The 70,150-nt window shown below is 49.5% G+C and overlaps 4 protein-coding genes across 9 annotated transcripts; 3 read left to right on the forward strand and 1 right to left on the reverse strand.

The window, feature by feature from the left end:
- Window positions 1-7,145: 7,145 nt before the first annotated feature.
- Window positions 7,146-8,874, reverse strand: LOC147971425 (uncharacterized). The gene is made up of 2 exons (XM_087522775.1): window positions 7,411-8,874; window positions 7,146-7,183 (listed from the first exon to the last, which is right to left on the reverse strand). Exons 1-2 carry the CDS (start codon window positions 8,795-8,797, stop codon window positions 7,146-7,148), a joined length of 1,425 nt encoding a protein of 474 aa, XP_087378901.1. The 5' UTR covers window positions 8,798-8,874.
- Window positions 8,875-9,215: 341 nt separating this feature from the next.
- Window positions 9,216-15,374, forward strand: LOC125508979 (uncharacterized). Of its 3 annotated transcripts, none has more exons than XR_007283896.2 (12): window positions 9,216-10,096; window positions 10,184-10,344; window positions 10,620-10,680; window positions 10,755-10,820; window positions 10,913-10,998; window positions 11,520-11,577; window positions 11,784-11,996; window positions 12,209-12,274; window positions 12,570-12,649; window positions 12,724-12,842; window positions 12,920-13,043; window positions 14,914-15,374. XR_007283896.2 is itself a non-coding variant. In XM_087526080.1 (12 exons), the coding sequence occupies exons 1-10, from the start codon at window positions 9,323-9,325 to the stop codon at window positions 12,836-12,838; spliced, it is 1,680 nt and encodes a 559-aa protein (XP_087382206.1). In that variant the 5' UTR covers window positions 9,216-9,322; the 3' UTR covers window positions 12,839-12,842; window positions 13,000-13,043; window positions 14,914-15,374. The 3 variants fall into 3 exon arrangements, 2 of the variants coding, with proteins under 2 accessions (XP_087382206.1, XP_048529759.2); XM_087526080.1 differs by having other exon boundaries at window positions 13,000-13,043; XM_048673802.2 differs by lacking the exon at window positions 12,920-13,043 and having other exon boundaries at window positions 9,217-10,096.
- Window positions 15,375-33,763: 18,389 nt separating this feature from the next.
- Window positions 33,764-37,271, forward strand: LOC125508980 (UDP-Glycosyltransferase superfamily protein). Of its 3 annotated transcripts, none has more exons than XR_015604677.1 (3): window positions 33,764-35,445; window positions 35,824-36,063; window positions 37,136-37,271. XR_015604677.1 is itself a non-coding variant. In XM_048673803.1 (1 exon), the coding sequence occupies exon 1, from the start codon at window positions 33,898-33,900 to the stop codon at window positions 35,374-35,376; it is 1,479 nt and encodes a 492-aa protein (XP_048529760.1). In that variant the 5' UTR covers window positions 33,764-33,897; the 3' UTR covers window positions 35,377-35,694. The 3 variants fall into 3 exon arrangements, 1 of the variants encoding a protein (XP_048529760.1); XR_015604676.1 differs by lacking the exon at window positions 37,136-37,271 and adding an exon at window positions 36,721-36,964; XM_048673803.1 differs by lacking the exons at window positions 35,824-36,063; window positions 37,136-37,271 and having other exon boundaries at window positions 33,764-35,694.
- Window positions 37,201-40,903, forward strand: LOC125508981 (Chlorophyll A-B binding family protein). 2 transcript variants are annotated; one of them, XM_048673804.2, is made up of 5 exons: window positions 37,286-37,601; window positions 37,738-37,884; window positions 39,271-39,403; window positions 39,843-39,935; window positions 40,288-40,903. In XM_048673804.2, the coding sequence occupies exons 3-5, from the start codon at window positions 39,299-39,301 to the stop codon at window positions 40,582-40,584; spliced, it is 495 nt and encodes a 164-aa protein (XP_048529761.2). In that variant the 5' UTR covers window positions 37,286-37,601; window positions 37,738-37,884; window positions 39,271-39,298; the 3' UTR covers window positions 40,585-40,903. The 2 variants fall into 2 exon arrangements, with proteins under 2 accessions (XP_087382207.1, XP_048529761.2); XM_087526081.1 differs by lacking the exons at window positions 39,843-39,935; window positions 40,288-40,903 and adding an exon at window positions 39,469-39,839 and having other exon boundaries at window positions 37,201-37,601.
- The last annotated feature ends 29,247 nt before the right edge of the window (window positions 40,904-70,150 follow it).

The raw sequence follows: 70,150 nt of genomic DNA on the forward strand, positions 1-70,150 counted from the left end.
CTACACCCAGTGGGTGCACTTAGCGTGCCCCCACTGGTTCGGATTCCACTCGGCTGGTCCGCCCAGACCGAGTAAAAAGCGGAGAAAGTAGTGCTCAGACCCCAACCGACTGCCGGCAGTCGACTGCGGTCTCGGGGACTACACCCAATGGGTGCACTTAGCGTGCCCCACTGGTTCAGGTCCCACTCGACCAGGCCGAGTGGAAGAGTGAAAATAATAAAGATGACAAAGCACCCAGCGGGTGTACAGTCTCGAAGTGCAAGACAATGAGAGATTGCATAAAGGAAAATATTTGGGTAGCATATCCTAATAGAACAAGTTCAGCCAGAAGTCAACTTACCTGGACATTGGCTCGAAGAGCCGCGATGGCATCATAAGCAGCCTGACTGCTTTCGTGCACCGCCTTCACGCGCTCCATCATTATGCTAGCCTGACGAATGGCCTCCGCAGCGGCGTCTGACTGGTTTTCTGGAACATGATGAGTGGCAAAGAAGGGGACGGACGGTCCAGACGCAGCGGCTTGGAGATCCGAGGCATGAAGTTCGATGGTTGAAGCAAGCACTAGGGCAGTCGACGATGCGGGGCGCGCACTCGACACTGGGTCAGCAAAGGTTACAGAAATCTTACTTGCATCTTCGAGCTGTTGAACTACCGGCTCCGCCGCCAGTTCCGACTGGGATGTCTTGCCAGCTGTTTCCTTCTTCTTCCTGGGCCTCGGCGGCACGTCCTCGTCATCATCCGGAAGTTCAATGACATTGGGAGGGGCTGCAAAGAAATCAGTCGACCCTAGATGAGTTGCCAGAATTTAATCGACCATGTAATCAAGAACAAGATCACGAGAGTTGTACCTGGGTTGGAGGTGACTGCATCTTCCATATCCTCGTCTTCATACTGGTGGGTGGAAGTCCCAGAGGTAGCAGCTCTGCAAATTTCAATATTCAGTCGGTCACGTTTATTACAACGAGTCAACCAAAGAATCAGGTTAGTTTATTACCCAGAGATAGTAGGAATGACCATTTTGATCTTGGGCAAAGCCTTCGGAGGTTTGGATGATGCAGCCTTCGGTGGTTTCGGTGCTGCAGGAGGTGCAACTTTAGATTGCTTCGGTGTCCTCTCAGTCGACACTGGAGAGGACGTCCGGGGACGCTTCGAAGACTGCCCAGTCGGTGCGGCCACCGTGTCATGGAGGCTTTCCAGGTCATGAGCGTGCTTGGACCTTTTTTATCTGTGAGGAGGCGAGTCGACCTCTTCTTCGTCACTTGGGTCGCCGCTCTCCTCACCCTCCTCCTTGTCCGAGTGCCACTCGCCGCTATCGCCTCCGCTCGCCTCCTCCTCCGAGTCCTGCTCCTGCTCTTCATTGGGCATTGAATACATCTCAGTAAGAGCCTGAAAGATAACAAGCAAAGCAAAAACAGTCAGTCGTCAACAGGTGGTTACATGATTAATCAAAAAAAAGTACTCGGCAATCCAGAGTCATACCTGGTCTGGCTGGCGCGAATGGTTGAATGGAGTGACCCTCCTGGACCCCTTGGGGTTATCCTTGTTTCCCGTGATGCCTCTCAGCCACTTCTCCACCGTTTCCTCGTCGACCTCCTCCGGGTGGATCCGAGTGGAATCCTTAATGCCCGAGTACATCCACACTGGATGAGCACGAGCTTGGAGCGGCTGGATGCGCCGTTTGAGGAATACCTCCAGCAGATCCATACCGGTCACGCCGTCCCGGATGAGCTGGACCACCCACTCGACCAACACCATCACCCGCGCTCTATCCTTTGGAATCACTTTCAATGCGTAGGGCTTCTCGACCCGAGCCATGAAAAAAGCAGGGAGCCCGGTCGACTGACCTAGAGTCGGCTGGTCTTTGTAATAAAACCAGGTCGACTGCCAACCTCGGACCGACTCGGAAAGGATCATGGCTGGGAAAGTGCTTTTACTTCTCATCTGAATCCCAAGACCCCCGCACATCTGAATCACGCGCGTTCTCTCGTCACTCGGATTGGCTTTCTTGACCGACTGAGAACGGCAAGTGAAAATGTGCTTGAAAAGACCCCAGTGTGGCCTACAACCTAAGAAGTTCTCGCACATGGACACGTAGGCGGCAAGATATACGATGGAGTTGGGATTGAAATGGTGAAGTTGTGCTCCAAAGAAGTTCAAGAATCCCCGAAAAAAGGATGGGGAGGCAGAGAAAATCCACGGTCAACATGAGTTGCGAGGAGAACGCACTCACCATCTTGCGGATGCGGTTCGGTCTCTCCTTCCGAGAGACGCGCCGATTCATGGGGAATCAGCCCCCCCTCGACCAGATCATCGATGTCGTCTTGGCCGATCGTCGACCGGATCCAGTTGCCCTGGATCCAGCCGCGCGGCAGGCCGGATCTCGACGACGATCCGCCCCGGTTGGACCTCTTCCCCTTCGCCTTCGCCGTCGCCTTCTTTGCACGCTCCAGGGCCACCGTCTTCTCCTTTCCCATGGTCGCAGGCGAAGCTCGAACGGAGCAGCGGCACTGAGAGCGAAGATGGAGATGGCGGAGAAAGCAGAGGAGAAAGGAGGAGAATGGGGAAGCGATGTGCACAAAATCCAATCTGGCACCTTATATGGGGCCGCTTCCGAGTGGCTGACCTGCGCGAGGTATGTGGCGAAAAAGGTGGCACGGTGATCGAGGCGGCCTCGCCTGATCCCATCCGATTACTGTGGACTCCTCCGTCTCGTGCGCTTCCCCGAATACAAAATCCCATGATATCCACGCGCAACAAGGCAACCTGTCAGGCAGAAGATCTTTTCCATATCAGCACTCAGAGCATTGCAGCAAATGTTCACTCGGCAGAACCAAGAATGGATCAAGGCGACTGAGAAGTTGGGATCATCATAACTGTTCGCTTGGTCGCAAATAAGACGCTCCCGAAGCACGAAAATTGAGTCGGAGGAATTCTCAACTCCTTCTCCACTCAAGCCCTGAACCATTCGGGGCTAATCATGAAGCTATGTACCTAGGGTAGGGCCATAGGCCTGACCTGGACGCCCTCCCCAAGGTCATCGCCCTAAAGCCAGAAGCATTCGAAGGGTACCATCATCCACTCGGAAGAATCAATGACACTCGACCGTCACAGAAACCACTCGATGTACAAAAGACCTAAAGCCACTCTACGCAACAACAGTCGGGCGTTTACTCATAGACTTAATTAATATTTATATCACTTAATTGCTAGCGTTACCAGTAACGTTCCACTCTTAATGTACATTGAAGCCTGTGTAACAGAGGATAGCTGGGGTCCTGACGCACTCTATATAAGTCACTCCCCTCCTCTGGGACAAGGGTTCGCATCCTTTGTAAACATACACATATACACAATCCAGTCGACTGCCTCCGGGCACCGAGACGTAGGGCTGTTACTTCCTCCGTGAAGGGTCTGAACTCGTAAATTCGTGTGTACAACTACTCCATAGCTAGGATCTTGCCTCCTCATACCTACCCCCATTCTACTGTCAGTCTTAGATCCACGACCGTGCTTTCACGAAAGTCACGGCCGTGCCTCCTCGGAAACGAAAAAAGACGCGTTCTCTTTTTTTTCGCGAGAGTTACGGTTTTGCTTCCGCGAGAGGCACGGTTGTGATTTTGTGAGAGGCACGCGCGTGCCTCTTTCGGAAAGGAAAAAAACCCGTGCTCCCGGTTTGGTTTTTTCATGAAAAAAAGTTCATCAAAACCTATCAACATGGGATCTAGTTTTGAAGATTTCGATGCAAGGAATCCAATGGTGAAAGCGGTTCGAGATTTGGACGCACGGTTTGAGAGATAAAACATTTTAAATAAATGAATCTAAAAGAATGAAAAACTCTCAGGTTGCGACAAGTGACGCGCTGTTGCAACGAGGGAAATTGGAGTGTACTCAGTTAGACGAGTGAACTGTGTCTATATTCATTCATCATACACAGAGTGTTTAAATACATGCGGAGAGGTACACCCGATAATATCAGTTACAACAATATCGTGAGAGAAGGAGGGGATCACGACGTGGATGGAGTCGTGGGTGCGCATGCATGCGTGGGCGCAGTCCCTCCCGAGCGATCCGTGCGCGTGGGCGCCGTCCTTCCCGAGCGCTCTGGGCGAGGGCCGTTCTCCTCCTGACAACCGAGGCCCAGTGGCAGATGTGTCGGTCTTCCAACACCCCCGCGCAGTCGAAGCGTGGTGCTCACCGACGTTGAGACTGGCCCGGAAGTCGATGAACACGCTCGTCGGTAGTCCTTTGGTGAAGATGTCTGCGAACTGGGATGTCGTCGGTACGTGAAGAACACGCACCTCGCCAAGGGAGACGCGCTCACGAACGAAGTGAAGATCAATCTCGATGTGCTTGGTGCACTGGTGTTGCACGGGATTGCCGGACATGTACATGGCGCTGACGTTGTCGCAGTAGACAATGGTGGTGCGTGGCGGGGGACGACGCAGCTCGGTGAGTAATTGCCGGAGCCAGCACGACTTGGCGACAGCGTTGGCGATCCTTCTGTACTCGGCCTCCGCACTGGACTGAGACACGGTGTTCTGGCGCTTTGAGGACCAGCTGACGAGGTTGGCGCCGAGGAAAACCACAAAGCCCGAGGTGGACTTGCGGGTGTCGGGGCAACCGGCCCAATCCGCGTCGGAGTATGCAGTGAGATCTCCGGAAGTCGATCGGTGGAAGTGCAGCCCGAAGTGAGCCGTACCACGAACGTAGCGGAGGATCCGCTTCACCAGCTGGAAGTGACTGTCCCGAGGATCATGCATGAATAGACAACACTGCTGCACGGCGTAGGACAAGTCGGGTCGGGTGAGAGTAAGATACTGCAATGCTCCAGCAAGACTCCGGTAGAGAGATGGGTCGTGGAAGGCAGGGCCGTCAGTGGCGAAAAGCTTGGCGGTGGTGTCGACGGGAGTGGACATGGGTTTGCAATTTAGCATACCCGCGCGGTCGAGGATCTCGAGGCATACTGCTCCTGGGAGAGATGGAGACCGCTAGTGGTGTGATGGACGTTAATGCCCAAGAAGTGATGGAGAGGACCCATGTCTGTCATGGCAAACTCGCGATGAAGCGAGTTGATGATCGACCAGAGGAAGGTGGGAGTGCTGGCAGTGAGAATGATATCATCGACGTAGAGAAGAAGATATGCAGTGGCTGGTCCGCGGTGTATGGAGAAAAGTGATGAATCGGCCTTGGAGGCGTGGAACCCAAGAGAGAGCAGGAAGGAGGTGAACCGAGCAAACCAAGCACGGGGCGCCTGCTTCAACCCGTAGAGCGACCGGTTGAGACGACACACGTCCCCAGGTCGCGTGGAGTCGACGAAGCCGGCAGGCTGCGTGTTGTACACCGTCTCGGCGAGATGCCCGTGGAGGAAGGCATTCTTGACGTCGAGCTGGTGAATAGGCCACGAGCTGCCGATGGCGAGGCTGAGGACGACTCGAATCGTGGCTGGCTTGACCACGGGACTAAACATCTCCCCGTAGTCCATGCCAGCCTGCTGTGTGAAGCCGCGGAGCACCCACCGTGCCTTGTACCGTGCCAGCGAGCCATCCGGATGGAACTTGTGGTGAAAGATCCATTTGCCGCTCACCATGTTCGCACCTGCAGGTCGGGAAACCAACGACCAAGTGTCATTCCGCAACAATGCATTATATTCTTCTAGCATGGCATTGGCTCAGTTCGGATCCTTAAGCGCTGCGCGGTAGGACGGGGGAATCGGGCTAATGGCGGTAGAACTAGAGAGAGCGAACTTGGGGTTGGGCAAGACAAAGCCGGATTTGCCCCGAGTGCGCATGGTGTGTTGGTTCTGTGGCGGAGCGACGGGTACGGCGCGAGGCGGAAGCGGGCGCTGCGGTGGCGAGGAGGAAGGCATAGGGGCAGAGGAGGATGGAGAGATGCTGCCTGCCGGTGCAGAGGCGGGTGGAGAGCTGGGCCCTGCTGCATGCGGTGGGTGGGAACGCGGGGGAGGGTGCTGCATGGCATGGTGGGGAGGCTGCATGGCGGGGAGTGGGCGCTGCATGGCGGGATGGCTCCGGATTGGCCTGCATGGCTGGTTGCGGCGCGCGGGCCACGTGCGGGGAAGAGGGCACTGGCCGGTTGGGTGGAGCGGATCTGGTGGGGGCCGCGTACGAGGTAGGTGGGAGTGTGGGATGGGCGAGGATGGGCGGGGATCCAGTGCAGTAGGTGTCGCTGGGGTTGGCTGTGAGGCAGTCTCAGCGAAGGGAAATCTACTCTCGTCAAAAGTGACATGCCGGGAGAGATAAACGCGACGGGAGCGAAGGTCCATGCAGCGGTACCCCTTGTGCTCAAGGGGGTAACCAAGGAGGACGCATGGTGTGGACCGGGCATCGAGCTTGTGGGGCGCAAGGTGTGTGAGATTGGGAAAACAGAGGCAACCAAATACACGAAGGTGGTCGTAGGTGGGGTGGCTGCCGTGGAGGAGGTAGTAGGGCGTGTTGTTGTTCACGGCGGACGAGGGGCGCCGGTTGATGAGGTGATTTGCGGTGTGGAGGGCCTCAACCCAATACTCGGGTGGCATATGGGCATGGATGAGCAAGGTGCGCAGAACGTCGTTGGTGGTGCGGAGAAGGCGTTTGGCTTTGCCGTTCTGGGGAGATGTATATGGGCAGGAGAGTCGGAAGATGACACCGTGGCGAGAGAAGTGGTCGCGGAGGGGGAAGGAGAGAAACTCGCCGCCATTATCACACTGCACACAGTTAACAGAGAGGTTATATTGAGTGTGAACGTAGGAGAAGAAGCGTAGTAGGGTGGGCGCGGTGTCGGATTTTTGGCGGAGGGGAAACACCCAAGAGTAATGAGTAAAATCATCAAGCACAACAAGATAGTATTGAAAACCGGAAAATCTACACACGGGTGAGGTCCACAAATCACAATGAATAATTTGGAAAGGAGCAGTGGTTTGCGAAGTAGAAGAAGAAAATAGTAATCGTGGTTGTTTGCCTATGTGACAAGATTCACACACCGAAGAACCTTGCACCTTATTACATGAATCTAAAAGGTTGTTTGCTAAAAAGGAAAGGGAAGCACGACTGGGATGGCCTAGCCGCAAGTGCCATATGTCGCCGGAGCTCGAAACAGAGAGAGCCGTGGAGCCGCCATTATGTGGAAGGAATGGATATAGGTCGCCGGAGCTACTGGACCTCATGATAACCTTCCCCGTTGCCATGTCCTTCATAGAGAAGCCAAAGGGGTCAAAAGAGACAATACACCAATTATCGATAGTAAAGCGCCGAACTGAAATAAGATTCTTAATTATGGAGGGAGAGACTAGTATGTGATTAAGGTTGAATGGCGGGAGAGAGGTAGAGCCGGTAGCAACTACAGGAATCGACGAACCATTGCCAACAGTAATACTAGAAGGATAATGCACTGAGGAGGAAAGATTGGTGAGGTTACCGGAGGAGTTGGCAACGTGGGAGCTGGCGCCTGTATCCATGAACCACTCACCGTTGGAAGGCGGCGGCTGCAACTGGAGGTTGGCGAAGTGCGTCGACAGGGCTTGCTGCTGATCCCAGGTTGGTGCAGAGGGAGGCGGACCGACAGCCACGGGGTAGGCCTGGTGGTGAGCAACGGGACGTGGCCCGAGCACGCCGGCCGCGTTGGCCGGAGCCCACGGTGCACGCCACTGCTGTGGCATCGGAGCCGGCGAGCCCCACGGGGCGAAATAGCCCAGCCAGGGCTGCTGCCCGCCGGCGCCGCGCCCGGTGCTGGAGCTCGACGAGGCGCCTGGGGAGCCGCGGCCACAGCCGCGACCACGGCCGCGCCCGCCGCGCTGACGGTCGCCGGAGGGGCTCCCAGTGGCGGGCCCCTTGCCCTTGTCCTGCGGCGACGGGGGAGGCTGGCGATCCGCGGACGACGAGCCGCCGGAGGAGCCGCCGGCGTGGCCGATGGTGAGGGCGGATGCCCCGACGGCGCGCTCCTGCTCGGTGAGGCCGATCTCCTCGAGGAGCAGGCGCGAACGAGCCTGCACGAACGTGGGGAAGGGCTGTTGCATGGGAAGGAGCGTAGCCATGACGTGGAACCGCCGGCTCAGGCCGCGGACGAGCTGCAGCGTGAGGGAGCGGTCCGTGACCGGCTCGCCCACGTCGGCCATGGCGTTGGCCAGCTGTTGGAGACGGCGGCAGTACTGGGCCACCGTCATGTCCCCTTGCAGTGTCGCACGGAACTCGGCGCCGATGTGGATGGCGCGGCCGGCGACGTTGTCGCGGAAGAAGACCTCCAGCTGGGTCCAGAGGTGGTACGCCGTGCTCTCCGGCGACTGGATCACGTCGTAGAGTTCAGCGGATATAGTGGCGTATATCCAAAGAACGATCGTGATGTCGTCGTTGCGCCAAACCGGATCCTCATGGAGTGGGTCGGCCTCCTCGAGCACATGCTCCTCGACGTGGTACTTGCAGAGGACGAACCAGAAGAGATGGCGCCACTTCGAGTAGTTGTTGTCGTCCAGACTCAGCTTGAAGGGGATGAGAGACCCGATGTTAATATGATGCATCGAAGGAGCGGGGATCGTGGGCACCTGGATGGGAGGAGGAGGAGCAATGGCGAGGGTGTCGGCGTGGGGGCGCACGGCGCGGAGGGGAGGCACCGCCGGAATGGCACCAGGGCAGCGGAGAAGCCGGGCGTTGGGGGAGGCGGGCACCGGCGCGACACGAGGAGGCGGCGCAGGGTTGGCGTCGGCGGCCGGTGCAGCCGGCTGGGGGCCGGGGGCGACGGGAGGGAGGATGAAGGGCGCGTCGGCGTCCCCGAAGGAGCGAGTGCGGCGGAGCGGACGTCGGAAGCTCATGGTGGAAGCGTGGAGAGGAACGAGCGACGTCTGATACCAAGTTAGACGAGTGAACTGTGTCTATATTTATTCATCATACACAGAGTGTTTAAATACATGTGGAGAGGTACACCCGATAAGATTAGTTACAACAATATCGTGAGACAAGGAGGGGATCACGACGTGGATGGAGTCGTGGGCGCGCATGCATGCGTGGGCGCAGTCCCTCCCGAGCGATCCGTGCGCGTGGGCGCCGTCCTTCCCGAGCGCTCTGGGCGAGGCCGTTCTCCTCCTGACAACCGAGGCCCAGTGGCAGATGTGTTTACAGTCCGAGTGATTTCGCTATTGCGGTCTTATTTTTTTAAGGCGCCCCACAAGAAAGTAACCAGGCCTGGTATTATTCCTGCCCGGCCTGGCCCGGCCCGGAACTTCGCGATCCCATCTGACTTTCTTTGTCGCTCCATTCGTGGTCACCACCACCACCACACCCGTTTCCCCGGAAACCCCACAGAACCCTGCAACCACCTCCGCGCGCCGCCGCTCGCCATGGCTGCCGCCGCCGCCAGGGCAGGCGGCCGCCCGTGGCGCGTGATCCCGCGGCCGGTCATGGAGACCGTCCTCCACAACCACGCCCTCCACCCGCGCGTGCCGCAGCCGCTGCTCCTCCACGGCCCCCGGGGCGTCGGCAAGTCCACGCTCCTCCTCAACCGCCTCCTCCCTCAGTGGTCCGAGCCCCCGCACTACGCCGCCTTCGTCGACTTCCTCCACCCCTCCCCCAGTTCCCCTGCTCATGCGCCCTGGTCTCTCCTCGCCGACACGCCCCCCTCCCTGCCCTCTCTCCGCCTCCGGCTCGAGTCCGCGCTGGAGGAACTCACCCGCGCCGCAGTACTCCGAGGTGCCGTCGGTTCCAAGGACGTGCTCGCCGCGCTCTCGCGGTCCCACGGCCTCCACACCGTGCTCTCTCGCCTCGCGGGCCCTGCCTCCCGGCGCGGCCAGGGCACTAACTCGGTTCCGGTGCTCTGGGCAAGGGCTGTCCTAGCTGCAACCTCCTCGGCCCGTGGTGACGACCCCACCTTCCGCATTGGCGAGGGGGAGGCAACGAACTGCTCCATGGAGGAGAGGGCGTACATGCAGGAGGCCATGGCGGCGCTGCGTGTGGCCAAGGAAGTTCTCGGGATGCAAGAGGGATGGAGGAAGGAGGCGGTGCGGGAGATGAATAGGACAGGCCGGTTCTCCCGTCCACTGGCCAATTCGGCCACAGACTGGCCATGCCTCTTGCTGGATGTGTTGTCAGGCGCAGCCGAGGAGGATTTTTTCCAGGTATAATTTTGTGTGACTTCAGTTGGTGCGAGGGTTCATGAGAACAATGTGAGGCAGTGTGCCAGTGATGACATTGTTGATGTGCAGCCAAAGCTGGTGCTGAACAACGTTGATGCCCTGAGGAAGGCGACATGCGAGGACGATATAATGGTACCCGCAGCAGTGTACCATGACAGCTTCATTTGGAGGGTGATAGCACTCGGTGCTAATGAACAGTGCTTACCAGTCATCATGTCCACCTCAGATGGGTAAGTGTCTGCCTGTATGTTTCTGCATGCTATGTTTGATGAATGTTGCATTACTTGAATGAACAGAATGCATAGAGACTAAATGAATGCTCAAAGACTTGCAAGTCGCAACAAGATTAAGAAATTTGTATTGCCTTAGCATACGGTTCTGACCTACTTTGTTGGTTTATTGTACTATCCACAATACAGATGCACAATTTATCTGTTGATTCAAATGCTAAGAACAGTCTCCATGTAAATTGATAAAATTAATTTTCCTTTTGAAACCATTGCAGATACTATTCTTCCCAAGCATTCGTCGATTTTGGTTTTCCTAATATCTTCATTTCTCGTGAGGTATGCTTAGTTTACTTTTGGACAGTTGTGCTTTTTCCTCGTTTGCCTAAAGTCATGATTACTTTATACCACAGACGTTTGGTTGGACACCACAAGAAGCTAAGCTGCATATGGTTTCTGAGTTCTTCAGTGAACAGGAGGTAGTAAGATTTTATACTTGCTAATTCCGTTTCTTTTCTCCCTTGTGCAAACTGCGTGCATAATTTCCTTCTGATGTTTATTGAAGTTATAGTGGAAAGTCGTTGATGAGCTTCTTGGACCAAACCCACGACAATTATGTGAGATATATATGCTAAAGCAAAAGGCGAATGGCCCAGAGTAAGTAGCATTACTGCTTTTATCAATTAATTCTATAAACTGTCGCTTACAACGGAAGTGTTCGAAGTCTTTAGTCCTCGAGCCTTATTATTTTCAAAAACAACAGTCCCTCTGTTCTTAAATCCATGTCATTTCAGACATGGGCAATCTCTAACATCCAACTTTGACTGTTACTTCTCATCCCACACAGATATCTTAGTAAGAAACTGATAAACGCTAATATTATAAAATGACGAATCTAATAGTACTAATTTTGCGTGTCAAAACTGAATATTTTCTTTATATATCATCAGTCAAAATTAAAAAAGTGTGATTGCAGACATCATCTATTTCCTCATGTTGGTAGTAATCTTCAGCAGGTTAATAGTTTGCAGTTAAGTCTATTGAGTGGCAGAGTTCCACCATATTTTAAGGATTCCAAACATAGTATGTTAAGAGCATCAACCTCAGTCTGTTTGGCACTGCCATGCGTTCATACTTCATGTTACTGCTATTGTTGTTTAATATCCATTTGATTGCAGGGTTTTGCATGACACAAACATTGAGGAAATTATTGACACATACCTGGCACACTTGCAAGTAAGTAAATGTTTTAATCACAGCTGAGGCACCTACACTGTATGAGATGTCATTCTCCTCATCATGGAAAGCTTTAGTTATTTCTACTTCGCGGATCTGCTCTTTTATTGAAAGTGTGTACTTTTTCATTCAATATCGAAACTAGGAGAAAGCAGCCAATATAAGAGGTAAACGAGCATGACCTTTGTTCCATTTCTGCTCACCAGGTATCTGTTGTGAATCCCGCAATGCAAACAGCATTAAGTATGGTGCAGAAGTTTGCTTCTGATGTACGCGAGGGTAAAGTACCAGAGAACAGATTGTCTTTTGGCGCGCCTTGGAGACATCCACCTCGGGCTGACAATCCTGACATGTGCTATAAGTGGGCAAAGATTCAACTGATGGATTTTGTCCAGTCTTATGTAAACACAGAATTTGGGGTAACTATTACTTTCCTTCTACTACCCAGGCAATTGCATTTCTACAGTAATAAAAATATGGATGTCACATAATAGGGGAAGTGACAAAGTTAGATTGAAATGATAAGATAGTATATCTTCAAAGTTCAAAAGCTCTAGGCGAAGTTCTCATTTTACATCATGTATTTTGTGGATTTCCGGAGTTTTAGAGTTCTTATTTGTGTGTTTTGTAGTTGAATTACCTAGCAGATGATAGCCTGGAAATATTGGATGATCCTGCAGCAGTCGCCATGATGGAGGTATTTCGATCATTTTGCATCAGATACTCAATAGTAGAATCTGTGACAGTTAAACATTTTTAGGTTTGGCCATCGGAATAGAAAACATCAGCAACATCTACAAAGCTAAATTGATATTGCCAGATCTATCATCAAATACAAATATATTTTTATAATGCATACATTTGAATCAACAATTTTAGATGGTCAAAATGCCACCGTGGAAGCCATGTCAATGTCTAAAACTACCTACATTGCAAACTCTGATGGAGTATTGGCCTGATGGTAGGATGCTTATATGTTTGATGTTTGCTAGGTTGGCTTACTTTATCAACAGAGAGATCCATCCTTTGTGCGACCAATCACACGTGGGATTCAGCGTTGTCTTGCTAGATGGTGCGTTCTTGTACTTATGTGTGGTATTGTAAATGTTTTGTTTCTTATGGAACTTTTTTTGTGGTTATGCGAAGGCTTGTTCAGCAGAGACTAGAGTTGACCCTTCAAGAATCAATATCATTCTCATGGCAACGTGTAATTCGTGGGCGAAGCTATCGACACTTGATGAAGGAAGTCGGCTACAAGTAACAAGGTATATAAGAAGTTCCCAAATATCCATTAATTCGTTTGAACTTGAAGTGGGGATCTTACACTTCATTTGTTATACAGTTTATGCCAAAAAAAAACAGGTTAATTTCATAATGTGGAACTGACGTGTGATTTTGATGGACTTATATAATATTCATAAGAACGTTTGAAGCATATATGATTTTGCGATCACTCACATGCACATGTAAGTTTTTTCACCTGTCATAACCATTTGCTATTTTCTGTTCAACCAGTTAGTAACCCAGTATGTGTGGATCATTATAGATTTGAATAATAATTCCGTATGTTCAGCTTTCCTCTAATCGGTTACCTCAATCTGTAGCATTACACCATCTGGTGTGAAAATTCACAGCCGTATATAGTATGCCACATCAAGCATTTTCCATTAAATGAAGCAAAGTGTAATTAGCAAACAACAGTCGTTTCCTTTGAAGAGGACCTCACTTTCAAACCACAAACTCTTGTCAAAGAGAACGACCGTCCCTGTAGTTTGTGTTCCTGTAACCTGGTGATTGTTTGGCCATAATGTTTGCATCCAAATGTGTCCTACCTTGTGCTCACTTGATGTCCTATTTAATTTTATTTATTTGCTAGAAGCTGCTAAATTGTGCTGCATATCAAAAATTTCCCTGCCCTTTTCTTCATCTTCAATAAGCCTCTCTCTAATTCCCTTGCCCTTGAGCATCTCATCATGGCCTCACCTTCCTCATTTTTGTGTTTGTTCAAACCCCAAAACTGAAATCACTAGCTTCTCTTCTCCGTGCATTCCATTTGGCCATCGCCTGCCTGTCGTGGCCTTGAATATTTTCATGCCGTGATTGATTTCCCTCTCTTCTTCTTGCACCTAGGTTGTGTGTGCGTGTGTGTTTCTCTCCAATACTCGGGAAACTCTGTCTGATCCAAATTAAATTGTTTTAGAATCTGTGCCAGTGGATCATTTTTAGGTTTAGCCTTCCATCGTTTAATATATGTACAATTATTTCTATACCAGGCAACATATTTTTGTAGAAACTAATAGTCTAAGTGTCACCTTGGACTTGGATACATGTCAGAATCCAAAAAACTTACATTTGGGATCATAGGGAGTTCTACTTTAATTAGATTGCATCTGCTGCCAAATGCGTGATCATAGGGATCATAAGTTTGCAGCGTTAATTTGCCAATGCCGTCCAAGTGTGATGTCGACGATGAAGCCAATTTTTAGGCCCATCATTTCAACTAGCTCCGTAGATCCTTAAGTTTGGAAGCTTGTGGTGTTCCAATCAGAATGTGGTCCTGCTAAGCCAATGGAGAGCATCCAACTGTAAGTATAAGTTTGTGCCGATTTAGCATTCTCACGCTGTTCGCTTTCTACTCAGCTTGATAGGCAGATACAGTAAGGAACATTTGAATACATTGGATGGGGATCCAACGATATTAGACATTTCAAGTAGGAAATTGGGCTTTGATGTCTTCATGGATCAGTAGTATGGTGCAGAGTTAGGAATGCCTTTTCTTTCTCGAATGTGAATATTTGGAAGAAGACAGTGGTTCAGCTTCATCAACGAGTATTAACATCCCACTAGTGTTTTTTTCTTCTAATATCCTCATTTGCATGCCACATACTATTCTCTAACGATTGATGTTTCATTCAGTACTACCTAGTTGCATATTCCACAAACGAAATGGTGGAGGGTGCGTTTGGTTTGAGTCTTTGAGCCCAAGTTTGACATATCAAAATTTTGTTTGCCCATGGGTTGGCTTATGCTGGCAAGAACAAATGCACTAGAGGCAAAAGGAGCATTGGCATGTTTAAAGTTTGGCATCCATCCAAAGTTCCAAAGAAAGACCAATTTTTTGGGCATGACTGAAAAATTGGTAGGGTATATGTTGGCCACAATTAAACATACCCAAATTGTCTGTAGACAAAACATAATAACCATTGTGTGCTCTTAAAAGAGAAATAAAAGTGCATTCGTTTGCATACTTCAGCTCTTGTCCTGGAAATTTGCATATCATTAGAGCGATACTTTGTTGCTCAGGCTGTTCAACCTTTCCTGCCGTTTGTTTTTCAGGACAGCTGAGGAATTTTGCAGGTCGCCGGAGGTGGACATCTATTTTAACTAGGAGATCAATCATAGTGGCACTGTGGTTCTTTTAGGTTTATATTCATACATCGTTTTGGATGAAGATTGCCGGCTTTCCATGTCACGAACTGGGAATCTCGCCCAAGTGGGACCGGAAGTCGACACGAAACCCGCTCTGTCTTGGACGTACGATGGCAATAGCAAAAGATAGCACTATTGCAATTTTTGGGGGGCATGTTTCTGTAACTAAATATATGATCGAATTCTGCACCAGTTCATGATCTGACTTGCTCATACGCGCATGATACTACTTTCACTCATAGCGTAGTGGAGTAGAATGAGCATGTGCGCTGTGTCGTGTCATGTGGAACTGGCTGGTCTGCTGAATGTATGTTTGTTACAGTAATTCTTTCGGAATAAGAGGGCGGCCCTTGACTTGATTCCCAACAGATTAATTTAATGATGGAATGAGAGGGGGCCCTTTGTTGGCACTAGAGCTTTTGAGGGGATTATAAGGGATAATACCCACAGGGATTGGGTGAAACCCCTACTCCACCCAATCCCATCAAATCCTCATTTATCCCCAATCCACTAGGGAGGGGTAGTGTATTGAGTATTCAGAAAAATACATTAGAGTTAGGGGAATTCTAGGGAAAAGTGGGGATAAAATCGGCCAATACATTAGAGTTTGGGGAATTCTAGGGAAAAGTGGGGATAAAATCAGCCAATTGCACTAGAACCAAACGGGCTTTTATGGATAGGAGGGGTTTGAGTTTTTTTTAACACAGTAGAGGCGCAAGCCCTCATACATACGCGCATATACTCACCTTTATAAACGCGCACATGCACATCCTATCTGAGCACCTTGAAGACACTGAGCCGACGTATTATAATACTTGAACCTTGATAGGGCTGGGGATACCAACTGTCCCTCTTAACCAATCAATCACAGGTTGGTTCGCGGAGGGAATTTAAGTTTGACCAGGGTAATCCTTACCAATCCCTAAAAAAATTTACATTACTAAAGAAATATACGCTCTTACATTTCTTTACAAAGAGAGTATCAAACAAGGCCTGAGGGTGTGAACCAATTCATTCCCGATTTGTTGAACCATCTGTTTAGTGCTTGGCTTTTCGAAAAGTTTTCTTGTTACTTGGGAAAAAAACTGGTGTTAGAGCATCTCCAACAGGGGCACAAACAAAAGTTTCGCACGCTAAAATAGTTTTAGCGCGCTACTGTAGCATTTTTAGCGCGCCGGAGTCAACATTGGTTTACCAGATGTCCAAAAACGTGCGCAAAAAAAACACCAGTGCAAATTATGAAGCGCGCGCAATCCGGTGCCCCAAATTTACAGCTTCTGATGGCATTTTTTAGCACGTGCCCAATTTTTTTTTTGCACGTGCACTATTTTACAGCTTTTGCTGGAGCTGTCTAGCGCCCAAAAAAATGCGAATTTTAGTGCGTGAAGCAGTTTTTGTGTACATGTTGAAGATGCTCTTAAGAGGGCAAATGTTTGCTAGCTAGGTCGTGTCTTTCAATAATCAGTGCCCAACTTTGGAGGCAATTATTTTAAACACACAACTTCATAGGGATAATTAATCACTTTTATAGGTGAAAGATCGTGGATGTCGCCTAGAGGGGGGGGTGAATAGGCGCTTTAAAATAATTATGGTTTAGGCTTGAACAAATACGGAATAAACCAAGCGGTTAATTTGTCAAACACAAAACCTACAACAACTAGGCTCACCTATGTGCACCAACAACTTATACTAAGCAAGATAAACAACTATGTGATAGCAAGATGTATGACAAGAAACAATACGGCTATCACAAAGTAAAGTGCATAAGTAAAGGGCTCGGGTAAGAGATAACCGAGGCACGCGAAGACGACGATGTATCCCGAAGTTCACACCCTTGCGGATGCTAATCTCCGTTTGGAGCGGTGTGGAGGCACAATGCTCCCCAAGAAGCCACTAGGGCCACCGTAATCTCCTCACGCCCTCGCACAATGCAAGATGCTGTGATTCCACTAAAGGACCCTTGAGGGCGGTCACCGAACCCGTACAAATGGCAACCCTTGGGGGCGGTCACCGAACCCGTACACTTTGGCAACCCTTGGGGGCGGTCACCGGTACCCGTCAAATTGCTCGGGGCGATCTCCACAACCTAATTGGAGACCCCGACGCTTGCCCGGAGCTTTACACCACAATGATTGAGCTCCGAACAACACCAACCGTCTAGGGTGCCAAGGAACCCAAGAGGAACAAGCTCTAGGGTGCCCAAACACCCAAGAGTAATAAGCTTCTCAAACTTCACTTCCACGTATCACCGTGGAGAACTCAAACCGATGCACCAAATGCAATGGCAAGGGCACACAGAGTGCCCAATTCCTTCTCTCTCAAATCCCACCGAAGCAACTAATGCTAGGGAGGAAAATGAGAGGAAGAACAAGAAGAAGAACACCAAGAACTCCAAGATCTAGATCCAAGGGGTTCCCCTCACATAGAGGAGAAAGTGATTGGTGGAAATGTGGATCTAGATCTCCTCTCTCTTTTCCCTAAAAAACTAGCAAGAATCCATGGAGGGATTGAGAGTTAGCAAGCTCGAAGAAGGTCAACAATGGGGGAAGAACACGAGCTCAAAGGATAAGGTTCATTGGGGAAGAAGGCCTGCTTTTATAGGTGGGGAAAAATCCAACCGTTATGCTCACAGCCCGCACAGAGCGGTACTACCGCTTCAAGGAGCGGTACTACCGCTACGGCGGTAATACCTCTTTGAAAAACAACAGCGAGGAGGCAAAAGGCCAGTATAACCGCCGGAGCGGTACTACCGCTCGTCCTCACGGTACTACCGCTCGACCTCACGGTACTACCGCAGATGGTAGCGGTACTACTGCTTGCAAGCGGTACTAAAAAAATACATCCGGACCTACCACCGCAAGACTTGGGACGAGTTTTTGGTCCGGAGCGGTACTACCGTTGTAGGAGCCGCGGTAGTACCGCTCTGGAGCGGTAGTAAAAAATTACATCCGCTCCAACTTGCGGTTGTACCGCTGCAGCCTTTTCAGAACACCAAAACTGCCACAACTTTTGCAAACGGACTCCGAATTCGATGAAACTAAGTTTGTTGGAAAGCTAGCGACAAGGGCTAACACAATATTCAAAGAAATATCAATAAGAAGCAAATGAGAAAAAGCCCATAAGAAAATGGTGAGAACCCTTCCTCGGAAAAGATCGGTAAAACCTCCAACACCGAAAACATCATAGAAGATGCATGCGAACTCCGTTTTGGATGAACTCAAGTTTGTCATCAAGATGACCATAAGCTCTAAGACTCACGAAGAGAATCAAACAAGAACCAAGAAAGATGATGCAAGGATGAAATGGTTTGAGCTCTCTACTAACAATACGATCAAGCTACCAACTTGAGAGCCCCCCTTGATGGTACGGCAAACGATCCTATAACCCGGTCTCCAAACTACCACCATGAGACCGGTAAAATAGAAAACCTATCAAGGGAAAACCTTTGCCTTGCACATGGTCCACTTGAGCTAGATGATGACGATCTTGACTCCCTCAAGTTGGACCACCTTTCTTGATTGCGTTGGCTCGATGAAGACTAGATGATTGCTCCCCCATAGTCCACTATGGGTGAGCCACTCTTCGGCACATCTTCACAAATCCATTGTCACCACAATGGACGGCAAGCTTCAAGCACTTGATCTCTTCGCGATGATCCACTTGAACTTGCACACGACAATCTTGATGACGATCACCACTTGATGTCATCCTCTCCATGGGTTGAGTGATATCTTCCTCTTGACGCAAGCCCATGAACACGTACCTAACCCCACGCAGAACTCTCACATAGACCATGGGTTAGTACACAAAGCACAATGGACAATGCTTACGAAACCATGGGATCACTTGATCCCTCTCGGTACATCTTCTACGCTTTGTGAGTTGATCAACTTGATTCACTCTTGACTTAGTCTTGATCAACCTTGAATCTTTCCAACTCTCTTCATTTGGATGATGTCTTGAAGGTAAACATGAATGATCACACAATCTTCTTCTTCAAGACATGCTTGCAATAAGCTCAACTCTCACATGACCAAGCTTTGGATAATTCCTTAATAGCACCTTGGTCAACACAAACTCTCCTTGAAACCAACACATGTACTCCAAGAAAAGCCTATGGACAAAACCTTCAAATATAACTCAAGGCAACCATTAGTCCATAGAGATTGTCATCAATTACCAAAACCAAACATGGGGGCACCGCATGTTCTTTCAATCTCCCCCATTTTGGTAATTGATGACAATCACTTTCAAGAGAGTTTATACAAGGAATTATGCATCACCATGCACTGCAACAACCAATAATGCATGCGAATGAGATGCAAAAGCTAAGGAAACATAAACCAAAGCTTCTCCACAAAACTCTCTGAAACTTCTCCCCCATTGGCATCGATTGCAAAAATGGGTGAAAAGCTTAGAGGGCCAATATAGATTGTGGTCCTCCATAAAATGTGTATTTCTCAACAAGAGAGTGGAATGCAATACACACATCCAACGGTAAATACTTGGAGGAAGACAAACTATATTGAGGCCCAAAGATTGCAAAAGGAAGATATGCCACAAAGACATAACAAAGAGAGAAACAAGCAATCAAGCAATCAAAAGATATCTATTGAAGCAAGCTATCAAAAGATACCAATTGAACCAACTAGGCCAATGATCCTATGAGCCACATGAATAAAGGATATTATGATAAGAGCAAAGAAGTGTTCTAAGGAAACTAGAGTAGCTCCCCATGATTTGTGCACGCATAAGAATTTTTGTATTTGGATACAAAGTGCACAAAATAGGATCATAGCTCCCCCAAAATCAACAGAAATTTACAACAAGTGCAAGTGAGCATATAGGAAACAAAGCCTAGTACTTGCAACAAACACATGGTTGAGCAACAAGTAAAAGAGGCAACTTAAGAATGGGCTCAACCAAAATGATGTGTGTGAGTCAAGGCAATGCACTTGAGAAGACTAATGTAGCATTAAGCATCAATAAAGTATTGAAAGAATGAGGCACACGGTGAAAGCCTATCATTTCCACATACAACTAGCAAATGGGTTCACAAGCTAACTAATAAGCATATAAAGAACCTATGCTTGTGATAACCCGTGGTGAAGATAGAAGATGAAAGCCTCATCAAGACGAGGGATACCAATTAAGATGAAAAAGCCTCGTAGAGATAAGCATGAGGAAAATAATCTTCACCACACAAGAGTGCATCAAGATGCAATGAGATACGATATGCACTCAAGGCAAAAGCTTTCACGCAGCCACCAAAGAAATAACATAAGAAAGACAAGGTGGACGTGAAAGAAAGGATATCATCTAGAGATGTAATTTCTCTCAAGTGTATATGGTTCTAGGTAGACGAGATCATGATGATATATATCTACAAAGAAGGATGTACACCCGAAATAGTTACAACATGAAGGAACAAGATATCCAAGAGGAAGTCATACATATACCAGTAAGATATTTGCTTGGAAGCATAGCACATGGCTAGATATGGTCTTATAGTATATAAATGAATTCCTACCACACACCCATCAAAGACATCACAACTAGCAACATGAGATCATTGTTGAGATGCTTTGAGAAAGGAAACAAGGTATCACAAGATGGAATAAATATCATGCCAAGATGCAACCTACACAAGGTTGAATGCAAGAAAGGAATGCATGAATAGATACTTGTTACCGAGATATCATTGGAAGGATGTAGAAGAAACCAATTGAAGGTAGTAGATAGTTCATTGATCATCCTAGCTTGAGTCCAATAGGCACATGGTGACACCACCTTCCTTGTGAGTGAGCCGAGCATCCAATGCATCTCCAATTGTTCCTAGAACAACAACACAAAAAAATGGTACCCAAACTCATTGGGACCAAAGAGTTAGAGAACCAACAATACATAGGACAAACTCCACATAAATATGTGCATATAGATATGAAAATGAGCTTCATGCACATCTCATCCAATTTGAGACTTGGTGGAGTTCCCTATATATTGGGTCAAAGAAAGAAAGCATGCCAAAGAAACTACATGAAGTTAATATGCATGCTCAAGACTTTCAAGAACCGATACCAAATGACAAAGAAAAAAAACAAGTGAAGAAAAGATACCAAATGAATAACTCATCACTTGGAGGACATCCAAAATAGATACATCGAGGAATGAGATATCCGATGATACACACTAAATAAAAGATATCAAACCCCCAAAAGAGAGGATGGTTCCAAACAAACCAAGCTCTCTACAAAGTTTCATGATAGCACAAAGTACCAAAAAGAAACGACTTGCCTTCCACCGACACACACTTGAAAAGGATCACAAGATGAGTGTTTTATAGAAAATAGGATAGCTCCCCCAAGACTAGTGCATTATAGAGAAATTGCATTTGAATACAAAATGCATGATGTGGGATCACCACTTTCACTATATCTAGAAAACACTAGACAAGATCAAGAAATAAACAAGATCCACAAGTGGTATGGAAGACAAAGGGAGTTGATACAATCCTTGGCAAGAGAAAAGGCAAATAAAAAGCAAAAGCCAATGTAAATATGATCAATAAATTCTACCACAAAAGTGAGTACCAATTGTCAAAAGACAAGAAGTAAATGGAAATAATTCCCGGTGGTAGATAGCAAGGATATCCGACATCATCTTCACACCAACCAAAAAGGAAATTGCAACTTGTAGAGCTAACATGCCACCTAGGAACAAGATAATTTACAATATCAACTCTAGATGACAATATCTCAAATGTACACATTTTCTAGGCTAGTAATATACACATAGCATATTACTCCCCCATAATGTGATACCAATTAAAGATAGACAAGAGGCAATTAAAGGATCCAACAAGAGATAATTAATGGACTACTTAGAATTTGAATTTCACATGAGAAGACATACCACATAGCGACTAGATAATCTTGTAATATCAATACTAGATGGTATTCCTCATGTACACACATTTGTAGGATTGTGAGGTGCACAAAGCACATCACTCCCCCACAATGGGATATTCCATTAATCTCTCACAAGAGCCAACTAAGATATGACCAAGATGCACAAAGGCTCAACGAACGACACACATGTACATGATGTGCAAACCAACACACACATACTTGATTGCTCAAGATAATCAAGTTGGAAGCACAACATATACAAACACATGCAAGAACGAAACCAAACATGCAAAGGGGCAAGTAACTATCAATGTAGACACTTTAAGCACGAGTTACCGCAAGGAGGAACATTGGATATAAGATAGAAACTTGATAATCCGAATGACTTGGCTTGAGACAATAAGAATGATGAAGTCCCCTTAATTCTTCATAATGTAGCCAAGTCTCCAATGACCTCCAATATCACCTATTGATCAAGTTTGAGCTTGTTGGTCCCCAACCAAGTTGGGTCCTAAGAGGTTAGTCACAATAGGCTTGGCTACCCAAATGGTTCTTTTCTTGACACCACTTTGAGCACCAACAAATTTGGCAAACACATTGCCAACATTATCCTTCCCAAGAGAATAGATATCATCAATAATAATTGGGTTGGATAAGTTACCACTAGTGCATGAAGAGGCGAGGTGACCTTTCTCGCGACATAGGTAGCAACGTCTACTCTTCACTTTCTTCTCACTTGATTTCTCAACTTGAGAAGCATAAGCTTGAGTCTTCTTGGGAAGAGGCTTTTCTTCAACTTGAGGTTGAGCATGAGAATGAACTTGTGGCCGCTTCCCTTGTTGCTTGTCACTAATGGGTTTCTTCTTCAATGGGCAAGATCTAACATGATGCCCTTCAATTTTGCACTTGAAGCAAATAATCTTGGCCGAATTCTTGACTTATTCTTGGCCCTTCTTCTTGATCATCTTGGACTTCTTCTTATTGGAGTTGAATCCAAGTCCACCTTTGTCATTAGGGGATTTTTGCACACTCAAGATATTGTTGAGTGTGGATTTCCCTTCATGACTCTTTTCCAAGTCTTTCTTCAAAGAAGTGACTTGGGCCTTGAGCTCTTTGATTTCCTCTACATGGTTAGTCTCAACACAAGTACTAGAGGAAGTATAAGATTCATCGTTAGAGCAACAAGGAAAGGAAAGCAATTCATCACAAGATGTACCAATGTTATGCATGGATGAATCGCGAGGACTAGCACAAGGCAATATAGCATTTTGAATAAAAGTAGTGCTAGTATCCACATGAGGCTCACTAGATGTTACCTTAGCAAGAATGGCCTCATGAGCTAACTTTAGCACATTATGGGATACTAGAAGATCATCATGAGAGCTTGTGAGCTTTACATGATTTTCTTCCAACATCCCATAATTGCTAGATAGCAACTCAAGTTGAGCCCTTAGCTCAACATTCTCCTTCAAAATGGATGCTTCACAAGAGATAGAGTTAGTAGCACAAGCATCATCATTAAAAACAAGAGGAGAGGACACCTTGGAAAGCTCTTTTGAATACGAAGCTTTAAGTTGAGCATGAGACTCGGTGAGTTTGATGAGCTCACTCTTAATGACCCTTGAGCCATTTTCGAGGTGCTCAAAGTCCTCAAGGAGTTTAGCATGTGCAACTTCAAGCTCCTCATTTTTAATTTCAAAATCATTGGCCACCTCAAGAGCTCTATCACGAGATTCCCTCACTCTAGATAATTCTAGAGCAAAAGTTTCCTCAAGAGATTCCTTGGTGGTTTGTTCAAGTTCGAGAGCTTGGGAGAGGTCCGCGATCTCATTAGCGTAATCACGCTCATGACCTTCCATTTTATCAATGGTGACCTCATGCTCCTCAAGACGAGATTCCAACTCATCAATATATTTCTTGCCCTCAATGGCAATGGACATGATTTCCATGAAGTTGGAACGAGCAATTTTATTTTTATTAAGATCTTTAAAAACCATTTCCCCCTTAATTTTTAAGGAGGCAACATTATCATTCTCTTCATCATTATCCTTATCATCATTAGCATCAACATCATCATCAAGAGACATGGGTTTCAAAGTAGGAGATACCTTTGAAGCCTTAGCCATAAGGCAAAAAGCAATAGATGATGATGTAGGATCCCTTGAAGCACCATTTAAAACCACATCTTGTTCCATGGAGTGTTGGGTTTTCTCTACATTGTTAGCACCACAACTCGAGGAAATACAAGCATTTTTATCATGGCAACAAGATATAGCAAGCATATCATCATGAGATTTAGTCAAACAATTTCTACAATATATGCACGGACTATGAACACAAGCATGTGAAACATGTATGGTGCTCGAAGTGTTAAAGTCCAAAGAAGAAGCATTGCAATAAGATAGTGATGGAGGATCATCCACAATAAGCATACTATCATCATTGCAATGACCAACACTACTCACCATATCATTACCTTGTGTCAAACCACATGTAGGTGAAGTAGAAGAAGTTGAGAAGACTATACGGCCGGATGTGGAGGGAGAACAATCATCCCCACAAAACTTGGACACACCATATTTATCTTGATGCTTTGTCCACAACTCATGAGCATCCCGGAACGACATGAGTTGAAATATAACTACATTGCTCAAAGCATCGAAAAGCACATTAGAAGCTTGAGCATTGAGATAAGAGTTTCTCTCATCCTCTAAAGATAATCTTTGGGGATCCTTTGGAGGAGAAAAACCCATATCTACAATTCGCTCTAAATTTGGGTCCATGACCCTCAAGAGATTAAGCATGCGAATTACCCAAACATCAAAATTTGTGCCATCAAAACTAAGAGTGTCAGAGAATCCTAATCCTCTAGTTGACATCTTTACTCTCTAGGCGGTTAAGCCTAACAAAGAGAGACGAGGCTCTGATACCAACTGAAAGATCGTGGATGTCGCCTAGAGGGGGGGGTGAATAGGCGCTTTAAAATAATTATGGTTTAGGCTTGAACAAATGCGGAATAAACCAAGCGGTTAATTTGTCAAACACAAAACCTACAACAACTAGGCTCACCTATGTGCACCAACAACTTATACTAAGCAAGATAAACAACTATGTGATAGCAAGATGTATGACAAGAAACAATACGGCTATCACAAAGTAAAGTGCATAAGTAAAGGGCTCGGGTAAGAGATAACCGAGGCACGCGGAGACGACGATGTATCCCGAAGTTCACACCCTTGCGGATGCTAATCTCCATTTGGAGCGGTGTGGAGGCACAATGCTCCCCAAGAAGCCACTAGGGCCACCGTAATCTCCTCACGCCCTCGCACAATGCAAGATGCTGTGATTCCACTAAAGGACCCTTGAGGGCGGTCACCGAACCTGTACAAATGGCAACCCTTGGGGGCGGTCACCGAACCCGTACACTTTGGCAACCCTTGGGGGCGGTCACCGGTACCCGTCAAATTGCTCGGGGCGATCTCCACAACCTAATTGGAGACCCCGACGCTTGCCCGGAGCTTTACACCACAATGATTGAGCTCCGAACAACACCAACCGTCTAGGGTGCCAAGGCACCCAAGAGGAACAAGCTCTAGGGTGCCCAAACACCCAAGAGTAATAAGCTTCTCAAACTTCACTTCCACGTATCACCATGGAGAACTCAAACCGATGCACCAAATGCAATGGCAAGGGCACACAGAGTGCCCAATTCCTTCTCTCTCAAATCCCACCGAAGCAACTAATGCTAGGGAGGAAAATGAGAGGAAGAACAAGAAGGAGAACACCAAGAACTCCAAGATCTAGATCCAAGGGGTTCCCCTCACATAGAGGAGAAAGTGATTGGTGGAAATGTGGATCTAGATCTCCTCTCTCTTTTCCCTAAAAAACTAGCAAGAATCCATGGAGGGATTGAGAGTTAGCAAGCTCGAAGAAGGTCAACAATGGGGGAAGAACACGAGCTCAAAGGATAAGGTTCATTGGGGAAGAAGGCCTGCTTTTATAGGTGGGGAAAAATCCAACCGTTATGCTCACAGCCCGCATAGAGCGGTACTACCGCTCCAAGGAGCGTACTACCTCTAGGGCGGTAATACCCCTTTGAAAAACAACAGCGAGGAGGCAAAAGGCCAGTAGAACCGCCGGAGCGGTACTACCGCTCGTCCTCACGGTACTACCGCTCGACCTCACGGTACTACCGCAGATGGTAGCGGTACTACTGCTTGCGAGCGATACTAAAAAAATACATCCGGGCCTACCACCGCAAGACTTGGGACGAGTTTTTGGTCTGGAGCGGTACTACCGCTGTAGGAGCCGCGGTAGTACCGCTCTGGAGCGGTAGTAAAAAATTACATCCGCTCCAATTCGCGGTAGTACCGCTGCAGCCTTTTCAGAACATCAAAACTGCCACAACTTTTGCAAACGGACTCCGAATTCGATGAAACCAAGTTTGTTGGAAAGCTAGCGACAAGGGCTAACACAATATTCAAAGAAATATCAATAAGAAGCAAATGAGAAAAAGCCCATAATAAAATGGTGAGAACCCTTCCTCAGAAAAGACCGGTAAAACCTCCAACACCGAAAACATCATAGAAGATGCATGCGAACTCCGTTTTCGATGAACTCAAGCTTGTCATCAAGATGACCATAAGCTCTAAGACTCATGAAGAGAAGCAAACAAGAACCAAGAAATATGATGCAAGGATGCAATGGTTTGAGCTCTCTACTAACAATACGATCAAGCTACCAACTTGAGAGCCCCCCTTGATAGTACGGCAAACGATCCTATAACCCGGTCTCCAAACTACCACCATGAGACCGGTAAAATAGAAAACCTATCAAGGGCAAACCTTTGCCTTGCACACGGTCCACTTGAGCTAGATGATGACGATCTTGACTCCCTCAAGTTGGACCACCTTTCTTGATTGCGTTGGCTCGAAGAAGACTAGATGATTGCTCCCCCATAGTCCACTATGGGTGAGCCACTCTTCGACACATCTTCACAAGTCCATTGTCACCACAATGGACGGCAAGCTTCAAGCACTTGATCTCTTCGCGATGATCCACTTGAACTTGCACACGACAATCTTGATGACGATCACCACTTGATGTCATCCTCTCCATGGGTTGAGTGATATCTTCCTCTTGACGCAAGCCCATGAACACGTACCTAACCCCACGCAGAACTCTCACATAGACCATGGGTTAGTACACAAAGCACAATGGACAATGCTTACGAAACCATGGGATCACTTGATCCCTCTCGGTACATCTTCTACGCTTTGTGAGTTGATCAACTTGATTCACTCTTGACTTAGTCTTGATCAACCTTGAATCTTTCCAACTCTCTTCATTTGGATGATGTCTTGAAGGTAAACATGAATGATCACACAATCTTCTTCTTCAAGACATGCTTGCAATAAGCTCAACTCTCACATGACCAAGCTTTGGATAATTCCTTAATAGCACCTTGGTCAACACAAACTCTCCTTGAAACCAACACATGTACTCCAAGAAAAGCCTATGGACAAAACCTTCAAATATAACTCAAGGCAACCATTAGTCCATAGAGATTGTCATCAATTACCAAAACCAAACATGGGGGGACCACATGTTCTTTCAACAGGGTTCCATTTTCTTTCTCAGAGCATCTTTTGATCTATGAAAGATAGTTTTTTTAACTGTATGAAAGCTTGCTTAGCTTGCCGAGTTAGGTCTTAGAGCATCTTCAACAGGACCTCTCACTTACCACCTATATGATCGGGCCTAAAAACAACCATCCAACTAGACACCTACAAAATCAGTTCATATGTTTGCGCTGTTCTGGTATTCCTCAAACTCAACCCATATTTGGGACGAATTTGAGACCGCCCTGATACATCTGCCCAGTCGGATTTGATGACCGGACCCACCCAAATCCCTCTAAATTGACCGGATCAGCCAAATTGATCGCTCTCCTTTTCCCGTGTCCACGTCGTTGCCCTCCTCCGCCTTTGCTTTTGTGTCTGCATCATCGGTCTCCTTTGTCCTATCCATCGACGTCTGCTTTGCGGTCCACCCGAGCTATAGAGGATGGGTCCGCGGAGTGCATCGGAGACCCTACCATCGTGAACAAGACAGAGACCATCGTTTGGAGGGAGAGGCGCGCCGACAACGTGCCTGCGGGAAGGCTGGGAAGGAGGTTGATGAGAAAGCGAAGAATGATACCGTCCAGGTGGAATTGGCCTATGTATGAATTGTTGGATCTTATACTGACTTGTGTTGAATTATGCTTTCTTTTAGTTTGTGTTGAAATGATGAATTGTTGAATTACTAGGTTAGTTGTGTGCTATGTGATCTACGTCTATGTGTTTGCATAAAAGTGAGGTTTGAATATGAGGTGTGTGGTTCCTCGGGCGGGGGCAGGCCAACGTTGTCCATGGACGTTTATGAAGGGGAACGTGCTACGCCGCAAAATCTTAGCGTATGAACATGCCCATGATCACTATGGAGTTTTGCAGGTAACGATGTTCTCATCAACAATCATCACAACAGAAGACAAAAAATAGTTGGTGATGCTCACCAATTCCCACAGCTAGGTTATACTCTCAGCCGCGAGAATTTTCTCCGGAATGATCCAACTGATCTTGTGTTGAAGGAGATGACACTTCCGAGGTATCCACGCGTACCGAACTAGCAATATCGTAACACTTTGTGGAACCAACACGAATAACCGGTGAACGAAATAGAAGGAGAATTAGCCCAGCAGCGATCCGATCTAGAATAGTTCTAAACTAGAGAAGGAGGGGCACAGAAGCAAGGGGGTAGCCGTGGGAGGCTTTGATGTGTATCCTGGTGCGCCCCTGTCCACCTATATATAGGTGGCTGGGAGGCTTAGGTCGACTAACCCTTGTAGTCCATCCTCCTTGCGCCGGACAATCCTAGTCCAACTAGGACTCCCTTCCGACTTGCCTTACTCCCAAATATAAGGTAGCTGCCGCCTTGGGCCCCTATGGGCTGCCTTGCACCCATGGCAACGGGGAGCTCCCCTAGGAACCTTCTGTATTGTTTAGAAAGCTTTCGTCACCTTTCTGAACATATCGGGATCTTTTAGGACGCTCCCGGATATTACCGTTACATTCTTGGGGACTTCCGTGAACACTTCCGGGATGATCTGTAACACTTTAGAAGCCCTTTGTCTCATTCCCTAATCTCATAGCACTTTTTCGTACTGCTAGTCGTTAAGCATGTGACCTTGCAAGTTTGAGAATATGTAGACATGTTTGGAACAATGTCTAGTACTCTAATCAATAATTATTAGCAGGATCTGGACACCCATAATAATTTTCACATATCAACGAAGATCATTACCGAGCGAACCTTATGTTATTGTATACAATTCCCTTTGCCTCGCAATACGTTACAACTGAAGGAAATATGCCCTAGAGGCAATAATAAAGTTATTATTTATTTCCTTATTTCATGATAAATGTTTATTATTCATGCTAGAATTGTATTAACCAGAAACATAATACATGTGTGAATACATAGACAAACAGAGTGTCACTAGTATGCCTCTACTTGACTAGCTCATTGATCAAAGATGGTTAAGTTTCCTAACCATAGACATGAGTTGTCATTTGATTAATGGGATCACATCATTAGGAGAATGATGTGATTTACTTGACCCATTCTGTTAGCTTAGCACTTGATCATTTAGTTTGTTGCTATTGCTTTCTTCATGACTTATACATGTTCCTATGACTATGAGATTATGCAACTCCCGTTTACCGGAGGAACACTTTGTGTGCCATCAAACGTCACAACGTAACTGGGTGATTATAAAGGTGCTCTACAGGTGTCTCCAAAGGTACTTGTTGGGTTGGCGTATTTCGAGATTAGGATTTGTCACTCCGATTGTCGGAGAGGTATCTCTGGGCCCACTCGGTAATGCACATCACTATAAGCCTTGCAAGCATTGCAACTAATGAGTTAGCTGCGGGATGATGTATTACGGAATGAGTAAAGAGACTTGCCGGTAACGAGATTGAACTAGGTATTGAGATACCGACGATCGAATCTCGGGCAAGTAACATACCGATGACAAAGGGAACAACGTATGTTGTTATGCGGTCTGACCGATAAAGATCTTCTTAGAATATGTAGGAGCCAATATGGGCATCCAGGTCCCGCTATTGGTTATTGACCAGAGAGGTGTCTCGGTCATGTCTACATAGTTCTCGAACCCGTAGGGTCCGCACGCTTAACGTTCGTTGACGATATAATACTATATGAGTTATGTATGTTGATGACCGAATGTTGTTCGGAGTCCGGGATGTGATCACGGACATGACGAGGAACTCCGGAATGGTCCGGAGATAAAGTTTGATATATGGGGTAGTGGTGTTTGATCTCCGGAAGGGTTCCGGAATTCACCGGAAGGGGTTCCGGATGTTTCCCAAAATATTTGGGCACGAGAACACTTTATCTGGGCCAAAGGGGAAAGCTCACGAGGCTTTTGGAAAGTGCAAAAGAAAGTTTTGCGGAGACCAGAGGCTAGCAAAACCAGCGTCTAGCCCTGGAGTCCGAGAAGGACTCTTGCCTTTCGGGTGAAACCGACTTTGAGGAGGCTTTTACTCCAAGTTTCGACCCCAGGGCTCAACATATAAATAGAGGGGTAGGGCTAGCACCAAAGACACATCAAGAAATACCAAGCCGTGTGCCGGCAACCCCGTCCCCTCTAGTTTATCCTCCGTCATAGTTTTCGTAGTGCTTAGGCGAAGCCCTGCGGAGATTGTTCTTCACCAACACCGTCACCACGCCGTCGTGCTGCCGGAACTCATCTACTACTTCGCCCCTCTTGCTGGATCGAGAAGGCGAGGACGTCACCAAGCCGAACGTGTGCAGAACTCGGAGGTGCCGTGCTTTCGGTACTTGGATCGGTCGGACGTGAAGACGTACGACTACATCAACCGTGTTGATATAACGCTTCCGCGAACGGTCTACGAGGGTACGTAGACAACACTATCCCCTCTCGTTGCTATGCATCACCATGATGTTGCGTGTGCGTAGGAATTTTTTTGAAATTACTACGTTCCCCAACAACAACTCTAGGGGAGATTTTTACGGTATTCCCGTGATCAATACCTTGATCATTATGCCTAGTTATTTTCGTTACTGATTTGTACTCTTTTCTCATTTTTCGTATTCCGATACCCCTGTTAAGTAACACCTTAGTCACTATGTCTAGTGAGACTATGTTGGACACCATAATACCGGATGGGCACAGAGTGTATCTCTCCATCTTCAAAAGGGTAAATCTTAGATTTGAACTATATTGTGTCGTGAGTCATGATATGTCTCGAATGTATATATAATTCTGGTTCATGGTACATTATTATCAGTTACATACACTATAAACATAATTTTTTATTGAACGAACATATTAATTTATACCTAGTGCGAGTTCCTGTTTTTGTATTTCAGAAAATCACCACAAAAAATGTCAAAAAAAAATCAAACAAAAATATGTCTGAAAGTTTCATGACGGAAATGGACCGCCAAGACTTCATCCCCGTGGGCTCCATAGGGTGTAGGCGCCTTCTTGAGGTGCCCACCTTACATGACTCCTACACACTATGGGACCCACTTCTGGCGATAGAGAGTCTTGATAGCACCACCATTTCGGTCTTTGCGTCGTCAATTTCATGGCTGACGATGGATCTGCGATGCTGGCGAGGGTGGCCAGGGGTGTGGCGGGGTAGGGTTTTCCATTCCAACGATCATTGGTCAGTGGACGGCCGGCGGGGTTTGGTTAAAAAGCTGAGGGCGGGCTGGAAGCAGCGCAACTTAACCTTATTTTTTATGAGAATGACCGCGTCTAGAGAAAGGTTTTAGGGGAAAAATATATTTATGGAAGTAATAAACTTTATAAGATTACAAGAGATCTGCTAGTAGATGATGCTTAGGGCATCTCCAGCCGCGCCCCCAAAAAGGCCCCCAGACGTCTTTTCGTTCGCCGGCGCCAAAAAATCGGCCCAGTCGCGCCCCCAAGAGTCCAGTTTTCGGCGGCTCAGGCCGAAATTGACGCCGGCGGACCCAACCCGAACCCGGCGCGCTGGGTCGCTCGGGGGCGCTGGGCGAATCGTTTTTGGCGCGAAGAGCCGCGGGCCCGCCGCGTCAGCGACTCTACCCTCTTCTCGCCCCTTCGTCGTCCTCATCGCCTCGTTTCCCGCGGCGAATCAATGCCAAAGCTGCCGCGCGCTGCCGCGCCGGTCAGCCTCCATTGATGCCTCACGGGCGGCGCAGTGAAGGCTGGGCGGCGCGTCCCTCGGCCGCCACGCAATCACGCCACGCGTAACACGCCGGCCAAGCCTACCACGCGGCGCCTCCGCCTATAAAAGCCGACTGCAAGCGCGCCGGAGAGGCTCACCCCGATCATCCACCGACGACGCGCTCATTTCTCCCCCCTTCCTCCTCTCGCCGTCACCAGTTGAGAAAGCATGGCCGAGCGTTTCCCAGGCGACGGCGCGGCGGCGAACGGATTCGGGCGCCGTCATCTGCACGAGGACGAGGCTCGTCTCCTTTTCGAGGTCGAGTACCCGGTCCTGCCGGACATGCGGGTGCCCGGGGCTTGGAGGATCAGCGCCGGTGGCGTGCCGGTGCCACCACCACCCACCGAGGCGACGCGGCGTGCGGAGATCGCACGCATCCGCGCGTCCCTGCCGCGGGCGGTGAGGAAGGAGCCACGGTACGTCCCCGACAGCCCGCTCTGGGAGCCCTACTTCCGCCGCCGTCACGCCGAGCAACTCAAGGCCATCAACGGCGTCGTGCCCTCCGGCAGGCTCAACTCCGATGGCCGGCGCCGGTGGTGGGGCGTGCCCGGCCGCACGTTGGAGGCCGTCCTCGAGTACATCGAGGGCGGCAACACGCCGCGCCTCGAGTACCCCGCTCCCCCGTCCTTCTCACGCCGCCGGGGAAGCTCCTGGACGCCGAGGCGCATGGAGACCGGGGCGTCCTCCTCCTCGTACGGCGGCTCTCCCTGCCTCCGCCCCGTCAAGCCGGAGCCCCAGGACACGCCTGTCAGCGCGCGTACCCGCAGCTCCGGCGGCTCTCCCTGCCTCCACCTCCGCCCCATCAAGCCGGAGCCCCAGGACACGCCTGTCAGCGCGCGTACCCGCAGCTCCGGTGCCCTCGTCGAGCCCAAGGTGGAGTCTAGCCTCCCCCCGGAGTACGAGGAGATAGCCCGGCGCAGCTTCTCCGACGAGGACGCCACGCGGTGGTCGCGCGACGACTACGTGCGCGAGGAGATGGTCCGGCAGCGCCGGGCCCTGGAGGAGATCGCCGCCCGCAAACGTGGGCGCGAGGACGGGGACGGTGTCATCGTCCTCGATAGCGACGACGACGACGCCCGCGGACCGTCCAACCCGCCGCGCCAACCGGGGGAGGGACGCAGCAGGGACGGCGGAGGCGTAGGCGGGGGCGACGACGACGACGACGACGGTGACTACACGCGGTTCTACAGCCTCCTCGGCATGTAGAACCGCGTGGGCGGGTGGCGAGGGAGACGGCGGGGGTAGCCCGCGGTAGTTTTTTTTTCTTTTTTTTTGTAAAATATGTTTAAATTTGAACGAACTCGCCCGTGTTTGCATTGTGTTTGCGCCGAATTTGAACATTTTAAAAACCCGTGGGAGGCCGCGACTGGGGGGCATCACGTCCCCAATGCGCGGTTTAACGCCGGTGTGCCCCAGGGGCGATTTTTTGCCCCTCCTCGGGGGCCAACAGGTGGAGATGCCCTTAATCCCTAAAAAATTCCGGAAATTCCCCTCAAATAACTTTTTAAGGAAATAATACGAGTTAAATAAAAATTCGAGGGAAGGGTTAGAGATGCTCTCACTGAGCTACCCACATCCGTACTCCCTGCCTGCCGATCTGCCTCGCCGACGACTGAGCTCTCCGTCGGTCAGCCACGACGGAGCCGGCCTCGTGCCCTACCGCCGTCTCGGCTACCATGCCAGGCTCACCTCCGGCGCAGGCTCTCCCTCCAGCACCCAAACCCAGAGCCAAGCGCCACCTCCTTCTCCTCCTCACGGCGCCGTCCCTCCTCGCCCTCGTCCTCGCCGTGCTCTTCGCCACCTCAAGCAACCCACTGCCACGCCTCATCCACCTGCTCCTCAGATCGAGGTCTTCCCTTCTCAGCCCACCGGAGCCAGTCTCCGCGGCCGATACCTCGGCTGACGCGGGACGCCCACCATGTGTTCTATGGATGGCCCCTTTCGCCTCCGGCGGCGGCTACTGCTCCGAGGCCTGGTCCTACGTCGCCTCGCTTGACGAGAATGCCGCTGCCGGCGTCGGTGCGAACTTCACGCTCTCAATCGCGCATCACGGCGACCTCGAGTCGCCGGAGTTCTGGGAGGGCTTGCCCGAGCAGTCCAAGAACTTGGCGTACAGGCTCGCCACTGCGCGGTGTGAGCTCTCTCGGGCCGTCGTTGTGTGCCACAGCGAGCCTGGCGCGTGGTACCCGCCGATGTACGAGTCTCTGCCTTGCCCACCTACCGGGTACGACGAGCCGGCGTTCGTCATTGGCCGGACTATGTTCGAGACTGACCGTGTCACGCCGGAGCATGTCAGACGCTGTAACCAGATGGATGCTGTCTGGGTACCGACAGATTTCCACGTCTCCACATTCGTGAAGAGCGGGGTCGATCCCTCCAAGGTCGTCAAGGTAGTGCAGGCCGTCGATGTCACATTCTTTGATCCGGCCAAGCACGTCGCCTTTCCTCTTCCGATTGGTTTCTCTGTCATGGCGCCTGATGATTCTACACGGAATACTGATAGCTCCAAAGGCAAAGGTTTTGTGTTTCTTAGCGTGTTCAAATGGGAGCAGAGGAAGGGCTGGGATGTGCTTCTGACAGCCTTTCTGCAGGAGTTCTCTGGAGCTGATGATGTTGTACTCTACCTACTGACCAATGCCTACCACTCTGACACAGATTTTGGAGGAAAAATCCACAGATTTGTGAACAACTCCAGCATTGAGGAGCCAGTGCTAGGATGGGCAGAAGTCCGGGTGGTTGATGAGCATGTCCCACAGTCCGACCTTCCAAGGTTGTACAAGGCTGCAGATGCGTTTGTGCTACCTTCCCGTGGCGAGGGGTGGGGCAGGCCGGTGGTCGAAGCCATGGCCATGGAACTGCCAGTGATTGTGACGAATTGGTCAGGCCCAACGGAGTACCTGACTCAAGAGAATGGATACCCACTGGACGTGGACAGGCCGACTGAGGTCACAGAAGGGCCATTCAAGGGCCATTTCTGCGCTGAGCCATCAGTTGATCATCTGAGAGCTTTGATGAGGCGCGTCTTTGGTGATCAAGAGGAGGCAAGGAGAAAAGGGAGGAAGGCAAGGGAAGACATGGTCGAGAGGTTTTCGCCAGAGGTTGTGGCAAGGATTGTTGCTGATCAGATACAACAGGTGGTTGTCAGTACTCAGTAGATGGATAGCCGAAATCTGATTACAAATTTCCGAGGAAAGTAGATATCATACACCACACATATGATGTAGGTATGGTAAGCTCGTTAGTCATTTGCTGCTTTGTAGGAGTTATTTCTAGTAGTTTCTGCAATGGTGGGGGTAATTGGTGGCTGTTGTTCATGTGCCTTTATGCCATCATGATTTGAATGGTTCCCTAGCATGTTATGGACTTATTGCTTCATACTGTTAGTTTTTTAATAACTTGACATTTCCTGTTAAAAGAACAAACTATTGAATGTGACCATTCAGCCCATGCCCTTGCATGGTATTTGCACCTTCCATTTTTGTTAATACATTGAAGTTTGCTTAAATTGGTCTCTACAAAATAGACCATGGTACATTTAAATTCTGTTCATCACTTTTCATATCCACAAGGAGCACTCAGTTATATCAAAAATGAAAATCTAGCCAGGTAAAGTTCAGCCATCTTACCTGGGCCAACAAACGGAAGATTCCGATACCCCTTTCAAAAAATGGAGCAGTGACAATGATTCATCAGAAATTATCAACAGACTAGGAATTCATGGAAGAAGCAGATGCACAAGGAGTGGTTTAATCCAGCCAGTTAAGTTATCTTTCGTTGTTGCATCAGTCAAAGAAGCAGTAGAAGAGGTGTCAGTATGGCACTTGATCAAGCTTGCATGGCAGGTAGTGCCTTGTTTCTTTCTTTCTACTGTATGTTGCAGCATGCCTTTTATTGTAGCTTTTGCGTGAAAAATTGTGTTGTTGAAACTTGAGCTTAGAGTTAGGTTGTAGATACTAATTTACTTTTCCAGCACAACACAGTTCTTGCAAAGTTTAAATTCAATCCTTGTATCAAGTTCAGTTATAGCCTTGCTGTTTGAAGTAAAACATAAAAAATAAGACATGGCTGACTGTTTGGGTTGCCAAGTCTGAACTGCCCGCAACTGTAATTGAGTTACTGTGATACAAAAAGGAATAGTCACCTGCGGATGCTTTTTATATCATGTAAAACAAAGCAACGAAGTTTGTTCCCTGTGTCACACGATGTTAGAATTGCTACACCTTTTTATGAGGAGTCACAGATGTGCACTGCACCGTTCCTTTCGGCTATACAGTTCAGCTGAGCAAACGCACAGAAAAACACATTCTTCCAGTTAATTTCATACTACCTCTGTAACTTAATTTAAGACTTTTTTGATTTCCAGACGGAGTATTGTCTTAATGGTTTTATATTATGTTTTTCCTTGCTAGGATGCAGGCACTATAACTATTTTATTACAATATGTGAAATACCTCAGTCAATGTATTTTTTCTGACAAAATCCTAGTTTCCATGAATCAGACTGTATAATTTGCTTGGTGCATAAACAAATCAACCGCTTTATGCATTGGTTGATTTGTTGGTGTGATGCTAGATTTCATCCCATCCTTCGTTTTTTCATTACATCCACCTTCGATAAATGTCCGGTGTCTGGAAGCGGAAATTCATTTGAGTTTGACCTTATTACCCTAAAAGATTGAAGCGAAGCAGAGGATCTCCAGCTCATGGTCAGCATGGTCATTTGAGTTTGACCTTACATGCTCGCGTGTGTTCTGATGCGATTACGACGGAAGATATGCTGCAGTGTCATGTTTTTTGCGGCGTTCCAGTCGGTGATTTGTTGCACTGTTGTGTTTGAAATGCTGCAACATGTGTGGCACAATAACGTGAGAAAAAGAAGATGTGATCATGCTGCAAATGTATGCTGTTTTTAAAGGATTTCCTGCTGCAACGATCAGACGGTTCTGAATGGTGCCCTCAGGCCGGATCCAATGGCCAGGGAGGTGGCTGGTGTTGTCCCTCCCCTGCCTTCGAAAATCTCAGTAGCTCGTGACCTGCAGCGCGCCACGTCCACGGTTCCTTCCTCGAGCATTTCATTCCACTGCCTGGTCGACGCCGACAGGCAGGGCCGCCCGCACGATGCCTCCCCTCCTTCTCCGCTCCCCAGCGCCGCCGTCCTCCGGTGTCCTCTGCCGGCGGCGGAAAAGCATACGTGTGCGTGCGTCGTGGCAGGAGCTGGCGGGCGTGCTGGTGTTCTCCGCCGTCCCCTTCACCGCCGTCAAGGCCATCGCCAACAGCCCCCTCGGCGCCAGCCTCCGGCGCCGCCTCGAGTCCAGGAAGGCCTTCGCCGCCGCCAAGGCAGACGCCCTCCGCGCCGCCGCCCGCGAGGCTCGCAGCTCCAGGTAGGCACTATCGCCTCCTTACAAAAGCCAAGCCGTGGATATTGTATGCTTATGTATGTTCTCGTCAATTCTCCGTTAGTTTGTGCGAACGAACTGCACTGACCTCCCGGTTTGCTTGGGGAACTTATGTTTGAAGCTTTTGGTACGGGGGAGCTCGACCGCGGTGGCTCGGTCCTCTCCGGTACGACTACCCGGAGCACCTGGCCGGAGAGTTCCCCGGCGATTACGGGTTCGATATAGCAGGTCTGGGCCGGGACCCCGTTGCTTTCGCCAACTACTTCAAGTATGTCACCCACTGCCCACTGGTTGTTCTTCTTAATACTTTTCAATCACGGTACAACTACGTTGCATTTTTATACGCCTTGCAAGTTACAGCTGAATCACTTTATAGTTTATGAGCACTAGTGTTTGATGAATAGTTACTGCTTAGTGCCTGATTATATTTTGCAGATCAACTAATTGTGCCTGCTCTTCCGATAGTTGTTAGGCACTTAGGGGGCGTATGATCAAATCTCCGAACACTACTGCTCATAAACTGGGGATTTGATCATGTGCCCCATTTTACTTTGGCAGTTGATAATATGTTTTTACTTTGTTTATGGTAATATGCCCCGTTTTACTTTACCGTCTTGATGATATGCCAGGTAACCTGTATTTCAGCTTTCTTTAGGCCTATCACTAGTTTTGTGTATTCAGATAATTATCTTGCTGCAAGCCTTTCATTTTCCTAGCTTCGTGGGAGATTGCTCCGTGTTGAATCGAATGGCGACGATATGCTTTGGCCCTACAGAATTTGGCGTAACGGTGATCAGATGAAAGTAAAACATGTAAGATGGGCAAAATGCCAGTTCTAATCTTGATGTTTAGGCCTGGCCAGCGAGTGGAAACAATGGCTTAAACTGAAAAAAGAAATCATATACTACCTCCATTCCTAAATATAAGACAGCGCGGCAGTTTAAATTAAAGTATTAAACTGCCCCGCCGTCTTATATTTAAACTGCCGCGACGTCTTATATTTAGGAATGGAGGTAGTACTTGCTTTGATCATGCCCTGTTCTTTACCTTAATAAAAACATAAAGAAGTATCAAACACTGACCAAGGGCAGTGGCAGAAAAAATAGAAGCGACAGAGATGCAAAGGAAAGAAACAAAATTATGTCAGACAATCTTGCGCCTCCTTACATACGGGTTACCTGGCAATATCTTCCGCGCTTCTCGCAGCAAACATTATGCCCTAAGCTTAGAAGCCTCTTTGGAGTAACTAAAAAATATTTATGTTGTATATTTCTGATGTATTCTACACTACAGAAAATGCATGAGGAGATCATTGAAAGTTTTTCCTGCGGGAGTAACTCTGTCATTTCAGATGGAATACTAAAAATGTAGCTTTGTGCTCCAGCTTGCTCATATTCCTTGTAGACTAAAATGGAGGTCCTCACCACAGAAGCTGCATAGTAGGCTTATCTGCGATTTTATTTTATTTTTAGAAAAGGAGGATTACCCCCGGCCTCTGCATGGCTTATCTGCGATGAATGATAATAGGTTTGCTTGAGTGACATTCAAGTCTCCTCTTTCCGGTTAAACTGTTGTGTATATTTCAATGGTAACATGTTTCTTTTTGTGAAGCTGAACTACCAGTATCTTATCTCACCAACAATCTTCATTGCAGCTTTGAGATTTTACATTGTCGATAGGCCATGCTTGCTGCTCTTGGTGTTGTTGTTCCTGAGCTGTTAGATCTATTTGGGATAGTGCATTTTGTGGAGCCTGTGTGGTGGAAAGTTGGTTATGCAAAACTTCAGGTGAAATATCAATATCAACCATGTTTGAGTTCATTTAGCACACAATATGACTGTTCCTGCTACAGACCTGAAGAAGATATGTCTATCTGAAGAGCTCTCAAGATCATAGTTCCTGTCATGCTACAACCACGGTGTATCTTGTTGTTCAGCATCTGAAAACGTAGTTCTTAGCTAACTCTAATGGAGGCATAGAGTATCTTCATTTTTGTACAAGTCCCGCAGCCGGAAGGTGTCGTAGCAAGGCCTGTTGTCAATGCCGGTGCCACACAAAGTTAGGAGCCTCCACATGGTTTAGCTCAGCCTTTTTCTTTGCCTGAGATAGAATAGACATGGGATGTACCTGCCACCTATCTGCTACGTACATAGACGCTGTGAAATGGGCAAATTGTATTACAAATTATGTAAATTTATGGCTTTAGCTAACGAGTTAGTTTCACAGGGTGATACTCTTGATTACCTTGGGATTCCTGGGTTCCGAATTGCTGGTGGTCAAGGCATCATCGTCATTGCTATCTGTCAAGCCCTTTTGATGGTAATAAAAATGCTATGTATATCATGTTTCAGTCCTATACTTTTCGAGTAATTGATGTAGAGCAGTCTAAACATTCATGTCTTTGTGTGTTTTCTTTGTAAGTTTTGTGCAAACACTTCAGAATTGTAGACAACTCTCCACATATACTCCCTCTGTAAAGAAATATAAGAGCGTTTAGATCACTCTCCACATATACTACTTTAGTGATCTAAACGCTCTCATATTTCTTTACGGAGGGAGTAATTCTTTAAACCCACAAGATTATTCTATTGGTACATCATTCCCTTGTCATTTCTTACTTTTAATGGTTGCATACCACATTAGACAAATATCTCCATGTCATATTTGCCAGGTTGGGCCAGAATATGCGAGATATTGTGGGATCGAGGCGCTAGAACCCTTGGGAATATATCTTCCTGGGGACATAAACTACCCAGGTGGAGCACTGTTCGACCCCTTGGGGCTGTCCAAAGACCCTGTTGCGTTTGAAGAACTCAAGGTGAAGGAGATCAAGAATGGTCGTCTGGCAATGGTTGCATGGATCGGATTCTACGCCCAGGCGGCTGTAACCGGCAAGGGCCCTGTGCAGAACCTCGTCGAGCACTTGTCGGATCCACTCCGCAACAACATTTTATCCCCCTTCCTTTGAGTCATTTTAACTGCCTATGTATGGCGTTTATATTGATCAGTTTGTAGTTACTAGGAAATTATATAGTTAGCAAATACTCCTCCTCCCATAATATAAGAGCGTTTTTTATACTACACTAGTATAAAAAACGCTCTTATATTATAGGACGGAGGGAGTAGGTTACTGCGTACACATGGCTATAACATCGTTGTACAGTTGTGGAGTTATGGTCTTGTTCAGCAGAAATTGTGGGTGCCCCAAAATTACTGAAAATGGGAGTTGTGGGCCTTGTGGTAACTAAAAGCAGGTGAAGAGCAGATACTTTGACGGGAAGTTTTGACATGCAGATGCAGTAGGGGCGTGTTTGGATGCAGATGCAGTAGGAGCGTGTTTGGTTACATTGCCGATTTAGCCTGGCCCGGCGATCCTGTCTCTATTGAGCCGGTTTGAGGGGATGCAGGCCAAAAAAACCTAGATGCACATAGTTTGGTTGCCTGCATGCCCCTAGTTGCACGAGACAAACATTTTTGACCCAGCGTTTGGTTGCCCGCATTGCATTAGGTGCACATATGACATGGTGTTTGGTTGCAACCTGCATAAGGTGTTGTCACCACTTCTATCTAGTGGTGACCTTACCACACACAATCTGAATATAGTGCCAGCTAGTTAAACAAATGACAGTTTATCCTAACTACAATCAAATGACAGATCAAATTATTAAGAGCCATTGGCTAAATAGGGGATAGTTCATCGGTGTTGCTGCTTCATCTTCCTCTTCTGCTTCTGTTGTTGTTGCTGCTGCTTCTTCTTCCTCTTCTTCTATGCTTCTGCTGCTGCTGTTTCTTCTTCCTCTTCTTCAAATCCTGCACTGACTTCTGTTAAGCCACATTGCCTCTCCCACTCCAACCTTTTGTTCTTCCAACCGTCATTGTCAAACGCCTCCACACCATGGCCAGAGCTAACAACATCGTCAGGCTTGACCTCTTCCTCCTCAGGCACGTGTTCATCAAAGCCCCACTGGAGGATCCAGTTATGCAGAATGCAACAAGCAAGAACTAGCTTAACTTGAGTGGAGTATGGGTGGAATGGCTTCTGATCCAGGATCTTAAACCTATTCTTCAGAGCTCCAAATGCCCTCTCAACAGTTACTCTAAGGCTGGAGTGTCTGAAATTAAGCAGCCGCTGTGCAGTCCTAGGAAAGTTCCTACCAGAGAACTCGTTGAGATGGTACCTTGTTTTCCTGAAGGGTGGAAGAATACCTGGCCGACATGCATAGCTAGCATCTCCAAGGTAGAACTTGCCGTCGGGGATGTTGATCCCATCAGGTCAACTCATGCTGTCAGTGAGAATGTTTGCATCATGCGTTGACCCCTCCCAGCCAGCCAGGACATATGTGAACCTCAGATCAAAGTCAACAGCAGCAAGCACATTCTGGCTTGTGTAGTGCTTCCTCCCCCTGTATGCTGCAGACTGTGACCTAGGAACTCTGGCAATGACATGAGTACCATCTATTGCCCCAATGCAGTCCTGAAAATGGCATCACTAGCCTGTGTTAGTGCTGAACTTGCACAATACAAGCATATCAAGCCATGAAAAGTGTATATTGTCAATGCTCACCTTGAAGTATGGATACCATCTTGGGCTTTCGCGAATCTTTGGTGGAGTCTGGCCAGATGGTCTCCTGATCATCTCTCCTCTAAGCTCCCCAACAACAAAAAGCACCTGCTTGAATTACCTAGAGATGGTCTCCATTGACCTCCTGAACGTGTTGTGAATGACCCTGAACCTCTGGTTATGGCCAACAACATGGAGGAACATGGCCACTTGCTCTTCGACACTGGTGTTGATGCTATCTTGTAACAGGCCCCTGCTCCTGAAGGTCTCAACAAGCCTGGAAAATGGTGCTCTTTTCATTCTAAGCATCCACAGAGCCTCGACGTCATTGCAGTTGTAGATGTAGTTCATATTTTGGATCCTCTCCTGTTCTCGGGGAAACAATGGACCATAGCGGATCAACGGTCTCCCAGCACGACGAACAACTCTCTGGTGCATGAACATGACCCATGCCTGAATCACACTAATCAGTGCTGCTGTCTGGATTATCAGCCTCATCCGTGTGTCCATAACCTAGTCGACATCGACGGTCCGTTCAGTGGGAAATCGATCCTACACCTAGCTTAAAGGCCTAACCACTGAGCTAACAAAGGGGGAGGGGGTGCTGCTTACCGGCATCGAAGACGAGGACGGCGTAGGGGGAGCCATGGCATAGAGTAGGTCGACCAGACGGTGGCCAACAGCAAGGGGAGCACCAGATCAGTCGCAAACGCCGCCGCCTCTTCCGCCGGCGCCGCCTATAGCGCAGATCTGAAATCGCAGCCGCCGCCGGTGGTGAGGCAGTGGAGAAGAAAGGGGGGCAGTGGCTATGGGTGAGCGAGTGAAAGGGAGGTGAGGCTAATTTGGCGCCAGGACGTCGCGCCAGATTTCCATCTCCCTCCATCCCCCTCGCCCGCGCCTCGCTCCCGCCCAACGACCTCGCGCCGCACTCAGCCTGGCTCACGAGAAACTACCGTTCTGAGGGTTTCCAGCGAGCCAGGCTCTAGGCTGCTTTGAGAAGCGTGCGATGTAGGCCCAATAGGAAAACCAGGCAACCAAACAGGCCTCTCCCTTCCTGCGCGGGCTTGGTTGGGCTCGGTGCGGGCAACCAAACACGCCCTAGAAGATATCCCATTGTACATGTGTCAGCACTTAACTGTGTTTCTTATAAAAACCAGTCAATTACTTTTTTTTCATACGCCTCCCAACTAGGAGCCGGGTTCCATTACTCATCATAACTGCCGCCGCCATCGCACCTCTTAGTTTTTTTTGCGAGAGAAATTTCCAATCAACTCTGCCTATGTTGTCTCAACATAGCCGGTCCCAAGCCCGGGTAAAGGAGGAGGGTTGTGATAGGCTTGGCGAGCCAACATAAAAACTCAGCCACTCTTATGGAGATGAAACCCAAAAGATTTTCGTTGGGGCGTAACCCTCTCAGCGACGCGCCACATTGGAACCCGGGTGTGGTGGAAAATGGGCAAGGGCCGGGCCTTCACCCCCCAAGTGGCGCGTCATATCTTGATCCGGATACGGTGGCAAGTGAGCGAGGATTGGGTCGTCGCATCCTTAGTGGCGCGCTACATCGGCACCCGGATGTAGTGGAAAATGAGCAAGGGTCTTCGCATTTGACTCGACGAGTGCAAAGGATAAAGAAGCTAGCCGAGCCTAGGAGGATTCGCTTAGGTAGCTGGAACATAGGGTCTCTGACAGGGAAGCTTCGGGAGCTAGTTGATGCAGCGGTGAGGAGAGGTGTTGATATCCTTTGCGTCCAAGAAACAAAATGGAGAGGACAGAAGGCGAAGGAGGTGGAGAATACCGACTTCAAGCTGTGGTACACGCGGACGGCTGCAAATAGAAATGGCGTAGGCATCTTGATCAACAAGAGCCTCAAGTATGGAGTGGTAGACGTCAAGAGACGTGGGGACCGTATTATCCTGGCCAAGCTAGTAGTTACTTGGTTCTCAATGTTATCAGCGCGTATGCCCCGCAAGTAGGCCACAATGAGAACACGAAGAGGGAGTTCTGGAAAGGCCTGGAAGACATGGTTAGGAATGTACCGATTGGTGAGAAGCTCTTCATAGGAGGATACCTCAATGGCCACGTGGGTACATCTAACACAGGTTTTGAAGGGGCGCATGGGGGCTTTGGCTATGGCATTAGGAATCAAGAAGGAGAAGATGTCTTAAGCTTTTCTCTAGCCTACAACATGATTGTAGCTAACACCCTCTTTAGAAAGAGAGAATCACATCTGGTGACTTTTAGTAGTGGCCAACACTCTAGCTAGATTGATTTCATCCTCTCAAGAGGAGAAGATAGGCGTGTGTGCCTCGACTGTAAGGTGATACCTGGAGAGAGTGTTGTGACCCAGCATAAGCTGGTGGTTGCTGACTTCCGCTTTAGAACGAAGTGGTGGAATCTCAAGGGGGAGGTAGCTCATGTGTTCAAGGAGAGGGTCATTAAGGAGGGCCCTTGGGAGGAAAGAGGGGATGCGGGCAATGTGTGGATGAAGATGGCGAATTGCATTTGTAAGGTGGCCTCGGAGGAGTTTGGAGTGTCCAGGGGAAGGAGAAGCGAAGATAAGGATACCTGGTGGTGGAATGATGATGTCCAGAAGGCGATTAAAGGGAAGAAAGATTACTAATGACTGTCCTAAAAGGTCCCTGGTCGAAAGGGCTGTGTGGATGCACAGCCGACTAGACTAGCACATGACACGGTCGATGGCTTGGTCTCACTAGCCATGGGGCATTGGATGCTAACCAGATAATATGGACTTGGAAGGATTTGGTCGGATTCGACGTAGTCGGATCCGAATCAAGATAAGGTCTGAGTCGGATAGACCCAACTATGAGACGCAGCGATATGTCATATGTGAGTCTCTAGTACAACATACGTTCTATGTCCTAAGACCTGAGCTGGCCCATGTACTCGGGATGGTGACAGACTTGCTTTGGGCCAACCAAACGCTACTCCATGACTGGGTAGTTACAAAGGTAGGTTTCGGGCTTTTCCAGACCCATGCTGCAAGACATGGTCGAGCAAGATGGGATTTGCCCCTCTGATCAGGAGAGATATACTTTGGGCCCCTCGTGTGATCCGAACAGGATAAGCATGGCCATGCGACAAGGATTATGAGATAATCTGGTTTGTGGTCGGTGAGGTCTGCCGGGGGACTAATCCACGAGCACCTATGGGACCGGCGGACCGAGTCCCTTTCGGTTCGGCGAGGGCGAGGGTCGCACGAAGAGCGGATCGAGGCGAAGCACACGAGCGGTTTACCCAGGTTCAGGCCGCACGGATGCGTAAAACCCTACTCCTGCTTTGTGGTTTGTATTGAGTTCTTGCTCGGGAGCGCGGAGTGCTACAGTACACCCCAGCAGCTAACGAGACCGAGCGTGAGTGTTCTCTTCCTCCCCCCTCTACGTTGCGCATGGGCCTCCTTTTATATGCTCAAGGGGTCACCGACAGGTGGCAACGTAGACAAGGGTAAAAATGGAAAGGTGTTGCGGTTGGTACAGCTACCTGCTACAGTGTATCATACCTAACCCTGACGGCAGGGGACAAGGGCATTAAATGCCCGTCTGCGTCGCCTAAATAGTGCAAAAGGGACCGTCAGGGACGCCACCGCTCGCCACGATGGCAATCTTGTCAGCGCCGCTTGCCACCGCGCACCGCTGGCTGCACAGCCTCCCGCCACGTACGCCTGGAAGGGTCCCAGAGCGACACATTGGTGGATGTGCTGGAGCGCGGACACAGAGTGGTGGCTTGCCGCGGCAAGCGCCTTGCCGCGGTCGTTGTCTTGTCGCGTCCGGGAGCTTGTCGCTCACCGGGCCTTGCCGGGACGCGTGGCGCGTCGCGGCAAGTTCCTTGAGATGCCTTGGTTGGCCTTCCCGACTAGCTCCTCTTGCCGGGGTCTTGTCTCCTTGGCTTGGATACTTTGTCCTTGAATGGCTCCAAAGGGACCACGGAGGACCTTGGCGGTCACCCGGCAAGCCTTGCCGCGGGATGCTGCGACTACCCGTGCACAAGTTTGGGATACTAGGGTACCCCTACTCTAGTACACCGATAGGAGCCCCCGGGCCTGGGCCATACACGGTGCCGAGCGCTGTTGGGCCAGGCCCAAAACAGGGCACGGGCACGCGCGGCCTGGGTTACACCGTATCTCTCCCCGTATCCACCGCGCCCTCCCCGAACGGCACGCGTTGAATGCGGCGTCGTGGGAGAGATCGTGGGTGGTTTCTTTATTCGGAAAGGCGGAACGTCCGCCCCTTCCCTCTTTATAAGCATGGGAAATAGGGGTAGTTCACCCATTCGCCGGTTGCTACTCCAATCTCGGAAACCTCCGCCGCTCCCTCGTCTTCCCAAAGCTGAAAGAGAGCAGCGCCCCGCCCCCCATCGCCACCAGCACCACCAACGCCATCGACCTCCTCCACCACTTCCGCCATGGCTCCGAAAGCCGACAAAGGGAAGGCTGTGAAGTCGACCGAGGCGCAGCGGCTTGCGGCGCTGTGAAAGGAGCGGGCAATCTTCCCCCCCAAGCTCGCCGCGAGGGAGCTGAGGGAGAATTACTACCTCTTCTGGTCGGCGGAGACGCGAGCGCATCCGCGCACGGAGGTACTTCTAGCCGCCGCTTGGAAAATGGCTCCAAACGGATATCCTTTCTTCGCCTTGTTCTTCTACTGCGGGCTCTGCCCGCCCTTCTCTGAGTTTTTCTGCGATATTATGAACACCTACGGGTTCCGCCTCCTTGACTTCACCCCCAATGCTGTTCTGACCATGGCAGTTTCCGCACATCTCTGCGAAAACTTTGTCGGAGTCTATCCCAATGTAGCCCTTTTTCGCCACTTCTTTATGCCCCGAGTAGAGAGAGGAGAGCCTTTATCTGGCGGAATCGCCTGGATCTCGAGGGCCGACAAGAAGGACACTTATCTGGAGGGAGAGTTCCGCGGCAATTGGGAGGAATGGAGAGCAGACTGGTGCTGGATTGTCGAGGAGAACCCGCAGCCGTTTACCGCCCGGCGCCAAGCCCCAGTAGCACGCGGCAGCGATTGGAGTGACGTGGCCCCGGAAGACGATAGGCTGAAGATTGCCGTCACCCGGATCCAACGCCTCAGGCATGTCGGGCTCACTGTAGGCGCTGTTGGCGCAGATTTTCTTTGCCGCCGCATCGCCCCCCTGCAGGAACGGGGGAGACCCGCCTGGGAATTCAAGAATGCGGCGGATATCATGAGGTTGCGTCCGGGCCTCAACTTCAACTTCACTGTTCTGGAGCTTAACGCGCTGCTCCAGGAGCTGTTCAAGTATGACCCTCAACATCCCGAAGTGTTTAGGTTGCCGACGGGTGTTGTTCCGCTGTGCAACAACTCCGCGCTTGACCGCATCCGCGCAATGATGCCGCTGTGCGATTCACATGGAATTGTCCCAACTTGGCAAGAGCCTGCAGACGATGTTGTGCAGGAGTTCTTTGACGGCTTGGTAGAAGTGCCGGTCCGCTCCGACGAGAAGAATAGCCTCACCCGCGACACCACCGATGCGGAGATGACACGCATCGCCACTAGGCTGGAAGAGGCGGCGGCAGCTGCAGCCGCGGGCGAATTTGGATTCACTGTGGAGGAGGCAGAGGCAGCAGAGGCGGCAAGCCGTGCCGAGCGAGAGGAGCTTGTCGGGGGGAAAGAGCTTGCCGGGCATAACGTCGAGTCGAGCGATCCCGCCGAGGATACGAGCGGCTCGCTGGAGATCAACTCCTCTTCCTCCTCATCTTCAGGCAGCTCGCCGCAAGCAGAGCCTCCATCCCCACCAAGAAGGCGTCTCCGCAAGGCCGGGGACGTAGCGGGGCAGCGGGCGAGTGAACAGCCGTCGCGCCGCGCGACACGCTCCACTGCGGCAAGCACTGTTGCCGCAGGAGCATCTCACGCTGTTGCGGCAACTAGAGCGGGGTCCACCCGGACCACCGCTTCTGCTCCTGCCGCTTCTCACACCGCGGCGGCAGCCGGAGCGGGGTCGTCTCAGACCACCGCCACTGTTCCCGCCAAGCAGCCAAGGAAAACTACTCCTCCGCCTCCTCGCGCCGGACGTGAGCCGGACTTCGACTTCTCCGCGTTCAGCTCCGACGAGGAAGAAGAAGAGTAAGATTCTCTTGTTGTACTTGTAGTTCTTCAATTCTTGCTGTTTTGTCTTGTATCTCATTTGCTTCACTCTGAACTTATTCCTTTTTAGGACTCTGGCCCAGAGAGCAGCGAAGAGGGCCAAGGTCCCGGTGATTATCATCGAGGACGAACCCACCATGACAGTGGGGGGTGCGTCCGAGACAACCTTGCCGGACCCGGCAACTGTTCTCCAGAGCAGCCCCCAGCGTAAGTACATGGTTCACTTTCCGCTGTTAAGCGCGCATGGATACTCTTTCTTTGCTGACATCTGACTGTTGGTTTGTGTAGGAGCAGAGCAGCCCCACCAGGAGCGCTCGGAGGCCGCCCCTGAAATGCCAAGGGAGAGTCCTCCGGCAAGGGAGAGTTCTCCGGCAAGGGAGAAGTCTCCGGCAAGGGAGAAGCCTCCGGCAAGGGAGAGTTCTCCGGCAAGGGACAGCACCAGCGGCCCTCCGGTGGCGGAGACCACGACTGCAGAACCTAGTACAGGTAATCCTCTCGCTTCAAAACTTCCCTTGGGTTCTTCTTCTTTTGATCTTCTTTTTTTTGGATATTTGCTTGACTCTTCTCCCTTTTCCGGCCATCAGACCCATCTGCTGCGGAGCTGATGGAGACCGAGGTTGCTGCCGACGACGCTGCTGCCACTGAAGAAGCAGCCGGCGCTGATGATCCCGCCGGCGACGAGGCCGCCAAAGCTGCCGCCGCAGCAGCTGGCGAGGGGTCTGGCGATCGCACTGACGGCCCTGAGGCCGCAGGAGCGCCAGGCGCTACGTCGACCGCCGACCCGTCCGCCGTTGCCGCAGCGCCAGGCTCCGAAGAGCCCCAACCAGGCGTCTACTTGAAGGCCGGCGATGGCGTCTTCATCAACCTCCCCTGGGAGTCGAGCTCCAGGGCGCCGGTTGAAGGAGAGAGCTTCGACGGAGAGGTGCTCGCCTCCGCTGGGCTGACGCTGGTTGACGCGTCAAGCAGCAGCAGCGGCGAGCCTGAGGAGGAGCGGCTGCTGCGGAAGCTGTTGTCGCTCTACCGCGTGCGGCAAGCCAAGCTGGAATCTCGCGAGGCGCTTGTCGCGAAGGCGGGAGCGGACATCGAGAAGCGCGTGGAGGAGCTTCGGGGTCTCAACCAGGAAGCTCTCCGGTCCCTGGAAGAGGAGCGGGAGCAACTTGCCGAAGAGCAGAAGGCCTTCTTCCTCGAGAAGGCTGAAGTCGAAGAGCAACAGCGGCTTGCCGCTGAAAGGCTGTCTGCGCAGGAGGGCGAGCTGGTGCAGCGGAAGGTCAACCTTGACGCCCACGAGGAGGAGCTTGCCGCGCGTGAGCGAACATTCGGCGGAGCCCTCAAGCAAGCGGAGGATGCTGCCGCAGCCGCCGAGGCCGCCAAGAAGGAGCTGGAGATGAAGGCGGCGCAGCTGGAGGCCGATCTCAAGGCGAGCGGTGAGGAGCTTGCCGCGCTCAAGCGTGAGCGGGAGAAGGACGCCTATAGCCACTCAGAGCTGCAGGCTCGTCTCGCCGAGAAGGGCAAGGAGCTCAGCGCCGCCAAGGACTCCAACGCAGATCTTGAGTTGAAGCTGACTACTTTGATCAAGACGCTGGACGACGCCAGGGAGCAGGAGGTGGCCTTGAAGGAGGAGATCAAGGCCGACAAGGCGCTGCTGGCGAGTGCTGCCGCCGCCCAGAATGCTTTTAGGGAGAATGTGGAGCACTGGACGGAGGGTCTCGTGAATGTTGCTACAGACATTGAAAGGGAGCTGGCGCAGCTGGGGATGGAGGATCTTGGGTATCCCTCCGACGAGAACCTCCAACCCAGCTCCAAGCTCATCTTGTTCTTCAAAGGCGTGGCGACGGCCCTCCAGCGACTCCGGGAGAGGATCCCAAAGCAGCTGGCCGACGAGTCGCGCAAGATCTGCGCGGGAGCTCTTCAAAAGGTGTTGGTGAAGGTGGCCTTCCGCAACCCGGGCCTCAACCTCACCAACGTCCTCAAGACCCTGCCGCCGGATGCTGATCTGGAGGCGCTCAAGACCCTTGTCGCACCCATTGTGGACAAGGTGAGCGGGATCAAGAGGATTGAGGGCGACCGCGTAGACTAGGCCGCCCGTTTTCTTCTTTTCTTGTCGCTGCTGGTCATGTTATGAGAACAATCTGTTAGAGCCGCGACAAGCTACCTTGTAATATAACTCTATTCCGGGTAATGATTGCAATGTTATTCCCTTTACTTGATTCCTCCCTTTGTATGTTTTTGCCCTACGCTTTTAGGGAACTTGCCGGTGCAGGCACCTTAGCCGCGAGCGCTGAGTGCGGGACGTCAGCAGCCTGCTGACGGTGTCGCTACCGACAAGAAACCTTGTCGCAACTAGTCGCAGCTCACTTAAGTTGTTGAGCGGACTCGAAACAAATTAAGGGCGCAACTAGCTACGAGTTGGTTCCTCCGCGCATAGATTTTCCATACAAAGTGCGGTCGTTCAAGGGAGATAACTTAAAAAATTTAAAAATCTGATTGCTCAAACTTTGGCAACTTATCTTTTCTGTTGTTTGCTTCCCGATAAGGCTAAACTTTCTTGAACGACGCCTGGTCCATACCATTATCTTCTCCTTTCCCCCCCGGCAAACTTGTGGGCGAGGGAACCTTCCTTTCCTTGAGAGAAAAAAGAAAGAGGAGAAAATAAAGATATGGAGCCTTACGGCTCGTTATTGCTTACCGGGGAGTAGGTGCTGCACAAAGTGTCAGATCACATATGCAAAAATAGAAAGCATGAAATTGACAAGATGTGCGGAGCATATGAGCTTTACTTATGCACGGGGTCTGCGCCCGGCTTTGTACAAAGGATTACATGCAACAGCGGCAAGACTTGTACAAAAGGTGGTTGCCGGAACAGGTTCTGGCAACTGCGCCTTACGGGTAAAACTTACGAAGATGCTCAATGTTCCAGGAATTGCTCACCGGAATGCTATCTTCGGTCTCAAGGCGGACAGCGCCAGGCCTAGTGACTCGTTTCACCCGGTAAGGGCCTTCCCACTTCGGCGTCAACTTGTTGGAATTCTTGGCGGACTGAACACGCCGAAGAACAAGGTCGCCTTCCTCGAGACTTCTGGCGTTTACTTTGCGGCTATGGTAGCGGCGCAAAGCTTGCTGGTAGCGAGCAGCTCGTACAGCAGCCTGAAGACGGTCTTCCTCAAGGAGTAGCGCGTCATCTTGTGCGTGCCAAAGATGCCGGGGGACTAATCCACGAGCACCTATGGGACCGGCGGACCGAGTCCCTTTCGGTTCGGCGGGGGCGAGGGTCGCACGAAGAGCGGATCGAGGCGAAGCACACGAGCGGTTTACCCAGGTTCGGGCCGCACGGATGCGTAGAACCCTACTCCTGCTTTGTAGTTTGTATTGAGTTCTTGCTCGGGAGCGCGGAGTGCTACAGTACACCCCAGCAGCTAACGAGACCGAGCATGAGTGTTCTCCTTCTTTCTCTACTGCCATGAAGATTTGATGGTATCCTGAGTATGCGTCAAGAAATGAAAGCAAGTCACATCCGGCCGTGGAGTCAACAATCTGGTCAATGCGCGGCAAAGGAAATGGGTCTTTGGGACAAGCTTTGTTAACATCAGTAAAGTCGATACAAAGTCTCCATTTCCCGTTCGCCTTGCGCACGACTACAGGATTGGCCAACCACGTAGGATGGAGCACTCCTCTGACAAGGCCTGCTGCTTCCAACTTCTTGATCTCTTCTGCGATGAATTCTTGGCGCTCCACTGCTTGCTTCCTGACCTTCTGCTTGACGGGCCGCGCATGAGGACAAACGGCAAGATGGTGCTCAATTACTTTCCTGGGAACACCGGGGATGTCAGACGGTTGCCACGCAAACACGTCGACGTTCGCTCGCAGGAAAGCAATGAGCGCGCTTTCCTATTTAGGGTCGAGAGTGGCACTGATGGTGAAGGTACCACCAGTGCCGTCCTCCTTGGCGGACACCTTCTTGGTCTCTGGCGGAGCTGCCATTGTCTTCTTACACTTGCCGGTGGAGCTCGATGATGCGTCCTCGACGGCAGCGCAGCACTCCGAAGAGGTGCGCTTGCCGGAGTGGGCATCAGAACTCTTGCCGGACTTGGTCTTCTTCTTCCCCCTGGGAGCTTCAACGGCAGGTGACTTGCGATCTGTTGCGGCTGCCGCTTCCCGGTAGATCTTGTCGGCGCAGATAAGAGCATCCTTCTTGTCGCCAGGGACAGAGATGACGCTTATCGGGCCTGGCATCTTCAACATGTTGTATGCGTAGTGAGAGGCTGCCATGAACCTGGCGAGTGCTGGACGGCCGAGTATCCCATTGTAAGGCAATGGAAAATCGGCAACGTCAAAAGTGACCCTCTCAGTCCTGAAGTTCACCTCGCTGCCAAATGTTACTGGCAACGTGACCTTCCCTTTCGGCTTGCTCCTTCCCGGGTTGATTCCTTGGAATGTGCCGGTCTCTTCAAGCTCGCTGTCAGGGATCTGGAGTTTCTGGAGTACAGCGGAGGAGATCAGGTTCAAGCCGGCCCCGCCGTCAACTAGCATCTTAGTGACCTTGAGGTTGCGGATAGTTGGTGAAACCAACATCGGCAAGCACCCGAACGCAGTTGTGCGATCAGGGTGGTCCTCAATATCAAAGATGATAGGCGTGCTGGACCATTTTAGAAGCTTGCGTGACTCGACAGGTGGTTCCGCCGCATTGACTTCCTGCACCCACTGCTTGAGTTGGCGGTGCGAAGTATGCAGAGAAGCACCGCCGTCAACGCACAAGACCTCTATGGCTTTCTGGAACTCCTGCTCACTGGTCTCGACATCATCCATGTCTTCGTCGTCGTCGTCATCTTCATCCTTGTCGCGGCCGCGGGGAGGTCTGTCTCCTTGCCGCTGCTTGGCCTTGCCGCGGCGTCCTCCCCGGCCGGCGCGCTTCTTGCCGGATTTTCCAGCGCCTCCTTGGGCCCTCTCCTTGTCGCGTCGCTCGTATTCAGCCTTTTGCTGCTGGACAAGCTGCTCGACCTTCTTGCAGCTCTGGAGGTCATGGCCCTTGGTGCGGTGGATCTTGCAGTACTGCTTGTCGGTGCCGTCCTGCTTGTCGGCGACCGCCACAGCCTGGCAGTTGGTGCATGCGGCAATCTCCTTGCCGGAGCTACCAGCTTTGGCTTTCTTGGCGCCACCTTCGTTGCCGGACTGCTCAATGACTAGCACATCTTTGCCTTTCTTCTTCCTGTTGTTCCGCCGCCGGTTTTTCTTTGCCGGGGCAGCATCCTCGCTGTCAGATCCTCCTGCTCCTGTATTCTCTCCGGGGAGTTTCCTCCCTTCCTCAGCACGTGCACACTTGTCGGCCAGGGCATACAGCTCACTGACGTCTCTGATCTTGCACATCGCCATCTCCTCTCGCATCCTGCGGTTACGCACGTTCTGATGGAACGCGCTGATGACCGCGGCAGGGTGGACATCTGGGATGTTGTGCTGTACACGACTGAATCTCTGAATGTACTTGCGCAGGGGCTCTCCTTCCTTCTGGGCGAGCAGATGAAGGTCACTCTCTTGGCCATGAGGTTTGTGGCCGCCTGTAAAGGTGCCGACAAACTGATGGCATAGGTCTGCCCATGAGGATGTGGAGTTGTCCGGCAAGTGCATGAGCCAGGACCTGACGTTGGGCTTGAGCACCAGCGGGAAGTAGTTGGCAAGGATCTTGTCGTCCCGCCCCCCGGCAGCCTGCACCGCGATGGTGTAGATGCTGAGGAACTCCGACGGATGCGACTTGCCGTCGTACTTCTCTGGTACGTCTGGCTTGAAATTCTTCATGCTGGGCCACTGGACTTGCCGCAGCTCACGACTAAACGCAGGGCAACCTACCGCGTACGGCAAGTCGCCTGATTCCCCTGGCGCATGCATGTCGACAGAGGGCCCAGCGCGCTGGTCCGATTGACGTCGCGCTTCTCTTTGGCGCTCGATGCGAGTACGAGCGTCTTCTTGCTGTCGTTCGTGAAGAACTTGGCGCTGGTCGCGACGAGCTCGTGGATCTGATGACGCGGTGGAGTCGCTGTCGAGGTGGATCCAGCGAGTCGGCGATCTTGGCCTTCGGGGCGGAGAGTGCACAGTGGTTGCACCCTCACCGGTCTTGCCGCCACCAGCTCGTGCCTGGCTGACTTGCCGCGGCTGCGACGTGCTCGGCTGCCGTTGAGTGTCGCCGTTGGCGAAGCCGATGAGACTCTGAATGGTGGCCCTCCAGTCATCGATCTTGTCTGCCATTGGAGGGTAGTCCAGCAGCAGTTGAGCTCGCGCCAAAGCTTTTGCTGTAGTGGCGGGTGGCGGTGGCGAACGGTGCGAGGAGCGGGATATGCTCGGACTTCTAACTATGTTAGAAGGAGCAGTATCCCGTCCAGGCGACCGTGCCTCGCTTGTGCCAGCATGTTGGTGTGCATGCTGGTCTTGAGCACTCCGAGATCCGCCAGCTCGATCTTGGTCCAGCAGACGCATGGTACCGTGAGTACCATGACGCTGCCGGTCCCGCGCCTCCTGAGATGGGCGCGGTGCATGTACGGACGCCGAGGTCTTGGAGTGCGCCCGGTCGTTGTGGGAGCCGGCTACGCCGCCGATGGGCAGCGCAGCCTTGTCCTTGGACCTGGCAGCACCGTGAGCTCCCTCGTCGACGCCCGTTCTTCCGCCGGCGTCCGCCCCATCAGCCGTTTGCTCCGGCGGTGGTGGGTTCGGCGCGGACGGAGCAGCCGCCTCCGAAGCCTTCTTCTTCGGCGGCATGTCGATGAAGATGATGAAGATCTAGCTCGTGTGAACACCGGATCTGGTTCACACAACCTCGACGCCCCCTACCTGGCGCACCAAAGATGCCGGGGGACTAATCCACGAGCACCTATGGGACCAGCGGACCGAGTCCCTTTCGGTTCGGCGGGGGCGAGGGTCACACGAAGAGCGGATCGAGGCGAAGCACACGAGCGGTTTACCCAGGTTCGGGCCGCACGGATGCGTAAAACCCTACTCCTGCTTTGTGGTTTGTATTGAGTTCTTGCTCGGGAGCGCGGAGTGCTACAGTACACCCCAGCAGCTAACGGGACCGAGCGTGAGTGTTCTCTTCCTCCCCCCTCTACGTTGCGCATGGGCCTCCTTTTATATGCTCAAGGGGTCACCGACAGGTGGCAACGTAGACAAGGGTAAAAATGGAAAGGTGTTGCGGTTGGTACAGCTACCTGCTACAGTGTATCATACCTAACCCTGACGGCAGGGGACAAGGGCATTAAATGCCCGTCTGCGTCGCCTAAATAGTGCAAAAGGGACCGTCAGGGACGCCACCGCTCGCCACGATGGCAATCTTGTCAGCACCGCTTGCCACCGCGCACCGCTGGCTGCACAGCCTCCCGCCACGTACGCCTGGAAGGGTCCCAGAGCGACACGTTGGTGGATGTGCTGGAGCGCGGACACAGAGTGGTGGCTTGCCGCGACAAGCGCCTTGCCGTGATCGTTGTCTTGTCGCGTCCGGGAGCTTGTCGCTCACCGGGCCTTGCCGGGACGCGTGGCGCGTCGCGGCAAGTTCCTTGAGATGCCTTGGCTGGCCTTCCCGGCAAGCTCCTCTTGCCGGGGTCTTGTCTCCTTGGCTTGGATACTTTGTCCTTGAATGGCTCCAAAGGGACCACGGAGGACCTTGGCGGTCACCCGGCAAGCCTTGCCGCGGGATGCTGCGACTGCCCGCGGGATCTGCTCAATGATAAATGACCTGATGTCCTGGCCTAAAGCACCCAACCAAAAGCTACCCAAAGCGCAAATTGCTACCTCAGTTCGAAGAGGAGGCGCCGGAATACATACCACCATCGTACAATGCGACTGACCGACCACCACGTGGTCGGGACAAAATGGTAACTCATGCCGAACATCAGCCCGCCCCGCCTCATCGCACATGCAGAGGTAAATTAGCCCACGGCCATACATATGACCTCCGGCAAAACCTGAACAATAAAACAGGACATACCAGATCAATCTACGGATCGCGAGGACGTGCCTCGACGCACGACGACGGCCACCTATTCGGACGTGATAAACTTAGTCATGCGCGGGCTGAAAACCGCAGACGGACTCCATCAGAGCTACGTTGCGATACGACCCGATATAGAGGCGCCGCACACCCTCATTGCTTCATTGATGAGGTCATTGAAGGAAATATGCCCTAGAGGCAATAATAAAGTTATTATTTATTTCCTTATATCATGATAAATGTTTATTATTCATGCTAGAATTGTATTAACCAGAAACATAATACATGTGTGAATACATAGACAAACAGAGTGTCACTAGTATGCCTCTACTTGACTAGCTCGTTGATTAAAGATGGTTAAGTTTCCTAACCATTGACATGGGTTGTCATTTGATTAATGGGATCACACCATTAGGAGAATGATGTGATTGACTTGACCCATTCCGTTAGCTTAGCACCCGATCGTTTAGTATGTTGCTATTGCTTTCTTCATGACTTATACATGTTCCTATGAATACGAGATTATGCAACTCCCGTTTACCGGAGGAACACTTTGTGTGATACCAAACGTCACAACGTAATTGGGTGATTATAAAGGTGCTCTACAGGTGTCTCCGAAGGTACTTGTTGGGTTGGCGTATTTCGAGATTAGGATTTGTCACTCCGATTGTCGGAGAGGTATCTCTGGGCCCTCTCGGTAATGCACATCACTTAAGCCTTGCAAGCATTGCAACTAATGAGTTAGTTGCGGGATGATGTATTACAAAACGAGTAAAGAGACTTGCCGGTAACGAGATTGAACTAGGTATTGAGATACCGACGATCGAATCTCGGGCAAGTAACATACTGATGACAAAGGGAACAACGTATGTTGTTATGCGGTCTAACCGATAAAGATCTTCGTAGAATATGTGGGAGCCAATATGAACATCCAGGTTCCGCTATTGGTTATTGACCGGAGACATGTCTCGGTCATGTCTACGTAGTTCTCGAACCCGTAGGGTCCGCACGCTTAACGTTTCGATGACAGTTATATTATGAGTTTATATGTTTTGATGTACCAAAGGTTGTTCGGAGTCCTGGATGTGATCATAGACATGACGAGGAGTCTCGAAATGGTCGAGACATGAAGATTGATATATTGGAAGCCTATGTTTGGATATCGGAAGTGTTCCGGGTGAAATCGGGATTTTACCAGAGTACCGGGAGGTTACCGGAACCCCCCGGGAACTTAATGGGCCTTAGTGGGCCTTGGTGGAAAGAGAGGAGAGGCGGTCAGGGCATGGGCCGCGCCCCTCCCCCTAGTCCGAATAGGACAAGGAGAGGGTGGCGCCCCCCCTTTCCTTCTTCTCCTCCACCTCTTTCCCCTCTCTCTCCTAGTCCAACAAGGAAAAAGGGGGGAGTCCTACTCCCGGTAGGAGTAGGACTCCTCCTGGCGCGCCCCTCTATAGGCCGGCTGCCCCCCTTGCTCCTTTATATACAGGGGCAGGGGGGCACCCCATAGACACAACAATAGATCGTTTGATCTTTTAGCTGTGTGCGGTGCCCACCTCCACCATAGTCCACCTCGATAATACTGTAGCGGTGCTTAGGCGAAGCCCTGCGTCGGTAGAACATCATCATCGTCACCACGCCATCGTGTTGACGAAACTCTCCCTCAACACTCGGCTGGATCGGAGTTCGAGGGACGTCATCGGGCTGAACGTGTGCTGAACTCGGAGGTGCCGTACGTTCGGTACTTGATCGGTCGGATCGTGAAGACGTACGACTACATCAACCGCGTTGTGCTAACGCTTCCGCTTTCGGTCTACGAGGGTACGTGGACAACACTCTCCCCTCTCGTTGCTATGCATCACCATGATCTTCCGTGTGCATAGGAATTTTTTTGAAATTACTACGTTCCCCAACAGTCATGGATCATGAATTCCCAAAAGGCTTCAAACCCGTGAACATAGAATCATACGATGGAACCACGGACCCTGCGGTGTGGATCGAGGACTTCATTCTCCACATTCATATGGCCCGCGGCGATGACCTCCACGCCATCAAATACCTCCTATTAAAACTCAAGGGGCCAGCTCGACATTGGTTAAACAGTTTGCCTGAAAATTCTATTGGCAGCTGGGCGGACTTGGAAGAGGCCTTCCTCGATAACTTCCAAGGTACATATGTTCGACCTCCGGACGCTGATGACTTAAGCCATATAGTTCAACAGCCCAGAGAGTCCGCCAGGAAATTCTGGACTAGGTTCTTAACTAAAAAGAACCAAATTGTCGACTGTCTGCATGCCGAAGCCCTAGCAGCCTTCAAACACAGCATCCGCGATGAATGGCTCGCACCACCTCGGCTAAGAAAAAACAAAATCCATGGCGGCCCTCACGGCACTCATGACCCGCTTTTGTGCGGACGAGGACAGTTGGTTGGCCCGTAGAAAAAACAATGCAAGCGACGCCGGCACCCCTTAAGTTAAAAATAACAAAGACAAGTTTTGACGCAACAGATACAAGCGTCGAAACAACAGTGACAACACCGAGGATACGGCGGTCAATGCCGGATTCAGTGGCTCTAAGTCCGGTCAGCAGAAGAAGCCGTTCCAAAAGAACAATTCAGGCCCATCCAGCTTGGACCGCATACTTGATCGTCCGTGCCAGATTCATGGCACCCCGGACAAACCACCCAATCATACAAATAGAGACTGCTGGGTTTTTAAACAGGCCGGCAAATTAAACACTGAGAATAGGGAAAAGGGATCGCAAAGCGAGGACGATGACAAAGAGCCCCGGCAATCGAACACAGGGGGACAGAAGAAGTTTCCCCCTCAGGTCAAAACGGTGAACATGGTATATGCTACCCACATCCCCAAGAGGGAGTGTAAGCGTGCACTCAGGGACGTCTACGCGATAGAGCCGGTCGCCCCAAAATTTAATCCATGGTCGTCATGCCCGATCACTTTTGATCGCCAGGATCATCCGACAGTATCCGTCACGCTGGCTCAGCCGCACTAGTCCTAAACCCAATAATTGATGGGTTCCACTTGACTCGCGTCCTTATGGACAGAGGTAGGAGCCTCAATCTGCTCTATCAGGATACAGCGCGAAAAATGGGCATTAACCCATCACGGATCAAGCCCACTAGGATTACCTTCAAAGGAGTCATACCAGGTGTAGAGGCTCGCTGTACGGGCTCAATCACACTCAAGGTTGTCTTCGCATCTTCGGACAACTTCCGAAGCGAGGATTTAATCTTTGACATCGTCCCCTTCCGCAGTGGCTATCACGCACTGCTCGGACGAACTGTGTTTGCTCCATTCAATGCAGTACCACACTATGCTTATCTCAAGCTCAAGATGCCCGGTCCACACGCTGTCATAACGGTCAATGGAAATACGGAACGCTCCCTCCGTACAGAAGAGCACACAGCTGCCTTAGCAGCAGAAGTACAGAGCGGCCTTCTCAAGCAGAACCTTAATTCGGCTGTCGAGCCCACGGACACCGTTAAGAGGGTCCGAACTACTCTACAACAGGAGAGCTCAGCTTATCAGGAGCTCGACTAGCAATCCGGCCTCCATCTCAGTCCCGATCAACCGGTGGCATTTGTGCCACGCGTACATAACTATGCACTCAAAATTCCATGGGCATCAACGGAGGCATAGCTAGCTTGTGATCCATAGTGCGGCTCAACTGACACCGGATACACACATCCTTTCACTTTTATTCATTTCCTTTTCAGGTCTCAATCCTCCAGGCCTCATCTGGTGGTCGGGTCATCGGTCCTCTCGAAGGATAAACACACCAAGACGACGCGAAACGTAGACATATGGGGGATTTTCTAGGTGATTCCTTTAACGATAACTCTACCTGTTTTCCAGGACCCACATGTAGCTCTCCCCTGGTTTTGGCATAGCCTGTTGCTTATCGCACTACCTGTATCAATGTGCCTTGACGTACTAATTACATTACAATGCGAACAGTTTGCGGCTGGAGCTTCGCACCCCAACTTTTTACCTTTGCACCTTTTCTGTTCTCTTTCTCTTTTTTTCTCTCGCAGCTCCCCTGTGGATAACCCTATCAGGCAGCACCTGTACACTTTGGTACGTTTGATGTTTGCCAGGGGCTTCATAGCACCACATATTACGGCAACAAAAGTCCGAGCACTTTTTATAAGTATAGTTCGGCACCCTGAATTTAGCATTATATGCATTGGCTCCGAATAATGTCTTTGGTCAATAGTTGGGTTGCCCGGCTCCTGTGCTTGCCACCTTACGTTCCGCTATGTCGGCTAAGGTAGTAAAGGGAGAACTACTGCGAATGTGCCTTGGTTTATCCAAAGGAGCACCTCAGTAGAGAAAGCCGAAAACTGACTGTCATGATGCGGTGAGAGCCGGTCAGCTGTTCGGAGGTTACAAATCGTTGGAGATTTCTTCCGCATTACGCGAAGGATTGGTACTTCCCGATCAGACGCTTATAGCACTCTACTCCGGATACTAGGGGTTGTGCCCATGTTTTTATTGTCGAACTCCTATGGCTAAGTGAGGGCGTTACAGCCGCATAGTCTGGTTACCTGGTTCGTTGCGCTAAACAACTCCTTCAGGACCATCTAATTGGATCAAGATTGTTTAGATTCCATCCCGAACACCCCCGTACTACCTACGTGGGGGTAGAAGCCGACGACTGGTTAACCCTCAGATTTCATACAACACGGCCGCACAAGAAGTAAAAATTTAAAAACATAACAAGCATTATATTGCACAATCACTTTGTTTTATCGTACAAGGTAGAGGGATCTCGAATACATTCATTCAAAGATAGTGTCTTTCGCACAATGATCCGCAACAATGCGGGACCCCTCCAAGACATCACCGAAGTATCGCTCAGGTGTGCGGTGCTCCTTGCCCTCCGGTGGCCCCTCGGTCGCTAACTTGACAGCGTCCAGCTTCGCCCACCAGACCTTGCAATAGGAGAAGGCCAGACGCGCGCCCTCGATGCAGACGGACCGCTTGATGACGTCCAGCCGCGGACATGCATCCACCAGCTTCTTCAGGAGGCCAAAATGGCTGCTGGGTATAGCTTCGGCTGGCCACAACCGAATTATCATATCCTTCATGGCCAGTTTGGCCACCCTGTGCAGTTCGACCAGCTGCTTCAGCTGATCGCCGAAGGGCACCGGATGTTCGGGTGCAAGATATTGTGACCAGAACAGCTTCTCCATGGAGCTCCCTTCTTCGGCTCGGAAGAACTTTGCGGCGTCGATCACACTGTGTGGTAGATCAGCAAAAGCCCCTGGTCAACTCCGAATCCGGGTTAGTAAATGATATTTCATCTTCACACTCTTGCTTTGCATATTGAATGTCTTACCCGCCATGATCTTCCTGGCCTCCTGGATTTCCTGGAGGGCGGCCTGGGCCTCATTCCGGGCTGCCTCCGCACTTTGACAAGCCTTGGCGAGTTCGGCTTCTTGAGCTGATGCATCGCGCTCCAAGGTCTCGCACTTCCGCACCGCGTCTTGGAGCTCCTGTTGAACCTCATTGATCCGGGCCTTGAGCTTCTTGCGAGCGGCCTGCTCCTTGATAGCCTTCCCTTCGGCTTCGGCCAGGGCGTTTTTTAGGGCCTCGACCTCGGTCATCGCCTGTGTGCACATCATGGCATTTCGGTCAATGCATATCCTTTTACTCTTTTGGTATACGCAACAGGTTATTACATACCTTGTGTTTCCTGGAGCTGCCTCTTCACCTGGCCAAGCTCCTCCTCGTCCTCCGCCAGTCTCCGCTCTAGTCTGGAGACTTTGGCAGTATGCGAGGCTGCGGCCAACAGCGACACCTGTGCGCACATTTCAGAAAACTTTAGTTAGTTTCCTGCAACAGGAGATTGATCCTCTGTCCGGCCTTTTCTTTCCGAACACCGGACAGTGTCTCAGGGGCTATTGTCTATATTGGGATTTTTTTGTGTCGCTTACCTCAAAACCTGTCAGCAGGCTGTTGCAGGCTTCGGTTAGTCCTCTTTTGGTGGACTGAACCTTTTCAATTACCGTGCCGATAAGGACATGGTGCTCATCCAGAATGGAAGCGCCTCGCAGTGCTTCCAGTAGATTATCCGGTGCCCCTGGTTGGACAGGGGTCACCGGCGGAATAGGCATCCCCCTTCTTTCGAAGAAGGTTGCGTGCCGGATTCCAAAGCCACATCGGTCTCCGGAATTGAGTCCGGCTGAGGGCCGAACTGAACACGGCCCTCCCCACCAGTCTGCATGGGGATTGACTCCCCCTGGTGTCCTGCGACGGGGGTTTCACCTTCTGGTGCCTCCTAAGCCTCTCCCCCGCTGGGAACGGTCCTTCGGGACAACACCTTCGCATCATCCTTGGCCTTGGGGGAGTGAGCGGCCTGTGGAGACTCGCTGGCCATCGCCTTCGAATCCAACGAACCTCCTGACGAGGATTGCTGGGGGCGGTCGTGGCCTCATGGGCCGGACTGTAATAACATAACCAATCATGTCAATACAAAGAGGAGGAGAAGCTTTATGGGCAGATATAAGTCTTAGCACTTACGATGCGGCCCGCGACTTAGTGCGTGGGCGTTGCTCCAGACTGCTTTCGACGTCCCATGCGGAGCTGCCCACGAGTGGGCCTTTCCCCTTCTTGGGCGCCTCTGCCTCCAGAATGGTGGAGGCTAGCCTCTTATTCTTCCCCTCATCAGGGGAGGGTTGTTTTCCTCCTCCTCCTCATCGTCGTCATCTTCAGCGGCGGAGGAATGGGTTTTGTCTTCGGACGTCGCGTCTGAAGCGCCCTTGCGGTGGGGGCCGCTCCGGACCCCCTTGGCCTTCCCTGTGGCCTTCTTCTCCGGCGCCTTGTAGGGCGCCGGCACCAGTATCTTCGCTAAATGCGGGATGACTGGTTCTTCAGGCAGCGGAGCCGGACATTGGATCCGCTTCGACCTCTCCATCCAGTCCTGAAGAAACGATGACGATAAAAGCTTAGATATCATCCTTGAAACAAGCAAGCAGGGGATGCGGTAAACATACCTCGTTGGCGAGGTGGTTGATGTCATGCCCACGGTCCGAATCTATGGCCGACGGTGTTTCATTGCCCTTAAAAAGCAACTTCCAGGCATCTTCGTGAGTAGTTTCGAAGAGCCTCATCAGGGTATGGTGCTTCTTCGGATTGAACTCCCATAGAAGACGGCTTCGGCTTTGGCATGGGAGAATCCAGCAAACTAGCATCACCTGGATTATATCGACGAGTTTGATATCTTTATCCACCATGCTTTGAATGCGCGTTTGCAACGCTGTCAGATCGTCTGGCGAACACCAGTTCGGGCCCTTCTCGACCTAGGAGGTGAGTCGCATGGGAGTGCCAGAGATGAATTCGACAGTTGCGGCCCAAGTGGCGCCGCGAGGTTCTGTGATATAGAACCAATGTTTCTGCCATTCTTTTATAGTCTCTACGAACGTACCTTTCGGCCAGGAGACGTTGGCCAGCTTGCTCACCATGGCGCCTCCGCACTCCGCGTGTTAGCCATCCACCACCTTCGGCTTCACATTGAAGACCTTGAGCCACAAACCGAAGTGGGGTTGGATGCGGAGGAAGGCCTCGCACAAGACGATGAATGCCGAGATGTTGAGGAGGGAGTTCGGGGTTGCTACCTCTTGAGCACTGCGTTAGTTTTCCCCGAAGAGGAAGGGATGATGCAGCAAAGTAGCATAAGTATTTCCCTTGGTTTTTGAGAACCAAGGTATCAATCCAGTAGGAGGCTACGTGCGAGTCCCTCGTACCTGCACAAAACAAATAAATCCTCGCAACCAGCGTGAATAGGGGTTGTTAATCCCTACACGGCCACTTGCGAGAGTGAGCTATGATAGATATGATAAGATAATAATTTTGGTATTTTTATGATAAAGATGCAAAGTAAAATAAAAGCAAAGTAAGAGCAAAAGGAAATAACTAAGTATTGGTATATTAATATGATGAAGATAGACCCGGGGGCCATAGGTTTCACTAGTGGCTTCTCTCGACAGCATAAGTATTCTACGGTGGGTGAACAAATTACTGTTGAGCAATTGACAGAATTGAGCATAATTATGAGAATATCTAGGCATGATCATGTATATAGGCATCACGTCCGAGACAAGTAGACCAACTCATGCCTGCATCTACTACTATTACTCCACTCATCGACCGCTATCCAGCATGCATCTAGAGTATTAAGTTAATGAAAACAGAGTAACACCTTAAGCAAGATGACATGATGTAGAGGGGTAAACTCATGCAATATGATGAAAACCCCATCTTGTTATCCTCGATGGCAACAATACAATACGTGCCTTGCTGCCCCTACTGTCACTGGGAAAGGACACCGCAAGATTGAACCCAAAGCTAAGCACTTCTCCCATTGCAAGAAAGATCAATCTAGTAGGCCAAACCAAACTGATAATTCGAAGAGACTTGCAAAGATAACCAATCATACATAAAAGAATTCAGAGAAGATTCAAATATTGTTCATAGATAGACTTGATCATAAACCCACAATTCATCGATCTCAACAAACACACCGCAAAAAGAAGATTACATCGAATAGATCTCCACAAGAGAGGGGGAGAACATTGTATTGAGATCCAAAAAGAGAGAAGAAGCCATCTAGCTACTAACTATGGACCCGTAGGTCTGAAGTAAACTACTCACACTTCATCGGAGGGGCTATGGTGTTGATGTAGAAGCCCTCCGTGATCGATGCCCCCTCCGGCGGAGCTCCGGAACAGGCCCCAAGATGGGATCTCGTGGATACAGAAAGTTGCGGCGGTGGAATTAGGGTTTTGGCTCTGTATCTGATCATTTGGGGGTACGTAGGTATATATAGGAGGAAGGAGTACATCGGTGGAGCAACATGGGCCCCATGAGGGTGGAGGGCGCGCCTAGGGGGGGTAGGCGCGACCCTTCCTCGTGCCTTCCTCGTTGATTGCTTGAGGGGGCGCCTGGGGGGTCCTTCTACTCTTGAGCTCCAGCGCCCAAGTTCTCATTTTCTCCGTCTCGAGAAAGCACTCAACCATGTCCGGATCCGGAGGTCAAGGCAAGTGGATGGCCTCCTCCGTCCATGAAGAGGACATCGCCAAGCTTCGGGCGGCTGGGTACCTGGCGAAGGGAATTGACTGCTGCCTTCCGGCCCAGGGACAAATCGTTCCCATGCCAAAGCCCAACGAGATGGTGGTATTTATCCCTCATTTCCTCCGCGGGCTAGGGTTTCCACTCCACCCCTTCGTCCGCGGGCTGATGTTCTACTACGGGATAGACTTCCATGATCTAACCCCTGATACGTCTCCAACGTATCTATAATTTTTTATTGTTCCATGCTATATTATATCCTGTTTTGGACATTATTGGGCTTTATTATACACTTTTATATTATTTTTGGACTAACCTATTAACCGGAGGCCCAACCCAGAATTGCTGTTTTTTTGCCTATTTTAGGGTTTCGCAAAAAAAGAATATCAAACTGAGTCCAAACGGAATGAATCCTTCGTGAATGTGATTTTCGGAACGAACATGATCCAGAGGACTTGGAACCTACGTCAAGCAATCAACGAGGAAGGCACGAGGTAGGGGGCGCGCCTCCCCCCCAGACGCACCCTCCACCCTCGTGGGCCCACGTTGCTCCACCGGCGTACTCCTTCCTCCTATATATACCTATGTTCCCCCAAACTACCAGATACGGAGCCAAAACCCTAATTCCACCTCCGTAACTTTCTGTATCCACGAGATCCCATCTTGGGGCCTTTTTCGGAGCTCCGCCGGAGGGGGCATCGATCGCGGAAGGCTTCTACATCAACACCATAGCCTCTCCGATGAAGTGTGAGTTGTTTACATCATACCTACGGGTTCATAGTTATTAGCTAGATGGCTTCTTCTCTCTTTTTGGATCTCAATACAAAGTTCTCCCCCTCTCTTGTGGAGATCTATTCGATGTAATCTTCTTTTGTGGTGTGTTTGTTGAGATCGATGAATTGTGGGTTTATGATCAAGTTTATCTATGAACAATATTTGAATCTTCTCTGGATTCTTTTATGTATGATTGGTTATCTTTGCAAGTCTCTTCGAATTATCAGTTTGGTTTGGCCTACTAGATTGATCTTTCTTGCAATGGGAGAAGTGCTTAGCTTTGGGTTCAATCTTGCGGTGTCCTTTCCTAGTGACAGTAGGGGCAGCAAGGCACATATTGTATTGTTGCCATCGAGGATAACAAGATGGGGTTTATATCATATTGCATGAGTTTATCCCTCTACATCATGTCATCTTGCTTAAAGCGTTACTCTGTTCTCTTGAACTTAATACTCTAGATGCATGCTGGATAGCGGTTGATGTGTGGAGTAATAGTAGTAGATGCAGGCAGGAGTCGGTCTACTTGTCTCGGACGTGATGCCTATATACATGATCATACCTAGATATTCTCATAACTATGCTCAATTTTGTCAATTGCTCAACGGTAATTTGTTCACCCACCGTAATACTTATGCTCTCGAGAGAAGCGTCTAGTGAAACCTATGGCCCCCGGGTCTATCTTCCATCATATTAATCTTCCAATACTTAGTTATTTCCTTTGCCATCTATTTTACTTGCATCATTATTTCTCTTTATCATAAAAATACCAAAAATATTATCTTATCATATCTATCAGATCTCACTCTCGTAGGTGACCGTGAAGGGATTAACATCCCCTTCATCTCCTTGCGTGGCCTCCTACTGGATTGATACCTTGGTTCTCAAAAACTGAGGGAAATACTTACGCTGCTCTATTGCATCACCCTTTCCTCTTCAAGGGAAAACTAACACAATGCTCAAGAGGTAGCAAGAAGGATTTCTGGCGCCGTTGCCGAGGAGTCTACGCAAAAGTCAACATACCAAGTACCCATCACAAACCCTTATCTCCCGCATTACATTATTTGCCATTTGCCTCTCGTTTTCCTCTCCCCCACTTCACCCTTGCCGTTTTATTCGCCCTCTCTTTCTCCATCCTCCCTCTCTTTCTCTATTTGGCTCTTTTTGCCCGTTTCTTGTTTGCTTGTGTGTCAGATTGCTTGCTTGTCACGATGGCTCAAGATAATACCAAATTATGTGACTTTACCAATACCAGCAACAATGATTTTATTAGCACTCCGATTGCTCCTCTTACCGATGCTGAATCTTGTGAAATTAATGCTGCTTTGCTGAATCTTGTCATGAAAGATATGTTTTCCGGCCTTCCTAGTGAAGATGCCGCTACCCATCTAAACAACTTTGTTGATCTATGTGATATGCAAAAGAAGAAAGATGTGGACAATGATATTGTTAAATTGAAGCTATTTCCTTTTTCGCTTAGAGATCATGCTAAAGCTGGGTTTTCGTCTTTGCCTAAAAATAGTATTGATTCATGGAATAAGTGCAAAGATGCTTTTATCTCTAACTATTTTCCTCCCGCTAAGATCATCTCTCTTAGAAACGATATCATGAATTTTAATCAACTTGATCATGAACATGTTGCACAAGCTTGGGAGAGGATGAAATTAATGATACGTAATTGCCCTACACATGGTTTGAATTTGTGGATGATTATACAAATTTTTTATGCTGGATTGAATTTTGCTTCTAGAAATCTTTTAGATTCGGCCGCGGGAGGCACTTTTATGGAAATCACTTTAGGAGAAGCTACTAAACTCCTAGATAATATTATGGTTAATTATTCTCAATGGCACACTGAAAGATCTACTAATAAGAAAGTGCATGCGATAGAAGAAATTAATGTTTTGAGTGGAAAGATGGATGAACTTATGAAATTATTTGCTAATAAAAGTGTTTCTTCTGATCCTAATGATATGCCTTTGTCTACTTTGATTGAGAATAATAATGAATCTTTGGATGTGAATTTTGTTGGTAGGAATAATTTTGGTAACAACGCGTATAGAGGAAACTTTAATCCTAGGCCGTATCCTAGTAATTCCTCTAATAATTATGGTAATTCCTACAACAATTCTTATGGAAATTTTAATAAGATACCCTCTGATTTTGAATCTAATATTAAATAATTTATTACCTCGAAAAAGAATTTCAATGCTTTGATTGAAGAAAAATTGCTTAAGATTGATGAGTTGGCTAGGAACGTCGATAGAATTTCTCTTGATGTTGATTCTTTGAAACTTAGATCTATTCCATCTAAGCATGATATCAATGAGTCTCTCAAAGCCATGAGAATTTCCATTGATGAGTGCAAAGAAAGAACCGCTAGGATGCGTGCTAAGAAAGATTGCTTTTATAAAAGCATGTTCTTCTAGTTTCCATGGTAATAAAGATGAAGATCTAAAAGTTATTGATGTGTCCCCTATTAAATCTTTGTTTTGCAATATGAATCTTGATAATGATGGGACTGAATATGATCCACCTTTACCTAGAAGACGTTCCAAAAATTCGGAGTCTTTAAATCTTGATGCTAAAATTGTTAAAAGTGGGATTGAAGAAGTCAAAACTTTAAATATTAATGAACCCACTATTTTGGATTTCAAGGAATTTAATTATGATAATTGCTATTTTATAGATTGTATTTCCTTGTTGCAATCCGTGCTAAATTCGCCTCATGCTTATAGTCAAAATAAAGCCTTTACCAAACATATCGTTGATGCTTTGATGCAATCTTATGAAGAAAAACTTGAGTTGGAAGTTTCTATCCCTAGAAAACTTTATGATGAGTGGAAACCTACTATTAAAATTAAAATTAAAGATCATGAGTGCTATGCTTTGTGTGATTGGGTTCTAGTGTTTCCACGATCCCAAAAACTTTGTGTGATTTGCTAGGTTTCCGTGATTTTGATGATTGCTCTTTAAACTTGCACCTTGCGGATTCCACTATTAAGAAACCTATGGTAAGAATTAATGATGTTCTTATTGTTTCAAATAGGAATTATGTGCCCATATATTTTATTGTTCTTGACATAGATTGCAATCCTTCATGTCCTATTATTCTTGGTAGACCTTTCCTTAGAACGATTGGTGCAATTATTGATATGAAGGAAGGGAATATTAGATTCCAATTTCCATTAAGGAAGGCATGGAACACTTCCCTAGAATGAAAATTAAATTACCTTTATCTATTATGAGAGCCACTTATGGATTGCCTTCCAAAGATGGCAATACCTAGATCTATCCTTGCTTTTATGCCTAGCTAGGGGCGTTAAACGATAGCGCTTGTTGGGAGGCAACCCAATTTTATTTTTATTCCTTACTTTTTGCTCCTGTTTAGTAATAAATTATTTATCTAGCCTCTGTTTTGGTTGTGTTTTTTGTGTTTAATTAGTGTTTGTGCCAAGTAGAACCGTTGGGAAGACTTGGGGAAAGTCTTTTTAATCTTGCTGTAAAAACAGAAACTTTAGCGCTCACGAGAACTGCTTCCATTTTTATTTGGAAAGTGCTATTTAGTTAATTATTTTTGCAGATGATTAATAGATAAATTCCTCACGTCCAGAAATTTATTTTAGAATTTTTGGTATTCTAGAACTTGCGTTAGCTACAGATTACTACAGACTGTTCTGTTTTTGACAGATTCTGTTTTCTGTGTGTTGTTTGCTTATTTCGATGAATCTATGGCTAGTAAAATAGTTTATAAACCATAGAGAAGTTGGAATACAGTAGGTTTAACACCAATAAAAAAATAATGAGTTCGTTACAGTACCTTGAAGTGGTGTTTTGTTTTCTTTCGCTAACGAAGCTCACAAGATTTTCTACTTTAAGTTTTGTGTTGTGAAGTTTTCAAGTTTTGAGTAAAGATTTAATGGATTATGGAACAAGGAGTGGCAAGAGCCTAAGCTTGGGGATTACCATGGCACCCCAAGATAATCTAAGTACACCTAAAAGCCAAAGCTTGCGGATGCCCCGGAAGGC

This window comes from Triticum urartu, chromosome 5A (assembly GCF_056163025.1).
Source record: "Triticum urartu cultivar PI428250 chromosome 5A, HENAU_Tu73, whole genome shotgun sequence".
Classification (NCBI taxonomy): domain Eukaryota; kingdom Viridiplantae; phylum Streptophyta; class Magnoliopsida; order Poales; family Poaceae; genus Triticum; species Triticum urartu.

Excerpts from the sequence above, each read along its gene's own strand:
- LOC147971425 (XM_087522775.1), bottom strand. The coding sequence starts at position 8,797 with ATGAGCTTCCGACGTCCGCTCCGCCGCACTCGCTCCTTCGGGGACGCC. Across the intron at positions 7,184-7,410 it reads CCACGTTGCCAACTCCTCCG|GACATGGCAACGGGGAAGGT; the intron begins GTAACCTCACCA and ends TTCTCTATGAAG.
- LOC125508979 (XM_087526080.1), top strand. The coding sequence starts at position 9,323 with ATGGCTGCCGCCGCCGCCAGGGCAGGCGGCCGCCCGTGGCGCGTGATC. Across the intron at positions 10,345-10,619 it reads ATCATGTCCACCTCAGATGG|ATACTATTCTTCCCAAGCAT; the intron begins GTAAGTGTCTGC and ends AAACCATTGCAG. Across the intron at positions 11,997-12,208 it reads ATGTAAACACAGAATTTGGG|TTGAATTACCTAGCAGATGA; the intron begins GTAACTATTACT and ends TGTGTTTTGTAG.
- LOC125508980 (XM_048673803.1), top strand. The coding sequence starts at position 33,898 with ATGCCAGGCTCACCTCCGGCGCAGGCTCTCCCTCCAGCACCCAAACCC.
- LOC125508981 (XM_048673804.2), top strand. The coding sequence starts at position 39,299 with ATGCTTGCTGCTCTTGGTGTTGTTGTTCCTGAGCTGTTAGATCTATTT. Across the intron at positions 39,404-39,842 it reads TTGGTTATGCAAAACTTCAG|GGTGATACTCTTGATTACCT; the intron begins GTGAAATATCAA and ends TTAGTTTCACAG. Across the intron at positions 39,936-40,287 it reads TCTGTCAAGCCCTTTTGATG|GTTGGGCCAGAATATGCGAG; the intron begins GTAATAAAAATG and ends CATATTTGCCAG.